The 71625-nt window shown below is 51.7% G+C and overlaps 1 protein-coding gene across 1 annotated transcript; it reads right to left on the bottom strand.

Moving 5' to 3' along the window:
• Positions 1 to 10163: 10163 nt before the first annotated feature.
• LOC308082039 (uncharacterized protein) lies at positions 10164 to 29520 on the bottom strand (the record flags this gene model as incomplete). The annotated part of the gene is made up of 10 exons (XM_080423650.1): positions 29392 to 29520; positions 29082 to 29153; positions 28191 to 28239; positions 27485 to 27580; positions 26794 to 27041; positions 26645 to 26687; positions 24923 to 25504; positions 11133 to 11214; positions 10393 to 10532; positions 10164 to 10301 (listed from the first exon to the last, which is right to left on the bottom strand). The coding sequence occupies exons 3-10, from the start codon at positions 28230 to 28232 to the stop codon at positions 10164 to 10166; spliced, it is 1371 nt and encodes a 456-aa protein (XP_080279776.1). The 5' UTR covers positions 28233 to 28239; positions 29082 to 29153; positions 29392 to 29520.
• Positions 29521 to 71625: the final 42105 nt, after the last annotated feature.

Genomic DNA, 71625 nt, shown 5'->3' on the forward strand with positions numbered 1-71625 from the left:
ACCAGCGGAGTCTCTAGTAGGAGACTCTGCCGGGAATCAAATTATTGGCTCAGGAATGTCACACAAGTTCATATAATGAATTCATGAAAAGGTAGGTTGTCCATAGGTTGTGTAGTTAGAGTATTTATTGTTCTGTTCTGGCCACCAGGTCCTACAAAAAACAGTGCATAACTGTGAGGTGGTTTTATTTAGAGTAGCCAATACTTTCTTACCCATTTTTCTCCCCAATTTTGTCATTATGCCAATGATTCCTTAGCCTGGGACCAGACAAATCTGCGAGTGCAAAAAAAAATTGCACTCTGCGATTTGGGTCTGGCACCGCTCCATAGAGAATCCATTTCCTGCTCCAGAAGACGTGTGTGACCAATCAGGGCCCAGTATTCGAATATGGGAGACTGTAATTGGTAGTTGGTTGTAGGTCTCACCAATTGCGTCGAGGGCCATTGTTTTGATCACCGCCCCTTGGGAAAAAAAAACGTCCTCATGGAAGCACCAGACTCATATCCACGCAGTGATATAGTTTGGCTACGCCAGGCTAATTCCTCCCCACAGACATTTCTGTGTTGTCACTGCTGCCGTATCCTACTGACGCACCTGCCAGTGAGGAGTGTGTGTGTGTGTGTGTGTGTGTGTATATATATATATATATATATAGGTACAGGGTGATTTCTAATCAACATATTTGTTTGTTTAACAGAACAGATACAGTTGAATATTTTATCAGCCAAAATAGTTAGTTTGAGAATAGTTTGTATTAACAGAACTGTTACAGGTGAATCTTTTATGTTTTAATTACTACATTGTTGTATTTGCACTCATTGAATTAGAATTCAATGAGTTGAATTAGAATTCAATGAGTGCAAATAAAACAATGTGAATGTCTAATTATTAGACATTCACAACATTATTAGACATCTGTAACAGTTCTGTTAAAACTAACTATTCACCTCAATTTGCGTAGGTTCTGGAAGAGAAACTAATTCTCACTGTCATTGTTTGCACCCTCTGAAGAAGGCATTATTTAGCTATTTGAAGCATTGTTCTCTTTGCACTCTTTGAAAAGGAATTATTTGATGCTTTTTTTGTTTTTGTATGTTTTATGTAAGGGGTCTTCAAAAAGGGGTCCGGGACCTTAGGTTTTTTTCTTTAATTTGAAACCTAACCAAACCTGGAGTGGACATTCTATTCTTCAACCTGCAACAAGCGTCTATTATTTCAGTCTGTCCAAGAGTGACTCACACAAGTGGAAAAAGTAGTTTTTTAACAAAAGGATATGTGGTCCCTACAGACTGGATGAAAGTCCCACGCAAGACTAATGGGAGCGGGTTGTTCTCTTCAAGTTTATGGACCATGAATGGAAGAATTTGCAAATGACATGTCATTCGTGCATTTATGCACCAGAGGTGTGTGTGTGTGTGTGTGTGTGTGTGTGTGTGTGTGTGTGTGTGTGTGTGTGTGTGTGTGTGTGTGTGTGTGTGTGTGTGTGTGTGTGTGTGTGTGTGTGTATATATGTATATGTATATGTATATGTATATGTATATGTATATGTATATGTATATGTATATATATATATATATATATAGGTACAGGGTGATTTCTAATCAACATATTATTTTGATGCTTTTTTTGTTTTTGTATGTTTTATGTAAGGGGTCTTCAAAAAGGGGTCCGGGACCTTAGTTTTCTTTTTACATTAACCACTTGAACCCTATCCCTATTCTGAGATGAACTTTAGCCAAAAATAGCAAATCTACAGTTGTCAGCTTGTTGATCAGCTATTTTCGGCAAAGAGGTTTGGTGTAGAAGGAAAAAAGAGCAGACCAACATCAGAGCCAAAGGTCAATTTACTAAGTATTGACAGTTTAAGTGGTTAAATTGGACTGAAAATAGTAATAAAAAAAAAAAGTAATACATAAATCATCAAATGCATAGAAATGGTAATCTAGGATCATAGGTAAACCAAGAACCTATCATCAGTCTAAACAGTATAATATAAGAAAAATCAATAATCTGTACATAGAAACTATATACACTATAAGATGCCAGGTCAACAATGACCTGGCATCTGTCTACATAACACACTATCTAAATTTCATTTTAGCCACTGCAAGGTTGTCAAGGCTAGGGCAAGTACTACGGGCTACGGTGGAGTTAAAGAAAAATGTGCAACACAATTGTATACAATGTAGTGGGGGGTCTCACTCCCAGCTTCATCTCTCTCTCAGCTAGGGGGTCCTTGACCTGCATCTGTTTTCTTTTTTTTAAAATATATTTTTAGATATATACAGTAGCAGAGTGGACAAGAAATGATCATAATTCAACTTTTCTTGATTTGGAGGCTGTTGGATGTGGGTCAGCTCTATCTGAGATGCCATTTATAAATGGAGCTATTGCACTTCATGGGATAAGGGAAAACTTTATTGTGAAAAACACTCTTAAATCCTGGATTCAGATACGTAGGCACTTCGGTATTACGAACCAATATTCTGTTCTTGCTCCTGTGTTTTGTAATCCTGATTTCGCTCAATCATGTTCAGATGTTGGGTTCAGAGCCTGGAAAGATGCTGGTATTTCCAAGATAAAAATATCTCTTTTTGGGTAGTACCTTAAAATCCTTTGCCCAACTTAAGACTGAATTTAATTTGCCTCAAGTAGGCTACATTTCTTTCGATATTTACAACTTAGGAGTTATAGCCAATCTTATACCACAATATAAAAGGGAAATGAGGGTAAATAATTTGGAAAATATATTAATGAAAGCCTCTTCTTTAAGGAAGACAAAGTAAATATGATCCTATGTGTGGCAATGTGTGAAATGAAAAACAGTACTGGGACATACAGTCATCTGATGTGGTCTTGACACAAAATTGAAAATGTTTGGTTAATTGTTCAAAGGGAGATAATGAAAGTTTTTGGGATACAGGTACACCTAAACCCAATGAACTGTACACTGGGCTTGAATTCTGATTACGAAAGCGGACATAGATACATCTTAGGAATAGCTTTGTATGCCGCACAGATTTCTTTTCATGTGTTTATTATGTAACGTTACACACCATGGAGGTACAGTAGAGTAGTCATGATAAATAATCAGTAAGAATGATGGTGACTGTTATAAAACTTTAAGTGGCCATCTCAGTCTACACCAGGGGTGTCGAACTCATTTTGGTGTCCGGGCAAGATTGGTCAAATGGTGACTTGAGGTGGGCAGGAACCAGTTGCGGACGCACATGCGCGCTCACACGCATTCAGTTATACAGCATTGTTTTTCAATCTGTTGTCTTGTCTCAGAAAACAAACAATGCAATTTGTAACAATAATAATAATAATAATAATAATAATAATAATAATAATAATAATAATAATTATTATTATTATTATTATTATTATTATTACATTTATTATTATAAACCATTTTAAGTAGAATAATTTGAAGTTAAACAATACCTGGTAATGTGTGTGGGTGGTTAAATAATTACATTTATAGAACAGTGGTGTAAAGTAACTAATTACATTTACTCAAGTACTGTACCTAAGTAAAGATTTGACGTAGTTTTACTTTACTAGAGTATTTCCAATTTCCAGAACTTCCTACTCCACTACATCTCAGTCACTGCTATAACTACAGTATATCACTTTAAAAAATGTTTTATGAAGATTAGCTACTTTAATTATTTACATTTACAAAAATAGCAGATCTACAAGCTCATCTTAAAATGACCCAGATGCTTTCCCAGATTGAATGTTAAATACGCTCTGAGTTCAATTAATATTGAGGATTTCACTGGGCAAGCTCCTGAGAAATAAAAGAAGCAGCTTTGATACATTTATACGTTTTTAACACATATATGATTAATGCTTCTAACTACCTATTACCATTATTATATTTTCAAAATGGCAAATTTACATGGTGTAGCCAGCATGAAATTTCATCTAAATCACTTGCTGCTCCCAGACACCTGACATCTCTTTGCTTTAACAAACTTAATGTCAGGGAGCAGTTATTTTCATAACACTGCACTACGTGTGTGTGTGTGTGTGTGTGTGTGTGTGTGTGTGTGTGTGTGTGTGTGTGTGTGTGTGTGTGTGTGTGTGTGTGAGACAGACAGACAGACAGACAGACAGACAGACAGACAGACAGACAGACAGACAGACAGACAGACAGAGAGACAGAGAGACAGAGTACATGTCCGTGCTGGGCTGACTCCTGTGTGACGATCAAAGAGTATAGCCATTACTACTGGACTAGTTCAATAGACTGTTAACGAGCCAATCAGCCAGAACATTCCGCAGCTGGTTAGACAATGCCTGGGCGATCAGAGGTACTCAGTCAAGTAGCATCGAGTGGGGGAGGGGCGAGCTGCTTGGCAGCATAGCAATGCAAACTGCGTCTGTTAGATGTAGTGTCAATTTACTATTTTTCAAAGTATTTCGCGGGCCGCTATGGACCTTTCCGCGGGCCGCAAAACGCCCGCGGGCCGCGATTTTGACAGGCCTGGTCTACACTGCCCTCTGCTGGTGACTAGCAGCATGCATATACATTAAATCACATGGTATGTTGGCTGTTAAAAATGTTTGGAGGATCACAATTTGTCTGTATTGAATTGTATTTAAATTATAGTATAGTATGGCCCTTCAAGATTCTGTCTGCACTACTAGGATGTTTATGTTTGAGCGAATTCATTAAGCTCTATACTCCATGGTCGCCTTTTCTCTCACCTTGATACGAGGCAATTAGCCTGAATATTTTCACCTAAAGTTCACATTTAAATAAACATGGAATCAACTCTGTACAGAAAGTGTGGGTGGCTCTTAAAATAACCTTTGGGTTGTTGGTAGATCAAGTCAGCATTATTAACCTCCGAAGCCATACGGCGTTAATTCAAGCAATAAGCAATATGCATTTATTACTGTAAACAATGTGCACCTCAAGGACAAATACACCCAGACATTTACATTGATCCTATTATTGATTGATGATGGTCCATTGCATAATTACAGATGGTCCATTGAAAAATGTTTGTTTCCTTTTGTTTTGTTGCATGTACAAAACCGTTCCTTTTTCATTATTATTTTAAAACATTAAAAAATGGTGAAAATAGCCGATCTACAAGCTCACAACGCGTCAAGAGCTTGTAGATCTGCTATTTTCACTACTTTTGTGTGACACTCTTGCATGATGAAGCAGGGCATACATTTTTGACAAAAACAAAGAAGGTTGAAATATGATGATACAAGGTTTCTGCCCGATTAGTTGTAAGGAGGTGGGGTGGGGTGGTCCTTGAAGTGTAGATGACAACTAACAATCAGTTTACAATGTATTAGTTGTAGGAGGTGGGGTGGGGTGGTCCTTGAGGTGTAGATGACAACTAAACATCAGTTTACAGTGTATTCGTTTTAAGGAGGTGGGGTGGAGTGGTCCTTGAGGTGTAGATGACAACTAAACATCAGTTTACAGTGTATTAGTTTTAAGGAGGTGGGGTGGAGTGGTCCTTGAGGTGTAGATGACAACTAAACATCAGTTTACAGTGTATTACTCCTTCCTGGAGGAGCTGGACCATCTAGTCTCCCACTTCCCTGTCGATGGCTCTGGATTCATCCTTCTGGGTGACTTCAACCTCCCGACTGAGAAGCAGCTAGACCCACTACTTTCGTTTCTCGCCGCCTTTGACCTAGTTATTTGCCCATCTCCTCCTACCCATGAGGCGGGCAACCAACTGGACCTGATCTTCACCAGAGGCTGCTCTATTGCTAACCTGTCTGTCACTCCTCTTTCCAGTGAAAAGGGTAAGAAACTCTCTGATCACTACTTCATGTCCTACTCTCTCTCTCTCTCTCTCCTCTCCCCCCTCACAGCCCCTCCCTACCCACATGATTGCCTAACGTCACAATCTTCGCTCACTTTCCTCCACTGTTCTTTCCTCCTCTGTTCTCTCTGCTCTCCCTGCCCCTGAATCCTTTGCTCTTCTATCCCCTGATACCGCCACAGATCTTCTTTTCTCTACTCTATCCTCTTCTCTCGACCATCTCTGTCCCCTCACCACCAGGCCTGCACGCCAAACTCCACCTGCCCCCTGGTTGTCGGACTCAGTGCGGACTGAGAGACGGAGCCTGAGAGCGGCTGAGCGCAAATGGAGAAATGGCAACCTCCTGGAGGACCTTCTCACCTTCCAATTTCTCATTTCTACTTTTTCCTCCTCTCTATCAGCTGCTAAAGCTGCTTTTTTCTGCACTAAAATTCAGGCTTCTGCTTCCAACCCTAAAAAACTCTTTGAAACTTTCTCCTCTCTCCTGCAACCACCACCCCCTCCTCCCTCCTCGTCCCTCCTCCCCGACGATTTCGCCAACTTCTTTGACAAGAAGGTGAACGATATCCGATCCTCCTTCCCTCCTCCCCCGGCTGGTGCCCTGCGCACTACCCACACCCGTCTGCCTGCCACCCCCCCCTCTCTACCTTCATCTACTCCTCTCCCCCCCCCATCCCCTCTCTATCCCACTTCTCTCCCCTCTCCCCTAACGAGGTCCTTCTCCTTGTTACCTCTAGTCGCCCCACCTCATGCTCTCTGGACCCGGTCCCATCCACTCTGTTGCAGTCTATTGCACCTGAACTTCTTCCCTTCTTAACCCACCTTATTAACACCTCTCTGACATCTGGCTACTTTCCCTCTACTTTCAAGACTGCCAGAGTCACCCCCCTCCTGAAGAAACCGACACTTGACCCCTCTGAGATCAAGAACTACAGACCGGTTTCCCTTCTATCCTTCCTATCTAAAACTCTCGAACGTGCTGTCTTTAAACAACTGTCCTCCTATCTCCACCAGAACAACCTCCTGGACTCCAACCAGTCTGGGTTCAAAGTGGGTCACTCGACAGAGACTGCCCTCCTGGCAGTGACGGAGTCGCTCCATGCCGCTAGAGCGAACTCTCTCCTCCGTGCTGATACTCCTGGACCTGTCTGCAGCGTTCGACACGGTGAACCATCAGATCCTCCTCTCCACCCTCGAGGGGATGGGTGTCTCAGGCTCTGCACTCTCCCTGTTTGCATCCTACCTGACGGGTCGCTCCTACCAGGTGATGCTGAGAGGGTCTGTGTCAGAACCACACAGGCTCACAACTGGGGTTCCCCAAGGCTCGGTTCTGGGTCCTCTTCTTTTCTCTCTCTACACTACATCTCTGGGTGCTGTCATCCACTCCCATGGCTTTTCCTACCACTGCTATGCCGATGACACCCAGCTAATCCTCTCATTCCCCCCCTCTGATACCCAGGTGGAGGCACGCATTGCTGCTTGTCTGGCTGACATCTCGGAGTGGATGTCGACAAACCACCTGAAGCTCAACCTGGACAAGACCGAGCTGATGTTCCTCCCGGGGAAGGGCTGTCCGCACCGAGACATGGCCATCACCATTGATAATGCTGTGGTGACCTCAACTCGGACTGTGAAGAATCTGGGTGTGACCCTGGACGATCAACTGACGTTCTCGGCAAACATCGCATCAGTGACGAGGTCCTGCAGATTCCTGCTCTACAACATCAGGAGGATTCGCCCCTTCCTCACGGAGAAGGCAGCCCAGGTGCTCATCCAGGCTCTCGTCATCTCCCGCCTGGACTACTGCAACTCCCTCCTTGCTGGTGCTCCGGCATCTGCCATCAAACCTCTGGAGCTTGTTCAGAAAGCTGCGGCTCGTCTGGTGTTCAACCGCCCCAAGTTCTCCCACACAACCATCCTTCTCCGCTCTCTACACTGGCTCCCCGTAGCGGCTCGCATCCAGTTCAAAACCCTGGTGCTAGCCTATAGGGCAGTGAAAGGAACAGCTCCTTCCTACCTCCGGGCTATGGTCGATGCCTACACCCCTGCCCGACCACTTCGGTCTGCCACCTCGGGGCGACTGATTGCCTCGTCACTCAAGGGTCCTTCTGGCCGATCCACACGGTCACGACTCTTTTCTGTTCTGGCCCCACAGTGGTGGAATGAACTTCCCACTGATGTTAGGACAGCAGAGTCACTGCCCATATTTCGCCGCAGGCTGAAAACTCACCTCTTCAGGAAACACTACCCTTCCTCTCTGCCTGACCTACTTGTTGTTAACTAGTTGTACGAACGCTTGTTTTCTATTGCTGTATTGTTTATTGGATTATTGGATTGTTTATTGGATCTTGTTTAGTCGATACACTTATTTGTTTTAGCTCATGCTCATTTGATTTAGCTATTTTGTCTCATCTGTTTAAGGAAATAGGTAGCTGATATATTGCACTTTTACCTTAGCTCTAGGTATACTCTTGGTTGCTTGTTTTTGCAGAAAATGCACTAAAGACTTCTGGTGATTAGTAGTTTTCGTTCCCTACCTATGTTGAATACACTTATTGTAAGTCGCTTTGGATAAAAGCGTCTGCTAAAAGACTGTAATGTAATGTAATGCAATGTAATGTATTAGTTGTAGGAGGTGGGGTGGGGTGGTCCTTGAGGTGTAGATGACAACTAAACATCAGTTTACAGTGTAGTTGTCAGTGATGGTCCGGTTCATCATACCTGGACACACCAGGTATGATGGTGATGCTGGAGGGTCACAGACTGAAGGGACACACACACAGACTGATAGAGTCATTTCATTTGATCTCTTATCTTAATTATCATAATGTGTCTAGGGTCCTTAACCTGGTTAAAATGTCCTATTAATGGTCCCATATGGGCCTGTACCTCAGTCATGTTAAAAGTACTCTGTACTCTCTACTAGCAGTCTCTCTCTGTCTGCAAGCCAAGGTCGAACTCATGCAGGCTTTCTCTGCTATCTATTGTTTTGGGAGCACGGTATCTGGATGTTCTTTTCTCTACAGCTGTCTCCCTTTAGTGTCACCCAAATCATCATCTGACCAGTGACAGGTCAGAGCAGTCAGATGTCAAACGTGTTTGACCCAGACATGGGGACGCTGTTGTCCAGAGATAAACTGTCACACAATCATCATCTACCATCATCTACCATCATCAGACGACGACGGAACCTCATCGCTCTCCACCAATGGCAGGATTACACCTCCGACGGCTGGACGATTGATCTGTCATCCTATGACTCTCATCCAATCCGAGAAGTCCACCTTCACACGGAACCTCATCGATGTCACATCCTATGATGTCATATGTTTATGTTACTGGACTCTGTTAAAGCCTCGTGCTTTCTCTGTTACACTACGGAGAGACGGACGGCCGATGTTGCGGACCTGTGATATACTGTAAACCTTCTATTGTCTCTCTGATCTGAATACAAAACATGTTTCCTTATACCCTTCGCTGCCTGTCTGAGTCTGGTTTTTCCTTATTGTCTCCGTGCTACAAGTATCTGTACTTTGTGTGGGTCATAAGGTGAAATTCAACTCCAACACAGACAATACATTATGGTAAAACACTTAATTACTTCAATACATTATGGTAAAACACTTCATTACTTCAATACATTATGGTAAAACACGTCATTACTTCAATACATTTTGGTAAAACACTTCATACTTCAATACATTATGGTAAAACACTTTATTACTGCTGTTTGAAATCAATCCAACCTACTACGGTGTACGTGGAATTAGGGATTACGGTATTGCAGAGCATTCTGGAATTATCTGTCTATATTACTGCAAACAAAAAAAACCTTGGATTGATGTAGCTATAACGGTCCTTTAGATAAACGTTATTACGTGAAAGAAAACACCATCTAATGGTTTCTATAGTAGACATTCTATGAATGCAGTATATGCTACAGTATGTGATGTATTGGTGCTATGTAATTTATTTGACTATTTGTGTTTTATTACGCTTGTGTATATCCTGGGTTTAAGTTATATTGTGTTTACTCGTACTTCGTTTATCAAAATAAAATAAAAATAAAAAAGTATTTATTAGTATAGAGTACATAAGGAGACTTTGACTCTTACGATCTAGGTTGGTTTGTTAAATAATCATCTTGATTAGATAACATATTCACAATATTATTGTGAATTTAAACACTTTCAACCTGGCATCCCTATTTTGGTCATGTGATCATAAGTGTAGATGTTCTAAAATGTATTGCATTTCATCACTGCAAACAGTTTCCACATCAAGGACCCAGGCATTTACATTGATTGATTATTATTGATGGTGAAGATGACAGTTAGAGTAACAGCTGTTTACAGCTTACTTGTCAGCCATTGTACGGTCCATCCAGGTACGCAGTGCAGTGATGCGGGCGAACCCAGCAGGCTTGCTGTGAACGCCTTTCACGTCCCAGGAGGTCACACCAACCAGGGTCCAAGGTTCCGTTGAAGGTTCACCCTGAAACACGAAGTTGTGTTTTAACGTGTTTCATGTCTAAATGTCATCTCGATGTTTTCCTCTCTTTTTTGATTAAGTGTGTGTCACTCACCTTGCAGGTTACAGCTCCAGAGGCTCCAGCATAGATCATCTGACTGGTGATGTTGAATTGGTTGAGGAAGCATCTCTGGCGGTCATCGTTGGTGAGGAGGGGCAGACAAGCTTGCTGGAGTTTGTCAGGTTTCTCATTAGCTGGAAAAATATACAGCAGTCAAATGTTAGGTTTGTGCTATAGACACCAATGTGCCACTGAGAATGACACATTGTCTTTAAATAGTTAGTGGCTGTCATGTCATTGTCCTTTTTGAGAAGAGAGCATCTGATGTTTGTTGGAAAAATCTGAGGTGATGACCAAAAACATGTAGTAGCCCTAACACTATTTTTGTATTGCATCGTCTGGAAGCTTTGCAGTGTGTTGTTGTATTCTGAACAAGATGTTTGAAACTGATAATAATGATTGACAATTATTGATTGATCCTATTCAAATGTTGTTAGTCTGCTCTATTAGTTTTTGCTCAGCGTTAGCCTACTGACATCCTACTCGATAATCATTGAAGTGACTGGTGAAATAGTCCAGTCACTGTGGCTGATGAATGGAAAGAGTGTGTTTCCTGTCATTCACTCACTGTGGCTGCGGGTCCAGCCCCAGCCAGTGGTCACACACTCTGTGCCAGGAGGGAAGTTGTCAGTGGCTTACATGTATACTTACATACTTACATGTATTCATTCCGAATAAAACTGTCCATGTAACTGCAGCCAGTGTCAGCCAGACACACAGGGACACATGACTACTCATCTGGGCAGGGCTTTGCAGCTTGATCAGTGTGATGTCATAGTCAGAAGTGTTGGGGTTGTATTTGGGGTGCTTGAAGACCTATCAGTGACATTTTAACTGTTAGGAGATGTACAGTATTAAAAAAAAAGAGGAAGGAAAAAAATCTGCCTGCCATTAACCACATTTTCCAATCTGGAGTCAGGAACATAAGAAGTGCCCCAAAAAAAGAGGAAAAAAGGTAATGGAGAGTGAGTGGAGAGAGACTGTGTACAGCACCCTGACAACACAAAATGATGTTTCATCCTAATTTAAAACAGAGCACCTACCTCTCCAATGCTCCTGACATGGAAGTTGTTTGTTTTTCTATTTGTGCGGTTGTGCAGGCCCAGGACTACTTCATGTTCAGATTCACTGAAAAGATTTACAAATAAATAATAAAAAAGGTGGTTGGGGCTGCTTAACTCAGAGAAAAAATACCTGATTTATAAATAAAGTAGGCCTATCATAACAGAGATAACTGAGATCTGATTGGGTCACACAGGCTCAGTTATGTTTAGTGTAGAGTAAAGATGTACATGTTTTTCAAACTACTGAAAATGTTGGAGGGCGTAGCTTATGGGTCACCAGCCTGATCGCCAGAGAATTAGTATACATTGCCCGGATCCAGTGCACGTCATTCCGTGCATAGTCGCCTAGAAACCCAGAAATTCCGTGCATATGTACGGCGAGTCCCACGGTGGGTGTAACCAGTCGCAACCTGGAAAAACCCGGAAGCAGAGCAGTCCCCACAACAAAATGTACGATTCTGTGCCTATCGGTACATAACTCAAACGGCGCTGAGTAGGCACAAGGGAATGTCGCAACGTTCGGGACGGCAACTCGCTCGCTTTAGCTCGCTCGGTGGCCCCTTACGTGGCGACAAAATGGTTTAGTCACAATGGGGGAGATGCGAGGTGGCTCTGCACGGATTTTTGGGTTTTCCAGTTGTCTATTCACGGAATTTCAAAAACGTTCAAAGAGAACGTTTCCTCTGGCGATCGGGTTGGGGTCACAGTGACAGATGTGTTCCTCATGAGTAGAGGTATATGTTTAAGCACGTTTCATGGCTGTAGGTCAAACAAGGCATGACATTTTCTAGCACCCACTTTGGCCAATTGGAGTAAGGTGTTTCTTTCAGCAGTGATTGGCATTCTACCATACTGCAAAGTTGTGTATACAATATGGTGACTACACACTGCGTGCTTGGCTCCCTAACAAATACAATGGGGTGCCTACACACTCCGTGCTTGGTCCCCTAAAAACTAACAAGTAATGCTTGCTATGATATATTTTCTTTTTAAATTGTGAAGTCAATCGTAAAAGTTATAAGTTGTAGCAGACTGAGACATGAGAGCAGGTGTGTGTGTGTGTGTGTGTGTGTGTGTGTGTGTGTGTGTGTGTGTGTGTGTGTGTGTGTGTGTGTGTGTGTGTGTGTGTGTGTGTGTGTGTGTGTGTGTGCGCGCGCGAGCGCGTGTGTGTGCGTGTGTGCATTTGTTATGGCCCGGATGAAGTCACATCTTTCACAGAGTGGTTTTCACTGTCCTGCTGTATAGCCTACTGTATGTATGATAGATTATACTATATTCAGTACAGAGAGAGACATTATAGTAGCTTGACTGTAACTGACATCGCAGTGGGCAGCAGTCACAACCCAGTTCTCCTTGATCAGTGATCAGTGATCCACCACAGAAATGAATAGATTTTTATTAGCAACAGTATGATTGATCTAACTTGTGATTGACTAATTAAGCCTATGTTGTAAATGTTGTTGTATATATTTACCTGCAGGAGTGAGGTTTCGCATCCTCACCATTGATGATACCTAATCCATCACGGGGACATCCACTAACCACTGGTTTGATGGCAGGAACACCACAGCCTATAGAACCTACACACACACACACACACACACACACACACACACACACACACACAGTATTTTAAACAAGTAAGACGCACAAACGCGGGAAGCGAAGCCAGCTTGTAGTAGTTATTGCCCCCCCCCCCCCCCCCCAAAAGAAAATCTTTTTTATTTGACTGTATCTGGCTCTGTTTTTCTTAAAAGCGCAAATTAGTCATTTGGAATCCCATGTTACAGCATAGCTAGCTAGCAAGAAGACATCTCAAACTGTCCTCAAACTAAGGCGTTTTATACTTGCCATCCGGCCTGAAATATGCACAAATGACATGGAATTCTTAGATATCCCAATAGATGAACTCTTGTAGATGCTTTTAGATGTGTTATTTTTGACTGTAGCTGCTATATTTCTCTCAGAGGAGTGTAATTAGTCACCCAGGGGCAGGTGGATTTCAGCCAAACTGAGATCTGTCAGCAGCCAATGAGAGCGTGAGTCACATGGGGGCGCGGCTGCACACAGGCAGTGCACACAGACACACACACACACAACCCGAGCACGGTTTCATAGAAAGCTCACTTGCGCGGAGGCCTTCAGCGCGCCTCCTTCCGCTGCGTTCGCAAACGCTCATTTACTGCAGTTTTAAATCAATTCAACCTACTGAAGACCAGTGGTGGAAAGTAACTAAGTACATTTACTCAAGTACTGTACTTAAGTACCATTTTGAGGTATTTGTAATTTACTTAAGTATTTCCAATTTCCAATACTTTTAGGCCTACTTCTACTCCACTACATCTCGGATCCAGATATTGTACTTTTATTCCACTACATTTAGTTGAAAACTTTATAGTTACTAGTTACTTTGATTATTATTACAAAACCTACATTAACCACTTCGGCTCTTTATGCATTTCGGCCATTTGAAAATAGCCGATCTAGAAGCCCACAATGCGTCGCGATGCGACGCGTTGTGAGCTTGTAGATCTGCTATTTTCAAAAGATTTTTTATATTTGAAAACATTCTACATAATGAGTACTTTCACTTTTGGTACTTTAAGTACATTTTGACGCCAATACTTTTGTACTTTTATTCAAGTACATTTTGAATTCCGGACTTTTTACTTGAAACAGAGTATGTCTACATTGCATTATTGATACTTTTACTCAAGTAAAGCAATTGAGTACTTTTTCCACCACTGCTGAAGACCAATCAAACGCAGCCATTCACAGCACACAGAATATGTATAATATCTGTGCAGGTGATTCTGTGGTTTTGATGAGAGACGATTGTGGCAGGTGATGTGAGGTTACCATGGTTACATAAACAGAAGAATCAGTGAACAAACTAAACAATGCTTACATTCTGTGCTGCCTCCTTTGTTGTCTCCGCCAGGCCGAAAGGCATGGCGAGAGAGGGATGGGTTTACTTTACGTTATTTTATGTATTTCGTTTGTATGTGTGTGTAATTAAAAAAATATTTGAATACGAGTCTGAGTTGGACAAGTGTAACTCAATTTAACCTATTTTTGTTTTACTTTATTTAGAAATGTAACTAGAGGATCAGCCTTGAGATACAGTATCTTGTTTTCAAGGGGGTCTTCAAAGCACAACAATAAAACTAAAAGCATAACAAGGACTTACACATAACTGCTCTCCTACCATCTCAAACACTACTACATCAGTTACCAGTATCCTCTAAAACAGTGGTTCCCAAACTGGGGGTCAGGATACAGGGGGGTCCCCAAATTTTGGGGGGTCCCCAGATGATTTCTCACTCAACAGTAAACAAACCAACATGTTGTATGTTTTGCCCCCTGTCTGTCCGTCCGTCCGTCTGTGTGTCCGTCCGTCCTTCTGTCTGCGAGCAGCTAATCTCCGCCACCGTTGGCCCGGTCGCTGTGAAACTGTGCACACACACTCCCTGGATGCCACAGCAGAACCTCTGCCCCACATTTTTCAGATCAGCCTGTCATAGCTGACTTTTGCAAAACACATTTTTGGATAATACTCCTACAGATTTGGTCCAAACAACACGCAAATCGGTACAAAGTATCTCTATAGTCATGTAATCAACACGGATCTGTCCGATTTTCCATATTCCATCCTGATTGGCTAAGATTGGCTTCCAAAGTTTGCAGGGTTAGTTTGTTTCAACAAAATGCCTCAAATCATGAACGCAGCATGCAATTTCCGTGAAATTTTCCACATAGATTCCCACTTGGCCAGGAAGAAATGCCACTTGAAAACGTTCACATCAGCCTCATGGTGGCGCTATAACAGGCCGATTCACGTTTTTACCTATGACTGCACCGATCTGCGTGCAACTTTGCACGCACACTCCCTAGAGGCCAAGGAAAAACCTTTGCCCTGCATTTTTCACATCTGCCTTTTAGAGCGCCACCAGGAGGCTGACTTTTGTAAAACTAATGTTTTCCTCTTACTCCTTCAGATTCTGTCCAAAAAACACGCAAATCGGTACACAGTATCTCTATAGTCATGTGATCAAGATGGATGTGTCCCATATTTCATATTCCATCCTACTTGCATTACATTGGCTTACAAAGTTTGCAGGATAGGTCCGTTTTGAACAAAATTCCTCAAATCATGAACATAGTGTGCGATTTCCGTGAAATTTTGTACGCACATTCCCACTAGGCCGAGGAAATGCCCCCCTTTTCACATTGGCCTGTTATAGCGCCACCAGCAGGTCTAATATAGCAAACCACATTTTTGGAACATAATCATGAATGCAGAGTCCGATTGCTGTGAAAAGCCTAAGAAGAAATGGAACACTTTTCACATTCGCCTATTATAGCGCCACCAGGAGGCCATAATAACCTACCTGACCTGGCGGAGACTTGTGCTCCGAGGAGCACTTTTTTTCTAGTTTTATATTTAGTTTTATTATTTCTATTGAACAAGCATTTATAATGTAATATGTTAGACATTTCAATTATGTTCTGCTTATGTAAATGATAATTCATATTGCATTAACCGGGAAAGCATCTGTGTCATTTTAGATTTTAGTGTTGGCTATTCAAAAATAGCAAATTTACAAGTTCACAGGTTCACAAGCTAAGTTACAGGCATGCTTGAGTATACTTTGGTACAGTTCCCGTTGTATTTTGCCCACCTGATCACCCAAGTAGGCTTTAATACTCATTCAAGCTCAGACTGTCTGTCTTTGGCTGAGGGGGCGGAGCCAAAAGTACACCCTGCGTATGTCACTGATCACATGACCTCAATCAATTATCCTTTTCTAGGCAACACAGAAGGGGGGGGACTGTTTTCTTATTTCCACACAACAGCTCTAAGGTGTAGCCTATTAAAGACATTAAAACCTTTAAAACGTAATTTTTGTTTAAGAATACACATTTATGAGGCTTCTGCGGGAACTCAGTATAGTGTGTGTGTTTCAACCCGGCCAAGAGAGAGAGAGTATAGATATCAACAGACACCATCAAGGCCATATCTCTGGCTCAATGAGAAGAGAGGCAGCCTGGGAGTCCATAGGTCGCTGGTTAGATCCCTGTCCCCAACAATGTGTAGAGGTGATCATCATTTGGAATTCTTAGTTTTACAAATAGTGTTTCTTGAGGTTAGGTTTAGGCGTTGTTTTACTGAGGTTAAGGTTAGTGAGGGTGGGTGGGTGGGTGTAGAAAAAATTGTCATCTAGTCAGCAACCTTCCCCCTATTCGGATCCACCCCTCTCACCTGGTCTCACACATCACCAATCATACCTGTCTTCACTTACAACTCATTAGTGGCCTGGTATATATGTTACAGGTAAATTGGCATTCCAGGTAAATTGGAAAAGAAGCGCTTGTTTTCACCGCCCCCCCCAGGCAATTCTGTAGAATCAACGCTAGAGGGCAATGCAAGCCAGACACGAGCCCCACACCATACACGCACGCATGCACACGCGCACATAAGAGCACGCACAAACGCATGCGCACACACACACACACACACACACACACACACACACACACACACACACACACACACACACACGCGAACAGCCATATTCCATGCAGTTGAAGCACAAGGGGGCGAGGGGGCGGTGCTGGCGGGCTATGTTAGTGCAGTGAGTGGCAGTTGGGGCAAACGCAGTCCCCACAACATCATTTACGATTCTGTGCCTATCGGTACATAACTCGGACGGCGCTTTAGTCGACTAGCAGACCATCGGCCGGTCGGCGCGGGCACTCGCGCCTGGAGGCGCTCGGGCGCGACTCCTCGGCCTCAAGGTCTGCTGAGTCGGCGCGCCTCGGTCATGGTCCAAAACTATACTTTATCGGCGAAAAAAGTAGTCTGCGGTTGTTTGAAAAAGTAATGTCCCAAGCGGGAGTCAAACCCAGATGCCCTGTGGTAGAGGATGGGGAGTCCAATGATTATCGAAGTGCGCCACTGAGGCTAATGCTTGCATTTCCTGGTTGCTATGTTCTTGTTGTCGTCCTCGCATCAAAGCCTCGCCTCGCAGCCCCGCGCCTAAAAACAAGCACTCCACTTCCAATTTACCTGGAATGCCAATTTACCTGTGACATATATATACCCTGCCTGTCCTTCAGTTTTGCTTGGCAGCAGTAACAACTCCACTGGAGAGCTCTCTGTCTGGAGTCTAAGGGGTTAGGGTAGGGTAGGTAGGTAGGTAGGTAGGTAGGTAGGTAGGTAGGTGTGTGTGTGTGTGTGTGTGTGTGTGTGTGTGTGTGTGTGTGTGTGTGTGTGTGTGTGTGTGTGTGTGTGTGTGTGTGTGTGTGTGTGTGTGTGTGTGTGTGTGTGTGTGTGTGTGCATGTGCATAGCACATAAGTACTTATTATAGAATTCAGGGAAATATAATAATCATTAATCTTAGAGAAATATTGAATGTCACTTGGTTTATTGTAGTGTTAAATGTTGAATTGTATAATAATCATGTGTTTCTATCTTTCATAGTGTAAAACCATGACCGTGAAGCCTCACCACCTCCTTGCCCAATCATAAAATGCTCATGTGTGCAACGGAACAATAAATGGCTTGAACGGAACTCTGTTGTCCCACATTCTTGTAGATGTGCCATGGTGATGTTCAATAGTCTGTGAACCAAAGTAGAAGTCTATCTTACAGTGGGTGAGGGGGGGCATTGAACAAAACATGGCCATCCTCCTATAATTTGAGTAACGTCTGTCTGTAGTGGTGAGACCAAAATGTGTTCTGCCCGGTTCTCCTCAGTGGCTGGAGCAATTGATCTGAATTTGCACACAGTCATTGACCAGTTTTTTGATTTCACCAAATCTCAGCTGTTTATTAGCGTTTTTGTGTAAAAGAATGTTGCCATGGTTACAGGGCTGCCCAGCTGTGCGATGGCCCCACGAGCTATGGGACGAACTGCCTCCCGGGTTGCCAGATCATGTGCGCATATCCCCCCACAGATGCGTCGACCGGGTATGGACTAGTGTTAATTAATGCATTATGCAATCTTTAAAGATAACATGAAATGCCTTTTTGAGAGTAGTTATTTTCAATGTATACCCTATTTCCTTGTGAAAATAGCCGATCTACAAGCTCACAACTTTTTGGATAGCAACGCTTTGTGAGCTTGTAGATCGGCTACTTTCACTAGTGTTGGTACAGAGGAGGCATCACATTTCTCTATTGATAAATGCTTTGTGAACCACTGATCTTAGTTTTAGTGAAACAGGGGCTCGGTTCATGGCAGAAGGCAAGAGTCTATGATCTTCAACAGACACCGTCAGGCTGGTTGAAGCCTAAGCTCAATCACTAGTGTGACAGCCTGTGAGTCCGAAGGTTGAACGTTCGATTCCTGTCTATGGCCATGGGTTGAGGTGTCCATGAGTGAGGTCCTTAAAGGTATCATGACATTCATTTTCACTTTTTTTATTTTCAATGTTTTATTTGGGGTTTTATGACCTCAATTACACCCAAAAAACCTGAACTTAGAACATTCAGTGGATTTTCTGTGGTCTGGGGTTTTCTGAATAATTAGGCTGAAAAGTAATCTGAGCTTGGCCCTTCGACAGTGAGGTCACAGTCGATTAATCCCGCCCACTCTCCTCCTCGCCCCTCCCCTCCCCTATCCTTTCCTTTGGGGGGGGGCGGAGCAGAGGCGATGATTGACAGGCAAAATCCCTCACCAGCGACACCCGCAGGCAAAGATTTCTTTTTTCATTGCAGTTGAAAAGGCTTTAGAAATGTGAGAGAAAAACACTTGCCATGGATCACTGGAATGGAATTTTCACTTAAAACTTTTTGTACACTTTTGAAGGACCAGGACAAAGACTTTGAATGTGGTGTAAAAGTGAATGTCATTAAACCTTTAACCCTGGATTGCTAGCCACCATACCTCAGCACTCTGCTCAGCTATTGAGAATGCTCACTTGTTAGTTGCATGGGCTGCTTTGTTTCAAGTTCAATCCGTTAAATAATTGGCTTTTTATGCCTTTATTATAGATAGGACAGTAGGCTGACAGGAAATGGGGAGAGAGAGATGGGGGGTGACACGCAGCAAAGGCCGTCGGGATCGGGACTCGAACCCGCAACACGCCATCAGTAGCCTAGGTGCCTGGACAGCTACGCCAGAGTTCCAGGCCCATATTATAATCTTAACCACATGAACCCTATATATATTATTTTAAATGCAGTGGTGCATGCAACTGTCATTAGAGTAAAGTTGTGAAAAAAAAATTCAGTGTGTCTCAACGTCAGGTCCGGGGACCACCATGCAGGGGTCCAAATACACAGACAAATGGAAAAGGCTGAAAACAGAACCCTGTCCAACTCTGTTGGCAAAGAAGGTAAAGAAGAACTGAAGGCAGGCTGGCAGAGAGGGTGGGGTTTTCACGTGGCTAACAGGTAATTAGCCAAGATTTCAAATAAGTTCTTGGAAGGTTTTCAAGGAAATGTCGCTGAGGATTGCTGAAAAATAAATTGATGGGGGCAAATGTGACAGGGCGGCAGTGGCTCAGGGGTAGAGTGGCTGGGTAGAGTGAACTGTAAACCGCAAGGTTCCCAGTTCGATCCCGGGCTGGGGCGCTCTCCCAGAGTTAGTGTCAAAGTGTCCTTGAGCAAGACGCTGAATCCCTAATTGCTCCCGATGAGCAGGTTGGTGCCTTGCATGGTTTCCTCCACCATCGGTGTGTGAATGGCACAATCAAGGTAAAGTGCTTTGGATAAAAGCGCTATATAAATGCACCATTTACAATGATGCTTTGTCTGTCGACAAAGAACACAGATGTGTTTTGTTCTCCTTTACAGCTGTGCAGTATAACTTGTAACATTGTGACTGGTTTTGGGGTTATTTTTAATTCACAAAAAAAAACTAATTAGCCTTAATCGTTCCAAAGACTAAATTCCTTTCCGGAGCGCTGTGCATATCAGACAACAGCACAACATGCCAAAACATGACACATTGTGAGCTTGTAGATCTGCCATTTTCAGCCACTGAATAGTGAGTTTCCCCGGTTGCGTGACAAGGAAACAAATACATTTGCCAAAAGTTTCCCCTCTCTCTCTGTATCATATGTGAACATCAATCTAGTTTTGGATAGTCAATTGTCTATTATCTAACTAGATATTCAACTTGATGCAACACTCATGTGCACACAAGCACCATAACAACACTCATTTACAGGGTTACATTGGTCAGTATTCTTTCAGTCTTGAATAGTGATTCTCAACAGGTTTAAATGGACCGACCCACTGGTTGAGAAACAGTGCTGTAGAGCAGGGGTCTTCAGTGTTTGTTGTGTAGTTTTTGTTAGTTTTTTGGTGACCGTTTTCATCCCCCCAGGGAACTTCAGTTTTCAGCTTCACCCAGCTGAGTGCTGAGCCGTTGTTCAGTGCCCACAGAGGAGCGCAGAGGAGGAAGCTGTTCAAATTAAATCAAACTTTATTTATAGAGCACATTTAGATACAACCAAAGATTGCCCAAAGTGCTGCACAGAAAGAAACAAAATAATCATATACATATACAGACATACAAAACACATGGAAGCAAAAAAGAAATAAACATAGGGAACATGCTCACATTATGATTAAAAGCAAGGGGAAATAAGTGGGTTTTGAGCAGGGATTTAAAAACCTCAATGACTGCACTGGAGTTAGTGTCCTGCTCAGGGACACTTTGACACATGGCTGAAGCCTGGAACCAAACCTGGGACCTCCGGCATCCCAGGCGGGCTCTCTATGGCCAAGCCATTGAGAGACGAACCAGGGACAACGCGGTGCACTGTCACGTATTGTGAGCTTGTAGATCAGCTATTTTCGACGGGATAGGGTTGCTAGGGTTGAAGTAGTTAATGTTAAAGAAAATACATCACTCTGTGATAACCCAGACATCTTTACATCTACAGCTAATACATCAGATGTTGTTGTGGTTGATGGAGAGTCCAGGGAAGTGTCTGTATTAGAGATAGCCTGCACCTTTGACCCTAGCCTAGAGGAAGCTTTTATGATTAAATACCAACCACTCCTACATACCATATCAGAGCTGGGTTATAGGTGCAGACTATTTGTTTTATATTTGACAGCCTAGGATATATCCACAGACTGGTTGTTAGAGGGTTTTAAAGGAGGAGTTCACCCAAAAAATTACTTATTTTCTATCAATTGCACACCCTATGAAGCCTTGAATCCATGGATTCTTTTTTGTTTTTGTCGCATTCCTAAGCTAATAATTTGATTCCCGTCTTCTACCGGCTAATGTATCCGGTAGGAGACACAAAGTAGATTATTTGTGTCTCCTACCGGAAATACACACGGTCATCAAATTATTGTCTTAGGAATGCCACATAAACAAAAATAAATCCATGAAATCAAGGCTTCATGGGGTGTGTAATTGACAGAAAATAAGTATTTTTTTGGGTGAACTCCTCCTTTAAACAACTTGAGATGCCCAAAAAGGAAACAAAAAGGCTGGCATAGTATTGTGCTGTCGCTGCTATAATTGGCAGCCGCCATATATGGCGAAGACGCTGTTACTTATACCCATAGAGTACTGAGTGACATGCTTATTGTATCATGAAGACATGATTTTGTGAATGTAACCTTAACTGCACCTATAATATTTGTGTCCCTGTTGAGAACCTTCTATAAATGAAGGTTCTCAAACTCACACTGCATTGAACCTTGTACTGGAGCTGAACATTCAACACACTATAGCACCCTCTAGTGGATTAGAAAAGTCATGAACTAAGTTCCTACCAGTACCTACTGTACCTTTAATTGTTATACGGAATCTGGTGCTGTCAGGTTATTTATAATACATAGGCCTACCAGTACTTACTACTTACCTTTACGTTTATAAGGAATCTGGTGCTGTCAGGTTATTTATAGGTAGGCTACTCTACACAGTTTAACCATAATGTTAAGAAATACACTGTGACGAAGTTAAGAATTAAACAGTGTTCACTGTACAATGTTTAAGCTCTATCTATACACAGCCACTAGTGATGAACAATAAATCATTATTAAGTGTCACTAAAAGCCAGTTTTCCTAATAAAGTTATCTTTTTCTCCTCTCCCCTGGCCCCCACACACATGTAAAGCGTCTTTGAGTACTTAGAAAAACGCTATTTAAATTCCAGATATTATTATTATTAAAGAGAGGCACACTTAACCACTTTCACCTGGTGTCCCTATCATAAGCACGTCATTTGACATTTAGGCTAAGAGTCTGTATTTATTAGCCAAGTAGACACTTTTCAAGCAAGACCTGGCCAAAATGTCAGCTTCGCAATAAAGTATACAAGACACAGAGAGACGAGAACATCCAAGGTCATGTTTATGAGTTCCATATACACTACAGTAAACAACATTATCCCATTTCAACCTTTGGCAGTTGTTTTCCCTACCATCATCCAAGGCAAGTAAATTGTATACACAAATCAGGTCTACGCTGTAATCATTAATTAAATACACTTTCTTTTTTTATCGAATTGATGTGCTTTCAGACCACTGAATTATCAGCCAGTGCTTTATTCAATTACATTTGGTTATCCATTTGAATCTTCCCAAGACTGTCAAAAACAAAGACACACATTATGTAACTATCCCTGAAACATCTACTATATACACAGTATTGCTTGGAGTGTGTTATGAGAACAACAATATAATTTTGAGATACAGGCATGATGATGTGGGAGAAGCCTATTTGGAGAGTTGGTAGCAGAGTTTGTAGAAGTGAGATGGACAAAATTCTATTTCACAAAGTACGATTAGTTTATTGTGAAAAAGATTATGTATTCATGTCAGTAGCCTTGTGATCGTAGCCTGTAGCTCAGTGATTAATTAACTCTAGCCCAGTGCGGACTGCATGTAAGACACTTGGTTGTGGATATACAGTAGATCCAGCTTTCTTTATAAAATCCCCAGTGTTCATTCATCTATTGGTATCTCAGAGAGAGTACAGATGGACCCTTATGGAAGGAAAGGCAGGATGTTGACTAGTTACTGAAGATATTTTAAGTACAAAGGAAAAATACCTGGGCAGTGGGCATTTCAGGAGAGACTGCTCAAATAAAATACTGGATTGGGTCTGCACATATTAATTATTTTTTTAATTATCTTCTTCAGAGTAAAATTATGAGCACCAAACCCTTCTACCTTTAACTGGCTGAAGCACGTTGGACTTCTCTTTGTAGCGGTATTAGTACAGTTTTACGTCAACCCAAGATGTCCAGAGAGGAGTAGGTCGATTTCACAAAGAATCAATATCAGGCTTGCACTAGCTCCTTTTTTCCTCACTGTATCGATAACAAAAGTTGCCTTTTCATGTTTCCCTTGCATCCCTTCGGCCGTCTCCCGCTCAACTTCAGTTAGCATCCTCTTCTCGAAAAGTTTGTCCACGACACATTTGAGATTGGGAGCTGAAATGCTGTAGATGAAGCTGCTCCGCACAGAAAACAGCCTGTCTTTCACTTCAAGACTTAGTGTGTGCTCAACTTGTTGTCTTCTTAAAGCAGGAGCTGAAAGGGGTACATAGCAATCCAATACACAGTCTGAGGTGTTACTGTCTACAACAGGCATTTCAAGGGAGTGGGAAAGGGGTTTTAGAAGCAGCCTAACATCATTCCTAAACCTTTCCTTTGAGATCAAGTCAAATGTTGCCATATAATTGGTATAGGAAGCTTCATCAACTCCAAATTTTGCCTTCTTTGGTTGAATTATGATGGAATCATCTTGAGGGGAAGTGGAGAGGGTGTATTCTTGCTTTGGGATTAGTTCAAATGGAGGGACTTCAATGTAAATCTCTTCTCCATGCCTCTTCCTCCTTATTTTCAGCACTTCATCCAGCACAACGTTACCTGGAAGCAGCAATACTTTCAGGATTGAACATGGATTATCATCGGTTGGTGGTGTATAAAACAGCAACGCCAATGCACGGATAGGATCTTCAGGGATAGGATCTGCAGGGATAGGATCTGCTCGGATAGGATCCGCTCGGATGGGATCTGCTCGGATGGGATCTGCAGGGATAGGATCTACAGGGCTAGGATCTGCAGGGATAGGATCTGCACGGATAGGATCTGCTCGGATAGGATCTGCTCTGATAGGATCTACATGGATATGATCTACATGGATAGGATTGGGGGTTGGACTGTTAAAAAATAAATTGACCAACCTTTTTACACCTGTAAAAATTATGAGACCATATCGCGAAAATCCAGTTATGTTTATAATGACATGAGTTTCTGTGATCACATCGGGCTTGATAAACTCAATGCCATCATCATCCGTCACATGGACAACATACAAGGACTTGCCTCCGCCCATGGAGAGGATCTCACAGTGTTGAAGGTGTAACTGACACACAGACCCCTGAGGACATTTGATGTCAAACAGTGGTCCTGCAGGCCTCTTGCTAAGCTGGGCTAGAAGCTTTTGTTTCCAAGGGACTGTCCTGTAATTCACATATGTCTCTGTCTCTATCTTAAACACCAGGCCGGTCATTCTGCATTGGAACAGTCCTGCTTGGGTGCAGTGGAACCTGTAGCCGCCTTCCTTGTTTTCTAAAACAATGATGTCAGGTGTCATTTTCTGTGTTTTGTCCAGTACTGTAACATCATTCAAACTGTGGGACCGCTTTGCCTTGTTCCCTATACATGGACTTTGGCTCAGTGAGGGTAAGCTGTGAGAACGAAGCAGGGAGCTGGATTCTTCTATCCTGCAACCACTAAAGCATCTACTTAGATCAGTTTCATCTTGGAGCTCCAATGAGGGGTGTGGAGAGGACAGTGACACTGTAACAGGATGGTCTGTGGTTGAGCAATCACAGGCTGTGTCACATGGCATCATTTCTTCTGGGAAATGTTGGAAGGCCTGTTGTGATACGGAGGGGGAAGGCAACATGGGGGAATGGGGAGACACTATAGCAACAGAGGGTGGAACTATTCCCCGTGGAAAATCTTGTGATGAGTGACCTTCAAGCTGTTTTTGGTATGGAGTTGTGTATGCCACATCATCATCATCATTGTGATCAGAATCAGCTTCCATCTCACCATGCAAAAAAGAGAAAAGAGAAAATAAAATTAAAATCAAGGATATTAAATAAACATAAATAAATATGAACCAAATAAGACTATTCTACAGCACCAGCTCTTAAAAAAGTCACTCCCTGCTGGCTGGCTTGCTGGCTGGTTGTGATTGTGATTGTGATTGTGTGTGACTCTCTGCTGATGTTCTAACATGCCCTGCATCAATGGCACTCTACCAGTAGATGAACATTCGACATTGAGGCTAAGTTCTTCAGAGGGCCTATTTTAATAAATCAAACAAAAAAGCCCAAAACCAAGCACACATTGTCTGATCTGGCATATTGAGGGGCCTCTAAGTAACATAGATCCAAACGTGATTTCACTTAGACCCATAGGGGATGCCACAAATGTGAAGACTTCTTTTTAGACTAATTGTATATTTTAAATTTTTGGCATACATTATCAATTAAAAGCGTGTTATAATGCCTGACATCTGCATTTGATTCCGTGAATTCTCTGCCTTCCCCCTCCCCCTTCAAAATGGCAGAGACACAGACGTCCATGCATCTCATTCTCACCTCCTTCCTTGGGGACTAAGGGGCGAGGAAACAACGGGAGTGAGGGAAGCAAGAATGGAAAGGAGAACCAGCCTCCCTACAGGTTAAACACGCATGCAGATGAGATGCTCTGTGAACAGAGCAGCATCTGCAGCATTCATACTGTAGGTGACAGACAGACAGGTAATGATAGTTGTCACTGTGGTGAAATGAAAACAATACTCAAACATCTCAATAACAACATCAACCCTCGCTAGTGTCAAACAACAAAGTAGACAAGACAATATGCTTAATACTAATCTAGACTACATTATGTGTTGTTAAGCTAATATGTTAGCTGGGACATACTGACAGAAAATGTCAGTAATTAATGTACTTAATAAATAATTGCAAGCATTATTGGTCCTACTGATATTCTGTTATTCTTTGACAGATATCATTGTGAAATTGGTATTAGATTGAATTCAATGTGGTATTAAAAGGTATAAAAACGTATTACATTTAATTAAGTAAACAAGCAGTGCTTGGACCTCATATTACTGTACTTGCTTGCAACAAATATATTACTAAGCAAGTACAATTAAGCAAAGTAAAATAAGTACCATTTCAAAATCTTTCAGGAAGGGGGTTCTGTCCTTGAAGAGTCTGGAAAGACATCAAAGGATGAAACATTTTACTTGATGTATGTAGTAAACATGTATGTAGTATGATGTGTGTAGTAAACAATGTTGTTGATGATTTCTCTACACACCTGTTGCAAATAAGTGACTCTGTAACAGGATGGTCTGTGGTTGAGCAATCACAGGCAGTGTCACATGACATTTCTTCTGGGACATGTTCGAAGGCCTGTTGTGATACGGATGGGGAAGGCAACATGGGGGAATGGGGGGACACTGTAGCAACAGAGGGTGTAACTATTCCCCGTGGAAGATATCCGTGAGGTTCATGTACTTTCCTGTATGGTGATGTCTCTTCATCATGATCAGAACCAGCTTCCATCTTACCATGCAGAAAAGAGATAATCAAATCAAATCATTTTTTAAAAAATAACCAAATGAGAATGTTCTAAACCATCAGCTCTTAAAAAAAATCACTCCTGACTGATTCTGTGTGACTCTAAGCTGATGTTCTAACATGCCTGCATCAATGGCACTCTACCAATTGATGAACATTTGACATTGAGGCTGAAGTTGATTGAGGCTGATTGAAGTTCTTGGGAGGGCCTATTTTACTAAATAAAACAAAACAAAAAAAGCCCAAAACCTAGCACACATTGTCTGATCTGGCATATTGAGGGCCCTCTAGGTAACATAGAGCCAACAGTGATTAGACCCATAGGAAATGCCAAACATGTGAAGACTTTTTTTTTTGTTTTTTTACAAATTGTACATTTTACAATTTTGGCATGAATTATCAATTAAAAGTGTGTTATAATGTCTTACATCTGCATTTGATTCTGTGAACTCTCTGCCTTGCACCCCCCCCTTCAAAGAGACACAGACGTCCTCGCATCTCATCCTCACCTCCTTCCTTGGGGACTAAGGGGCGAGGAAACGACGGGAGTGAGGGAAGCAAGGATGGAAAAAATGTAATCAGAATTAACCTCACTAGAGGTTACACATTCATGCAGATGAGATGCTCCGTGAACAGAGCATCTCATCTGCAGCATTCATACAGTATGTGACAGACAGACAATGATAATGTTTGCCCTAAACTTCAACAATATTTGTCACTGTGGTGAAATGAAAACAATACTGAAACATTTCAATAACAACATTAATCCTCTGCTATTGTCACACGACCAAGTAGGCAATAAGTAGACGATATGCTTAATACCGATCTAGACTAGATTTTGTGTTGTTAAGCTAATACGTTAGCTGGGACATACTGACAGAAAATGTGACATAAACGTCAATGAATTATTGTACTTAATAAATAATTGCAAGCATTATTGTTCCTACTGATATTATGTCATTCTTTGACAGATATCATTGTGAAATTGGTATTAGATTGAATTCAATGTGGTATTAAATGGTATTAAAATAATCACATTAATTAAGTGAACATGGGGTGCTTGGACCTCATATATAACTTGCTTGCAACAAATATATTATTAAGCAGTACAATTAAGCAAAGTACAATACGTACCATTTCAAAGTGCCTATCTTTCAGGAAGGGGGTTGTGTCCATGAAGAGTCTGGAAATACATCAAATGATGAAACATTTTAATTCAAGGTATGATGTGTGTAGTAAACAATGTTGATGATTTCTCTACCTGAGAACAATAAGTCATTCTATTAACTAGAAAAAGTGCTCCTCGGAGCACAGGTCTCCGCCAGGTCAGGTACGTTATTGTGGCCTCCTGGTGGCACTATAATAGGCCAATGTGAAAAGGGTGCCATTTATTCTTAGGTCGTTCACGGCAATCGGACACTGCATTCATGATTTGAGGCATTTTGTTCCAAAAATGTGTTTTGCTAAATTAGACCTGCTGGTGGCGCTATAACAGGCCAATGTGAAAAAGGGTGGCATTTCTTCCTTGGCCTAGTGGGAATGTGTTTGTGAAATTTCACAGAAATCGCAAGCTGCGTTCATGATTTGAGGATTTTTTTTCAAAACGGACCAATCCTGAAAATTTTGGAAGCGAACCTTAGCCAATGAGGATGGAATATGGGAAATTGGACAGATCCATGTTGATCACATGACTATAGAGATACTGTGTGCGATTTGCATGACGTTTGGATAAAATCTGTAGGAGTAATGTAAAAAAATAGGTTTTGCACAAATCGGCCTCCAGGTGGCGTTATAACAGGCCCATGTGAAAGATTTGAGGCAGAGGTTCTGAATTGGCTTCCAGGGAGTGTGTGTGCACAGTTTCGCAGCGACCGGGCCAACGGTGCCAGAGATTAGCTGCTAACACACGGACAGGACACACGGACACACACACACACACACGGACGGACGGAGGGTAAAACATACTCTCTCGCCAGGCCGAAACACAATAATGCACACATTCAAATACAAGTCCATTCTACTCACCGTACAGTTTGGAGGGAGGGCAGCTGGAGTAGTCTGTCTGTTAGAACATCAGTGAGTTTATTGTGTCTCAGACTACAACAACACAAGGAAGAGAAAGGACAAAGGAATAGATTAGTACCTCATGGTCACACACACACACACACACACACACACACACACACACACACACACACACACACACACACACACACACACACACACACACACACACACACACACACACACACACACACACACACACACACACACACACACACACACACACACACACACACACACACACACCACTCCATTCTATAGAACTACTCACTCCACAACTTGTGCTTTGTGCAGGTGGGGGATCAGAGTCTCTACTAGCTGGTCATTGAGGTGACAGTGACTGAGGTCCAGTTCTGTCAGTCCCTCAGAGTGTTCCAGAACCAGGGCCAAACATCTACAGGCCTTCTGATCTGGTCTGGTCCAACTGAGGTCCAACTCTCCGACCAGAGCTCCAGCCAGGGAACGTGCCCACCGGTGCCTGTCCAGTGTCCACTGTTGTCTGAAAACGGCACTTTTCTGACCTCACTGGACGGTCCGCCACACTTTTTTTTACACCTCTCGGGCTTATCCGAGAGTGTGGCGTTGTAGGGGAGGTGTCCCCGCACGCGTGCGTATGTCAGAAGTGTCGGCAGTGTCCGCCGGCGCCGGTCCAGTGTCCACCGTTGTCTGAAAACTGCACTTTTCTGACCTCTGACCTCACTGGACGGTCCGCCACACTTTTTTTTACATCTCTCTCAAAACTGCACTTTTCTGACCTCTGACCTCACTGGACGGTCCGCCACACTTTTCTTTACACCTCTCGGGCTTATCCGAGAGTCTGGCGTTGTAGGGGAGGTGTCCCCGCACGCGTGCGTATGTCAGAAGTGTCGGCAGTGTCCGCCGGCGTCGGTCCAGTGTCCACCGTTGTCTGAAAACTGCACTTTTCTGACCTCTGACCTCACTGGACGGTCCGCCACACTTTTCTTTACACCTCTCGGGCTTATCCGAGAGTTTGGCGTTGTAGGGGAGGTGTCCCCGCACGCGTGCGTATGTCAGAAGTGTCGGCAGTGTCCGCCGGCGCCGGTCCAGTGTCCACCGTTGTCTGAAAACTGCACTTTTCTGACCTCTGACCTCACTGGACGGTCCGTCACACTTTTCTTTACACCTCTCGGGCTTATCCGAGAGTCTGGCGTTGTAGGGGAGGTGTCCCCGCACGCGTGCGTATGTCAGAAGTGTCGGCAGTGTCCGCCGGCGCCGGTCCAGTGTCCACCGTTGTCTGAAAACTGCACTTTTCTGACCTCTGACCTCACTGGACGGTCCGCCACACTTTTCTTTACACCTCTCGGGCTTATCCGAGAGTGTGGCGTTGTAGGGGAGGTGTCCCCGCACGTGTGCGTATGTCAGAAGTGTCGGCAGTGTCCGCCGGCGCCGGTCCAGTGTCCACCGTTGTCTGAAAACTGCACTTTTCTGACCTCTGACCTCACTGGACGGTCCGCCACACTTTTCTTTACACCTCTCGGGCTTATCCGAGAGTCTGGCGTTGTAGGGGAGGTGTCCCCGCACGCGTGCGTATGTCAGAAGTGTCGGCAGTGTCCGCCGGCGCCGGTCCAGTGTCCACCGTTGTCTGAAAACTGCACTTTTCTGACCTCTGACCTCACTGGACGGTCCGCCACACTTTTCTTTACACCTCTCGGGCTTATCCGAGAGTCTGGCGTTGTAGGGGAGGTGTCCCCGCACGCGTGCGTATGTCAGAAGTGTCGGCAGTGTCCGCCGGCGCCGGTCCAGTGTCCACCGTTGTCTGAAAACTGCACTTTTCTGACCTCTGACCTCACTGGACGGTCCGCCACACTTTTCTTTACACCTCTCGGGCTTATCCGAGAGTGTGGCGTTGTAGGGGAGGTGTCCCCGCACGCGTGCGTATGTCAGAAGTGTCGGCAGTGTCCGCCGGCGCCGGTCCAGTGTCCACTGTTGTCTGAAAACGGCACTTTTCTGACCTCTGACCTCACTGGACGGTCCGCCACACTTTTTTTTTACACCTCTCGGGCTTATCCGAGAGTGTGGCGTTGTAGGGGAGGTGTCCCCGCACGCGTGCGTATGTCAGAAGTGTCGGCAGTGTCCGCCGGCGCCGGTCCAGTGTCCACCGTTGTCTGAAAACTGCACTTTTCTGACCTCTGACCTCACTGGACGGTCCGCCACACTTTTCTTTACACCTCTCGGGCTTATCCGAGAGTCTGGCGTTGTAGGGGAGGTGTCCCCGCACGCGTGCGTATGTCAGAAGTGTCGGCAGTGTCCGCCGGCGCCTGTCCAGTGTCCACTGTTGTCTGAAAACGGCACTTTTCTGACCTCTGACCTCACTGGACGGTCCGCCACACTTTTATTTACAACTCTCGGGCTTATCCGAGAGTGTGACGTTGTAGGGGAGGTGTCCCCGCACGCGTGCGTATGTCAGAAGTGTCGGCAGTGTCCGCCGGCGCCGGTCCAGTGTCCACGTTGTCTGAAAACTGCACTTTTCTGACCTCTGACCTCACTGGACGGTCCGCCACACTTTTCTTTACACCTCTCGGGCTTATCCGAGAGTCTGGCGTTGTAGGGGAGGTGTCCCCGCACGCGTGCGTATGTCAGAAGTGTCGGCAGTGTCCGCCGGCGCCGGTCCAGTGTCCACCGTTGTCTGAAAACTGCACTTTTCTGACCTCTGACCTCACTGGACGGTCCGCCACACTTTTCTTTACACCTCTCGGGCTTATCCGAGAGTCTGGCGTTGTAGGGGAGGTGTCCCCGCACGCGTGCGTATGTCAGAAGTGTCGGCAGTGTCCGCCGGCGCCGGTCCAGTGTCCACCGTTGTCTGAAAACTGCACTTTTCTGACCTCTGACCTCACTGGACGGTCCGCCACACTTTTCTTTACACCTCTCGGGCTTATCCGAGAGTGTGGCGTTGTAGGGGAGGTGTCCCCGCACGCGTGCGTATGTCAGAAGTGTCGGCAGTGTCCGCCGGCGCCGGTCCAGTGTCCACCGTTGTCTGAAAACTGCACTTTTCTGACCTCTGACCTCACTGGACGGTCCGCCACACTTTTTTTTACATCTCTCTCAAAACTGCACTTTTCTGACCTCTGACCTCACTGGACGGTCCGCCACACTTTTCTTTACACCTCTCGGGCTTATCCGAGAGTCTGGCGTTGTAGGGGAGGTGTCCCCGCACGCGTGCGTATGTCAGAAGTGTCGGCAGTGTCCGCCGGCGCCGGTCCAGTGTCCACCGTTGTCTGAAAACTGCACTTTTCTGACCTCTGACCTCACTGGACGGTCCGCCACACTTTTCTTTACACCTCTCGGGCTTATCCGAGAGTTTGGCGTTGTAGGGGAGGTGTCCCCGCACGCGTGCGTATGTCAGAAGTGTCGGCAGTGTCCGCCGGCGCCGGTCCAGTGTCCACCGTTGTCTGAAAACTGCACTTTTCTGACCTCTGACCTCACTGGACGGTCCGTCACACTTTTCTTTACACCTCTCGGGCTTATCCGAGAGTCTGGCGTTGTAGGGGAGGTGTCCCCGCACGCGTGCGTATGTCAGAAGTGTCGGCAGTGTCCGCCGGCGCCGGTCCAGTGTCCACCGTTGTCTGAAAACTGCACTTTTCTGACCTCTGACCTCACTGGACGGTCCGCCACACTTTTCTTTACACCTCTCGGGCTTATCCGAGAGTGTGGCGTTGTAGGGGAGGTGTCCCCGCACGTGTGCGTATGTCAGAAGTGTCGGCAGTGTCCGCCGGCGCCGGTCCAGTGTCCACCGTTGTCTGAAAACTGCACTTTTCTGACCTCTGACCTCACTGGACGGTCCGCCACACTTTTCTTTACACCTCTCGGGCTTATCCGAGAGTCTGGCGTTGTAGGGGAGGTGTCCCCGCACGCGTGCGTATGTCAGAAGTGTCGGCAGTGTCCGCCGGCGCCGGTCCAGTGTCCACCGTTGTCTGAAAACTGCACTTTTCTGACCTCTGACCTCACTGGACGGTCCGCCACACTTTTCTTTACACCTCTCGGGCTTATCCGAGAGTCTGGCGTTGTAGGGGAGGTGTCCCCGCACGCGTGCGTATGTCAGAAGTGTCGGCAGTGTCCGCCGGCGCCGGTCCAGTGTCCACCGTTGTCTGAAAATTGCACTTTTCTGACCTCTAACCTCACTGGACGGTCCGCCACACTTTTTTTTACACCTCTCGGGCTTATCCGAGAGTGTGGCGTTGTAGGGGAGGTGTCCCCGCACGCGTGCGTATGTCAGAAGTGTCGGCAGTGTCCGCCGGCGCCGGTCCAGTGTCCACCGTTGTCTGAAAACTGCACTTTTCTGACCTCTGACCTCACTGGACGGTCCGCCACACTTTTTTTTACATCTCTCGGGCTTATCCGAGAGTGTGGCGTTGTAGGGGAGGTGTCCCCGCACGCGTGCGTATGTCAGAAGTGTCGGCAGTGTCCGCCGGCGCCGGTCCAGTGTCCACCGTTGTCTGAAAACTGCACTTTTCTGACCTCTGACCTCACTGGACGGTCCGCCACACTTTTCTTTACACCTCTCGGGCTTATCCGAGAGTCTGGCGTTGTAGGGGAGGTGTCCCCGCACGCGTGCGTATGTCAGAAGTGTCGGCAGTGTCCGCCGGCGCCGGTCCAGTGTCCACCGTTGTCTGAAAACTGCACTTTTCTGACCTCTAACCTCACTGGACGGTCCGCCACACTTTTTTTTACACCTCTCGGGCTTATCCGAGAGTGTGGCGTTGTAGGGGAGGTGTCCCCGCACGCGTGCGTATGTCAGAAGTGTCGGCAGTGTCCGCCGGCGCCGGTCCAGTGTCCACCGTTGTCTGAAAACTGCACTTTTCTGACCTCTGACCTCACTGGACGGTCCGCCACACTTTTTTTTACATCTCTCGGGCTTATCCGAGAGTGTGGCGTTGTAGGGGAGGTGTCCCCGCACGCGTGCGTATGTCAGAAGTGTCGGCAGTGTCCGCCGGCGCCGGTCCAGTGTCCACCGTTGTCTGAAAACTGCACTTTTCTGACCTCTGACCTCACTGGACGGTCCGCCACACTTTTCTTTTCACCTCTCGGGCTTATCCGAGAGTCTGGCGTTGTAGGGGAGGTGTCCCCGCACGCGTGCGTATGTCAGAAGTGTCGGCAGTGTCCGCCGGCGCCGGTCCAGTGTCCACCTTTGTCTGAAAACTGCACTTTTCTGACCTCTGACCTCACTGGACGGTCCGCCACACTTTTCTTTACACCTCTCGGGCTTATCCGAGAGTGTGGCGTTGTAGGGGAGGTGTCCCCGCACGCGTGCGTATGTCAGAAGTGTCGGCAGTGTCCGCCGGCGCCGGTCCAGTGTCCACCGTTGTCTGAAAACTGCACTTTTCTGACCTCTGACCTCACTGGACGGTCCGCCACACTTTTCTTTACACCTCTCGGGCTTATCCGAGAGTCTGGCGTTGTAGGGGAGGTGTCCCCGCACGCGTGCGTATGTCAGAAGTGTCGGCAGTGTCCACCGGTGCCTGTCCAGTGTCCACTGTTGTCTGAAAACGGCACTTTTCTGACCTCTGACCTCACTGGACGGTCCGCCACACTTTTTTTTACACCTCTCGGGCTTATCCGAGAGTGTGGCGTTGTAGGGGAGGTGTCCCCGCACGCGTGCGTATGTCAGAAGTGTCGGCAGTGTCCGCCGGCGCCGGTCCAGTGTCCACCGTTGTCTGAAAACTGCACTTTTCTGACCTCTGACCTCACTGGACGGTCCGCCACACTTTTTTTTACATCTCTCGGGCTTATCCGAGAGTGTGGCGTTGTAGGGGAGGTGTCCCCGCACGCGTGCGTATGTCAGAAGTGTCGGCAGTGTCCGCCGGCGCCGGTCCAGTGTCCACCGTTGTCTGAAAACTGCACTTTTCTGACCTCTGACCTCACTGGACGGTCCGCCACACTTTTCTTTACACGTCTCGGGCTTATCCGAGAGTGTGGCGTTGTAGGGGAGGTGTCCCCGCACGCGTGCGTATGTCAGAAGTGTCGGCAGTGTCCGCCGGCGCCGGTCCAGTGTCCACCGTTGTCTGAAAACTGCACTTTTCTGACCTCTGACCTCACTGGACGGTCCGCCACACTTTTCTTTACACCTCTCGGGCTTATCCGAGAGTCTGGCGTTGTAGGGGAGGTGTCCCCGCACGCGTGCGTATGTCAGAAGTGTCGGCAGTGTCCACCGGCGCCGGTCCAGTGTCCACCGTTGTCTGAAAACTGCACTTTTCTGACCTCTGACCTCACTGGACGGTCCGCCACACTTTTCTTTACACCTCTCGGGCTTATCCGAGAGTGTGGCGTTGTAGGGGAGGTGTCCCCGCACGCGTGCGTATGTCAGAAGTGTCGGCAGTGTCCACCGGTGCCTGTCCAGTGTCCACCGTTGTCTGAAAACTGCACTTTTCTGACCTCTGACCTCACTGGACGGTCCGCCACACTTTTCTTTACACCTCTCGGGCTTATCCGAGAGTGTGGCGCTGTAGGGGAGGTGTCCCCGCACGCGTGCGTATGTCAGAAGTGTCGGCAGTGTCCACCGGTGCCTGTCCAGTGTCCACTGTTGTCTGAAAACGGCACTTTTCTGACCTCTGACCTCACTGGACGGTCCGCCACACTTTTTTTTACACCTCTCGGGCTTATCCGAGAGTGTGGCGTTGTAGGGGAGGTGTCCCCGCACGCGTGCGTATGTCAGAAGTGTCGGCAGTGTCCGCCGGCGCCGGTCCAGTGTCCACTGTTGTCTGAAAACGGCACTTTTCTGACCTCTGACCTCACTGGACGGTCCGCCACACTTTTTTTTACACCTCTCAGGCTTATCCGAGAGTGTGGCGTTGTAGGGGAGGTGTCCCCGCACGCGTGCGTATGTCAGAAGTGTCGGCAGTGTCCGCCGGCGCCGGTCCAGTGTCCACTGTTGTCTGAAAACGGCACTTTTCTGACCTCTGACCTCACTGGACGGTCCGCCACACTTTTTTTTTACACCTCTCGGGCTTATCCGAGAGTGTGGCGTTGTAGGGGAGGTGTCCCCGCACGCGTGCGTATGTCAGAAGTGTCGGCAGTGTCCGCCGGCGCCGGTCCAGTGTCCACCGTTGTCTGAAAACTGCACTTTTCTGACCTCTGACCTCACTGGACGGTCCGCCACACTTTTCTTTACACCTCTCGGGCTTATCCGAGAGTCTGGCGTTGTAGGGGAGGTGTCCCCGCGCGCGTGCGTATGTCAGAAGTGTCGGCAGTGTCCGCCGGCGCCTGTCCAGTGTCCACTGTTGTCTGAAAACGGCACTTTTCTGACCTCTGACCTCACTGGACGGTCCGCCACACTTTTATTTACAACTCTCGGGCTTATCCGAGAGTGTGACGTTGTAGGGGAGGTGTCCCCGCACGCGTGCGTATGTCAGAAGTGTCGGCAGTGTCCGCCGGCGCCGGTCCAGTGTCCACGTTGTCTGAAAACTGCACTTTTCTGACCTCTGACCTCACTGGACGGTCCGCCACACTTTTCTTTACACCTCTCGGGCTTATCCGAGAGTCTGGCGTTGTAGGGGAGGTGTCCCCGCACGCGTGCGTATGTCAGAAGTGTCGGCAGTGTCCGCCGGCGCCGGTCCAGTGTCCACCGTTGTCTGAAAACTGCACTTTTCTGACCTCTGACCTCACTGGACGGTCCGCCACACTTTTCTTTACACCTCTCGGGCTTATCCGAGAGTCTGGCGTTGTAGGGGAGGTGTCCCCGCACGCGTGCGTATGTCAGAAGTGTCGGCAGTGTCCGCCGGCGCCGGTCCAGTGTCTACCGTTGTCTGAAAACTGCACTTTTCTGACCTCTGACCTCACTGGACGGTCCGCCACACTTTTCTTTACACCTCTCGGGCTTATCCGAGAGTGTAGCGTTGTAGGGGAGGTGTCCCCGCACGCGTGCGTATGTCAGAAGTGTCGGCAGTGTCCACCGGTGCCTGTCCAGTGTCCACTGTTGTCTGAAAACTGCACTTTTCTGACCTCTGACCTCACTGGACGGTCCGCCACACTTTTTTTTACACCTCTCGGGCTTATCCGAGAGTGTGGCGTTGTAGGGGAGGTGTCCCCGCACGCGTGCGTATGTCAGAAGTGTCGGCAGTGTCCGCCGGCGCCGGTCCAGTGTCCACCGTTGTCTGAAAACTGCACTTTTCTGACCTCTGACCTCACTGGACGGTCCGCCACACTTTTCTTTACACCTCTCGGGCTTATCCGAGAGTGTGGCGTTGTAGGGGAGGTGTCCCCGCACGCGTGCGTATGTCAGAAGTGTCGGCAGTGTCCGCCGGCGCCGGTCCAGTGTCCACCGTTGTCTGAAAACTGCACTTTTCTGACCTCTGACCTCACTGGACGGTCCGCCACACTTTTTTTTACATCTCTCTCAAAACTGCACTTTTCTGACCTCTGACCTCACTGGACGGTCCGCCACACTTTTCTTTACACCTCTCGGGCTTATCCGAGAGTTTGGCGTTGTAGGGGAGGTGTCCCCGCACGCGTGCGTATGTCAGAAGTGTCGGCAGTGTCCGCCGGCGCCGGTCCAGTGTCCACCGTTGTCTGAAAACTGCACTTTTCTGACCTCTGACCTCACTGGACGGTCCGTCACACTTTTCTTTACACCTCTCGGGCTTATCCGAGAGTCTGGCGTTGTAGGGGAGGTGTCCCCGCACGCGTGCGTATGTCAGAAGTGTCGGCAGTGTCCGCCGGCGCCGGTCCAGTGTCCACCGTTGTCTGAAAACTGCACTTTTCTGACCTCTGACCTCACTGGACGGTCCGCCACACTTTTCTTTACACCTCTCGGGCTTATCCGAGAGTGTGGCGTTGTAGGGGAGGTGTCCCCGCACGCGTGCGTATGTCAGAAGTGTCGGCAGTGTCCGCCGGCGCCGGTCCAGTGTCCACCGTTGTCTGAAAACTGCACTTTTCTGACCTCTGACCTCACTGGACGGTCCGCCACACTTTTCTTTACACCTCTCGGGCTTATCCGAGAGTCTGGCGTTGTAGGGGAGGTGTCCCCGCACGCGTGCGTATGTCAGAAGTGTCGGCAGTGTCCGCCGGCGCCGGTCCAGTGTCCACCGTTGTCTGAAAACTGCACTTTTCTGACCTCTGACCTCACTGGACGGTCCGCCACACTTTTCTTTACACCTCTCGGGCTTATCCGAGAGTGTGGCGTTGTAGGGGAGGTGTCCCCGCACGCGTGCGTATGTCAGAAGTGTCGGCAGTGTCCGCCGGCGCCGGTCCAGTGTCCACTGTTGTCTGAAAACGGCACTTTTCTGACCTCTGACCTCACTGAACGGTCCGCCACACTTTTTTTTTACACCTCTCGGGCTTATCCGAGAGTGTGGCGTTGTAGGGGAGGTGTCCCCGCACGCGTGCGTATGTCAGAAGTGTCGGCAGTGTCCGCCGGCGCCGGTCCAGTGTCCACCGTTGTCTGAAAACTGCACTTTTCTGACCTCTGACCTCACTGGACGGTCCGCCACACTTTTCTTTACACCTCTCGGGCTTATCCGAGAGTCTGGCGTTGTAGGGGAGGTGTCCCCGCACGCGTGCGTATGTCAGAAGTGTCGGCAGTGTCCGCCGGCGCCTGTCCAGTGTCCACTGTTGTCTGAAAACGGCACTTTTCTGACCTCTGACCTCACTGGACGGTCCGCCACACTTTTATTTACAACTCTCGGGCTTATCCGAGAGTGTGACGTTGTAGGGGAGGTGTCCCCGCACGCGTGCGTATGTCAGAAGTGTCGGCAGTGTCCGCCGGCGCCGGTCCAGTGTCCACGTTGTCTGAAAACTGCACTTTTCTGACCTCTGACCTCACTGGACGGTCCGCCACACTTTTCTTTACACCTCTCGGGCTTATCCGAGAGTCTGGCGTTGTAGGGGAGGTGTCCCCGCACGCGTGCGTATGTCAGAAGTGTCGGCAGTGTCCGCCGGCGCCGGTCCAGTGTCCACCGTTGTCTGAAAACTGCACTTTTCTGACCTCTGACCTCACTGGACGGTCCGCCACACTTTTCTTTACACCTCTCGGGCTTATCCGAGAGTCTGGCGTTGTAGGGGAGGTGTCCCCGCACGCGTGCGTATGTCAGAAGTGTCGGCAGTGTCCGCCGGCGCCGGTCCAGTGTCCACCGTTGTCTGAAAACTGCACTTTTCTGACCTCTGACCTCACTGGACGGTCCGCCACACTTTTCTTTACACCTCTCGGGCTTATCCGAGAGTGTGGCGTTGTAGGGGAGGTGTCCCCGCACGCGTGCGTATGTCAGAAGTGTCGGCAGTGTCCACCGGTGCCTGTCCAGTGTCCACTGTTGTCTGAAAACGGCACTTTTCTGACCTCTGACCTCACTGGACGGTCCGCCACACTTTTTTTTACACCTCTCGGGCTTATCCGAGAGTGTGGCGTTGTAGGGGAGGTGTCCCCGCACGCGTGCGTATGTCAGAAGTGTCGGCAGTGTCCGCCGGCGCCGGTCCAGTGTCCACCGTTGTCTGAAAACTGCACTTTTCTGACCTCTGACCTCACTGGACGGTCCGCCACACTTTTCTTTACACCTCTCGGGCTTATCCGAGAGTGTGGCGTTGTAGGGGAGGTGTCCCCGCACGCGTGCGTATGTCAGAAGTGTCGGCAGTGTCCGCCGGCGCCGGTCCAGTGTCCACCGTTGTCTGAAAACTGCACTTTTCTGACCTCTGACCTCACTGGACGGTCCGCCACACTTTTTTTTACATCTCTCTCAAAACTGCACTTTTCTGACCTCTGACCTCACTGGACGGTCCGCCACACTTTTCTTTACACCTCTCGGGCTTATCCGAGAGTCTGGCGTTGTAGGGGAGGTGTCCCCGCACGCGTGCGTATGTCAGAAGTGTCGGCAGTGTCCGCCGGCGCCGGTCCAGTGTCCACCGTTGTCTGAAAACTGCACTTTTCTGACCTCTGACCTCACTGGACGGTCCGCCACACTTTTCTTTACACCTCTCGGGCTCATCCGAGAGTTTGGCGTTGTAGGGGAGGTGTCCCCGCACGCGTGCGTATGTCAGAAGTGTCGGCAGTGTCCGCCGGCGCCGGTCCAGTGTCCACCGTTGTCTGAAAACTGCACTTTTCTGACCTCTGACCTCACTGGACGGTCCGTCACACTTTTCTTTACACCTCTCGGGCTTATCCGAGAGTCTGGCGTTGTAGGGGAGGTGTCCCCGCACGCGTGCGTATGTCAGAAGTGTCGGCAGTGTCCGCCGGCGCCGGTCCAGTGTCCACCGTTGTCTGAAAACTGCACTTTTCTGACCTCTGACCTCACTGGACGGTCCGCCACACTTTTCTTTACACCTCTCGGGCTTATCCGAGAGTGTGGCGTTGTAGGGGAGGTGTCCCCGCACGTGTGCGTATGTCAGAAGTGTCGGCAGTGTCCGCCGGCGCCGGTCCAGTGTCCACCGTTGTCTGAAAACTGCACTTTTCTGACCTCTGACCTCACTGGACGGTCCGCCACACTTTTCTTTACACCTCTCGGGCTTATCCGAGAGTCTGGTGTTGTAGGGGAGGTGTCCCCGCACGCGTGCGTATGTCAGAAGTGTCGGCAGTGTCCGCCGGCGCCGGTCCAGTGTCCACCGTTGTCTGAAAACTGCACTTTTCTGACCTCTGACCTCACTGGACGGTCCGCCACACTTTTCTTTACACCTCTCGGGCTTATCCGAGAGTCTGGCGTTGTAGGGGAGGTGTCCCCGCACGCGTGCGTATGTCAGAAGTGTCGGCAGTGTCCGCCGGCGCCGGTCCAGTGTCCACCGTTGTCTGAAAATTGCACTTTTCTGACCTCTAACCTCACTGGACGGTCCGCCACACTTTTTTTTACACCTCTCGGGCTTATCCGAGAGTGTGGCGTTGTAGGGGAGGTGTCCCCGCACGCGTGCGTATGTCAGAAGTGTCGGCAGTGTCCGCCGGCGCCGGTCCAGTGTCCACCGTTGTCTGAAAACTGCACTTTTCTGACCTCTGACCTCACTGGACGGTCCGCCACACTTTTTTTTACATCTCTCGGGCTTATCCGAGAGTGTGGCGTTGTAGGGGAGGTGTCCCCGCACGCGTGCGTATGTCAGAAGTGTCGGCAGTGTCCGCCGGCGCCGGTCCAGTGTCCACCGTTGTCTGAAAACTGCACTTTTCTGACCTCTGACCTCACTGGACGGTCCGCCACACTTTTCTTTACACCTCTCGGGCTTATCCGAGAGTCTGGCGTTGTAGGGGAGGTGTCCCCGCACGCGTGCGTATGTCAGAAGTGTCGGCAGTGTCCGCCGGCGCCGGTCCAGTGTCCACCGTTGTCTGAAAACTGCACTTTTCTGACCTCTAACCTCACTGGACGGTCCGCCACACTTTTTTTTACACCTCTCGGGCTTATCCGAGAGTGTGGCGTTGTAGGGGAGGTGTCCCCGCACGCGTGCGTATGTCAGAAGTGTCGGCAGTGTCCGCCGGCGCCGGTCCAGTGTCCACCGTTGTCTGAAAACTGCACTTTTCTGACCTCTGACCTCACTGGACGGTCCGCCACACTTTTTTTTACATCTCTCGGGCTTATCCGAGAGTGTGGCGTTGTAGGGGAGGTGTCCCCGCATGCGTGCGTATGTCAGAAGTGTCGGCAGTGTCCGCCGGCGCCGGTCCAGTGTCCACCGTTGTCTGAAAACTGCACTTTTCTGACCTCTGACCTCACTGGACGGTCCGCCACACTTTTCTTTTCACCTCTCGGGCTTATCCGAGAGTCTGGCGTTGTAGGGGAGGTGTCCCCGCACGCGTGCGTATGTCAGAAGTGTCGGCAGTGTCCGCCGGCGCCGGTCCAGTGTCCACCTTTGTCTGAAAACTGCACTTTTCTGACCTCTGACCTCACTGGACGGTCCGCCACACTTTTCTTTACACCTCTCGGGCTTATCCGAGAGTGTGGCGTTGTAGGGGAGGTGTCCCCGCACGCGTGCGTATGTCAGAAGTGTCGGCAGTGTCCGCCGGCGCCGGTCCAGTGTCCACCGTTGTCTGAAAACTGCACTTTTCTGACCTCTGACCTCACTGGACGGTCCGCCACACTTTTCTTTACACCTCTCGGGCTTATCCGAGAGTCTGGCGTTGTAGGGGAGGTGTCCCCGCACGCGTGCGTATGTCAGAAGTGTCGGCAGTGTCCACCGGTGCCTGTCCAGTGTCCACTGTTGTCTGAAAACGGCACTTTTCTGACCTCTGACCTCACTGGACGGTCCGCCACACTTTTTTTTACACCTCTCGGGCTTATCCGAGAGTGTGGCGTTGTAGGGGAGGTGTCCCCGCACGCGTGCGTATGTCAGAAGTGTCGGCAGTGTCCGCCGGCGCCGGTCCAGTGTCCACCGTTGTCTGAAAACTGCACTTTTCTGACCTCTGACCTCACTGGACGGTCCGCCACACTTTTTTTTACATCTCTCGGGCTTATCCGAGAGTGTGGCGTTGTAGGGGAGGTGTCCCCGCACGCGTGCGTATGTCAGAAGTGTCGGCAGTGTCCGCCGGCGCCGGTCCAGTGTCCACCGTTGTCTGAAAACTGCACTTTTCTGACCTCTGACCTCACTGGACGGTCCGCCACACTTTTCTTTACACCTCTCGGGCTTATCCGAGAGTGTGGCGTTGTAGGGGAGGTGTCCCCGCACGCGTGCGTATGTCAGAAGTGTCGGCAGTGTCCGCCGGCGCCGGTCCAGTGTCCACCGTTGTCTGAAAACTGCACTTTTCTGACCTCTGACCTCACTGGACGGTCCGCCACACTTTTCTTTACACCTCTCGGGCTTATCCGAGAGTCTGGCGTTGTAGGGGAGGTGTCCCCGCACGCGTGCGTATGTCAGAAGTGTCGGCAGTGTCCACCGGCGCCGGTCCAGTGTCCACCGTTGTCTGAAAACTGCACTTTTCTGACCTCTGACCTCACTGGACGGTCCGCCACACTTTTCTTTACACCTCTCGGGCTTATCCGAGATTGTGGCGTTGTAGGGGAGGTGTCCCCGCACGCGTGCGTATGTCAGAAGTGTCGGCAGTGTCCACCGGTGCCTGTCCAGTGTCCACCGTTGTCTGAAAACTGCACTTTTCTGACCTCTGACCTCACTGGACGGTCCGCCACACTTTTCTTTACACCTCTCGGGCTTATCCGAGAGTGTGGCGCTGTAGGGGAGGTGTCCCCGCACGCGTGCGTATGTCAGAAGTGTCGGCAGTGTCCACCGGTGCCTGTCCAGTGTCCACTGTTGTCTGAAAACGGCACTTTTCTGACCTCTGACCTCACTGGACGGTCCGCCACACTTTTTTTTACACCTCTCGGGCTTATCCGAGAGTGTGGCGTTGTAGGGGAGGTGTCCCCGCACGCGTGCGTATGTCAGAAGTGTCGGCAGTGTCCGCCGGCGCCGGTCCAGTGTCCACTGTTGTCTGAAAACGGCACTTTTCTGACCTCTGACCTCACTGGACGGTCCGCCACACTTTTTTTTACACCTCTCAGGCTTATCCGAGAGTGTGGCGTTGTAGGGGAGGTGTCCCCGCACGCGTGCGTATGTCAGAAGTGTCGGCAGTGTCCGCCGGCGCCGGTCCAGTGTCCACTGTTGTCTGAAAACGGCACTTTTCTGACCTCTGACCTCACTGGACGGTCCGCCACACTTTTTTTTTACACCTCTCGGGCTTATCCGAGAGTGTGGCGTTGTAGGGGAGGTGTCCCCGCACGCGTGCGTATGTCAGAAGTGTCGGCAGTGTCCGCCGGCGCCGGTCCAGTGTCCACCGTTGTCTGAAAACTGCACTTTTCTGACCTCTGACCTCACTGGACGGTCCGCCACACTTTTCTTTACACCTCTCGGGCTTATCCGAGAATCTGGCGTTGTAGGGGAGGTGTCCCCGCACGCGTGCGTATGTCAGAAGTGTCGGCAGTGTCCGCCGGCGCCTGTCCAGTGTCCACTGTTGTCTGAAAACGGCACTTTTCTGACCTCTGACCTCACTGGACGGTCCGCCACACTTTTATTTACAACTCTCGGGCTTATCCGAGAGTGTGACGTTGTAGGGGAGGTGTCCCCGCACGCGTGCGTATGTCAGAAGTGTCGGCAGTGTCCGCCGGCGCCGGTCCAGTGTCCACGTTGTCTGAAAACTGCACTTTTCTGACCTCTGACCTCACTGGACGGTCCGCCACACTTTTCTTTACACCTCTCGGGCTTATCCGAGAGTCTGGCGTTGTAGGGGAGGTGTCCCCGCACGCGTGCGTATGTCAGAAGTGTCGGCAGTGTCCGCCGGCGCCGGTCCAGTGTCCACCGTTGTCTGAAAACTGCACTTTTCTGACCTCTGACCTCACTGGACGGTCCGCCACACTTTTCTTTACACCTCTCGGGCTTATCCGAGAGTCTGGCGTTGTAGGGGAGGTGTCCCCGCACGCGTGCGTATGTCAGAAGTGTCGGCAGTGTCCGCCGGCGCCGGTCCAGTGTCCACCGTTGTCTGAAAACTGCACTTTTCTGACCTCTGACCTCACTGGACGGTCCGCCACACTTTTCTTTACACCTCTCGGGCTTATCCGAGAGTGTGGCGTTGTAGGGGAGGTGTCCCCGCACGCGTGCGTATGTCAGAAGTGTCGGCAGTGTCCACCGGTGCCTGTCCAGTGTCCACTGTTGTCTGAAAACGGCACTTTTCTGACCTCTGACCTCACTGGACGGTCCGCCACACTTTTTTTTACACCTCTCGGGCTTATCCGAGAGTGTGGCGTTGTAGGGGAGGTGTCTCCGCACGCGTGCGTATGTCAGAAGTGTCGGCAGTGTCCGCCGGCGCCGGTCCAGTGTCCACCGTTGTCTGAAAACTGCACTTTTCTGACCTCTGACCTCACTGGACGGTCCGCCACACTTTTCTTTACACCTCTCGGGCTTATCCGAGAGTGTGGCGTTGTAGGGGAGGTGTCCCCGCACGCGTGCGTATGTCAGAAGTGTCGGCAGTGTCCGCCGGCGCCGGTCCAGTGTCCACCGTTGTCTGAAAACTGCACTTTTCTGACCTCTGACCTCACTGGACGGTCCGCCACACTTTTTTTTACATCTCTCTCAAAACTGCACTTTTCTGACCTCTGACCTCACTGGACGGTCCGCCACACTTTTCTTTACACCTCTCGGGCTTATCCGAGAGTTTGGCGTTGTAGGGGAGGTGTCCCCGCACGCGTGCGTATGTCAGAAGTGTCGGCAGTGTCCGCCGGCGCCGGTCCAGTGTCCACCGTTGTCTGAAAACTGCACTTTTCTGACCTCTGACCTCACTGGACGGTCCGTCACACTTTTCTTTACACCTCTCGGGCTTATCCGAGAGTCTGGCGTTGTAGGGGAGGTGTCCCCGCACGCGTGCGTATGTCAGAAGTGTCGGCAGTGTCCGCCGGCGCCGGTCCAGTGTCCACCGTTGTCTGAAAACTGCACTTTTCTGACCTCTGACCTCACTGGACGGTCCGCCACACTTTTCTTTACACCTCTCGGGCTTATCCGAGAGTGTGGCGTTGTAGGGGAGGTGTCCCCGCACGTGTGCGTATGTCAGAAGTGTCGGCAGTGTCCGCCGGCGCCGGTCCAGTGTCCACCGTTGTCTGAAAACTGCACTTTTCTGACCTCTGACCTCACTGGACGGTCCGCCACACTTTTCTTTACACCTCTCGGGCTTATCCGAGAGTCTGGCGTTGTAGGGGAGGTGTCCCCGCACGCGTGCGTATGTCAGAAGTGTCGGCAGTGTCCGCCGGCGCCGGTCCAGTGTCCACCGTTGTCTGAAAACTGCACTTTTCTGACCTCTGACCTCACTGGACGGTCCGCCACACTTTTCTTTACACCTCTCGGGCTTATCCGAGAGTCTGGCGTTGTAGGGGAGGTGTCCCCGCACGCGTGCGTATGTCAGAAGTGTCGGCAGTGTCCGCCGGCGCCGGTCCAGTGTCCACCGTTGTCTGAAAACTGCACTTTTCTGACCTCTAACCTCACTGGACGGTCCGCCACACTTTTTTTTACACCTCTCGGGCTTATCCGAGAGTGTGGCGTTGTAGGGGAGGTGTCCCCGCACGCGTGCGTATGTCAGAAGTGTCGGCAGTGTCCGCCGGCGCCGGTCCAGTGTCCACCGTTGTCTGAAAACTGCACTTTTCTGACCTCTGACCTCACTGGACGGTCCGCCACACTTTTCTTTACACCTCTCGGGCTTATCCGAGAATCTGGCGTTGTAGGGGAGGTGTCCCCGCACGCGTGCGTATGTCAGAAGTGTCGGCAGTGTCCGCCGGCGCCTGTCCAGTGTCCACTGTTGTCTGAAAACGGCACTTTTCTGACCTCTGACCTCACTGGACGGTCCGCCACACTTTTATTTACAACTCTCGGGCTTATCCGAGAGTGTGACGTTGTAGGGGAGGTGTCCCCGCACGCGTGCGTATGTCAGAAGTGTCGGCAGTGTCCGCCGGCGCCGGTCCAGTGTCCACGTTGTCTGAAAACTGCACTTTTCTGACCTCTGACCTCACTGGACGGTCCGCCACACTTTTCTTTACACCTCTCGGGCTTATCCGAGAGTCTGGCGTTGTAGGGGAGGTGTCCCCGCACGCGTGCGTATGTCAGAAGTGTCGGCAGTGTCCGCCGGCGCCGGTCCAGTGTCCACCGTTGTCTGAAAACTGCACTTTTCTGACCTCTGACCTCACTGGACGGTCCGCCACACTTTTCTTTACACCTCTCGGGCTTATCCGAGAGTCTGGCGTTGTAGGGGAGGTGTCCCCGCACGCGTGCGTATGTCAGAAGTGTCGGCAGTGTCCGCCGGCGCCGGTCCAGTGTCCACCGTTGTCTGAAAACTGCACTTTTCTGACCTCTGACCTCACTGGACGGTCCGCCACACTTTTCTTTACACCTCTCGGGCTTATCCGAGAGTGTGGCGTTGTAGGGGAGGTGTCCCCGCACGCGTGCGTATGTCAGAAGTGTCGGCAGTGTCCACCGGTGCCTGTCCAGTGTCCACTGTTGTCTGAAAACGGCACTTTTCTGACCTCTGACCTCACTGGACGGTCCGCCACACTTTTTTTTACACCTCTCGGGCTTATCCGAGAGTGTGGCGTTGTAGGGGAGGTGTCTCCGCACGCGTGCGTATGTCAGAAGTGTCGGCAGTGTCCGCCGGCGCCGGTCCAGTGTCCACCGTTGTCTGAAAACTGCACTTTTCTGACCTCTGACCTCACTGGACGGTCCGCCACACTTTTCTTTACACCTCTCGGGCTTATCCGAGAGTGTGGCGTTGTAGGGGAGGTGTCCCCGCACGCGTGCGTATGTCAGAAGTGTCGGCAGTGTCCGCCGGCGCCGGTCCAGTGTCCACCGTTGTCTGAAAACTGCACTTTTCTGACCTCTGACCTCACTGGACGGTCCGCCACACTTTTTTTTACATCTCTCTCAAAACTGCACTTTTCTGACCTCTGACCTCACTGGACGGTCCGCCACACTTTTCTTTACACCTCTCGGGCTTATCCGAGAGTCTGGCGTTGTAGGGGAGGTGTCCCCGCACGCGTGCGTATGTCAGAAGTGTCGGCAGTGTCCGCCGGCGCCGGTCCAGTGTCCACCGTTGTCTGAAAACTGCACTTTTCTGACCTCTGACCTCACTGGACGGTCCGCCACACTTTTCTTTACACCTCTCGGGCTTATCCGAGAGTTTGGCGTTGTAGGGGAGGTGTCCCCGCACGCGTGCGTATGTCAGAAGTGTCGGCAGTGTCCGCCGGCGCCGGTCCAGTGTCCACCGTTGTCTGAAAACTGCACTTTTCTGACCTCTGACCTCACTGGACGGTCCGTCACACTTTTCTTTACACCTCTCGGGCTTATCCGAGAGTCTGGCGTTGTAGGGGAGGTGTCCCCGCACGCGTGCGTATGTCAGAAGTGTCGGCAGTGTCCGCCGGCGCCGGTCCAGTGTCCACCGTTGTCTGAAAACTGCACTTTTCTGACCTCTGACCTCACTGGACGGTCCGCCACACTTTTCTTTACACCTCTCGGGCTTATCCGAGAGTGTGGCGTTGTAGGGGAGGTGTCCCCGCACGTGTGCGTATGTCAGAAGTGTCGGCAGTGTCCGCCGGCGCCGGTCCAGTGTCCACCGTTGTCTGAAAACTGCACTTTTCTGACCTCTGACCTCACTGGACGGTCCGCCACACTTTTCTTTACACCTCTCGGGCTTATCCGAGAGTCTGGCGTTGTAGGGGAGGTGTCCCCGCACGCGTGCGTATGTCAGAAGTGTCGGCAGTGTCCGCCGGCGCCGGTCCAGTGTCCACCGTTGTCTGAAAACTGCACTTTTCTGACCTCTGACCTCACTGGACGGTCCGCCACACTTTTCTTTACACCTCTCGGGCTTATCCGAGAGTCTGGCGTTGTAGGGGAGGTGTCCCCGCACGCGTGCGTATGTCAGAAGTGTCGGCAGTGTCCGCCGGCGCCGGTCCAGTGTCCACCGTTGTCTGAAAACTGCACTTTTCTGACCTCTAACCTCACTGGACGGTCCGCCACACTTTTTTTTACACCTCTCGGGCTTATCCGAGAGTGTGGCGTTGTAGGGGAGGTGTCCCCGCACGCGTGCGTATGTCAGAAGTGTCGGCAGTGTCCGCCGGCGCCGGTCCAGTGTCCACCGTTGTCTGAAAACTGCACTTTTCTGACCTCTGACCTCACTGGACGGTCCGCCACACTTTTTTTTACATCTCTCGGGCTTATCCGAGAGTGTGGCGTTGTAGGGGAGGTGTCCCCGCACGCGTGCGTATGTCAGAAGTGTCGGCAGTGTCCGCCGGCGCCGGTCCAGTGTCCACCGTTGTCTGAAAACTGCACTTTTCTGACCTCTGACCTCACTGGACGGTCCGCCACACTTTTCTTTACACCTCTCGGGCTTATCCGAGAGTCTGGCGTTGTAGGGGAGGTGTCCCCGCACGCGTGCGTATGTCAGAAGTGTCGGCAGTGTCCGCCGGCGCCGGTCCAGTGTCCACCGTTGTCTGAAAACTGCACTTTTCTGACCTCACTGGACGGTCCGCCACACTTTTTTTTACACCTCTCGGGCTTATCCGAGAGTGTGGCGTTGTAGGGGAGGTGTCCCCGCACGCGTGCGTATGTCAGAAGTGTCGGCAGTGTCCGCCGGCGCCGGTCCAGTGTCCACCGTTGTCTGAAAACTGCACTTTTCTGACCTCTGACCTCACTGGACGGTCCGCCACACTTTTTTTTACATCTCTCGGGCTTATCCGAGAGTGTGGCGTTGTAGGGGAGGTGTCCCCGCACGCGTGCGTATGTCAGAAGTGTCGGCAGTGTCCGCCGGCGCCGGTCCAGTGTCCACCGTTGTCTGAAAACTGCACTTTTCTGACCTCTGACCTCACTGGACGGTCCGCCACACTTTTCTTTTCACCTCTCGGGCTTATCCGAGAGTCTGGCGTTGTAGGGGAGGTGTCCCCGCACGCGTGCGTATGTCAGAAGTGTCGGCAGTGTCCGCCGGCGCCGGTCCAGTGTCCACCTTTGTCTGAAAACTGCACTTTTCTGACCTCTGACCTCACTGGACGGTCCGCCACACTTTTCTTTACACCTCTCGGGCTTATCCGAGAGTGTGGCGTTGTAGGGGAGGTGTCCCCGCACGCGTGCGTATGTCAGAAGTGTCGGCAGTGTCCGCCGGCGCCGGTCCAGTGTCCACCGTTGTCTGAAAACTGCACTTTTCTGACCTCTGACCTCACTGGACGGTCCGCCACACTTTTCTTTACACCTCTCGGGCTTATCCGAGAGTCTGGCGTTGTAGGGGAGGTGTCCCCGCACGCGTGCGTATGTCAGAAGTGTCGGCAGTGTCCACCGGTGCCTGTCCAGTGTCCACTGTTGTCTGAAAACGGCACTTTTCTGACCTCTGACCTCACTGGACGGTCCGCCACACTTTTTTTTACACCTCTCGGGCTTATCCGAGAGTGTGGCGTTGTAGGGGAGGTGTCCCCGCACGCGTGCGTATGTCAGAAGTGTCGGCAGTGTCCGCCGGCGCCGGTCCAGTGTCCACCGTTGTCTGAAAACTGCACTTTTCTGACCTCTGACCTCACTGGACGGTCCGCCACACTTTTTTTTACATCTCTCTCAAAACTGCACTTTTCTGACCTCTGACCTCACTGGACGGTCCGCCACACTTTTTTTTACATCTCTCGGGCTTATCCGAGAGTGTGGCGTTGTAGGGGAGGTGTCCCCGCACGCGTGCGTATGTCAGAAGTGTCGGCAGTGTCCGCCGGCGCCGGTCCAGTGTCCACCGTTGTCTGAAAACTGCACTTTTCTGACCTCTAACCTCACTGGACGGTCCGCCACACTTTTTTTTACACCTCTCGGGCTTATCCGAGAGTGTGGCGTTGTAGGGGAGGTGTCCCCGCACGCGTGCGTATGTCAGAAGTGTCGGCAGTGTCCGCCGGCGCCGGTCCAGTGTCCACCGTTGTCTGAAAACTGCACTTTTCTGACCTCTGACCTCACTGGACGGTCCGCCACACTTTTTTTTACATCTCTCGGGCTTATCCGAGAGTGTGGCGTTGTAGGGTAGGTGTCCCCGCACGCGTGCGTATGTCAGAAGTGTCGGCAGTGTCCGCCGGCGCCGGTCCAGTGTCCACCGTTGTCTGAAAACTGCACTTTTCTGACCTCACTGGACGGTCCGCCACACTTTTCTTTTCACCTCTCGGGCTTATCCGAGAGTCTGGCGTTGTAGGGGAGGTGTCCCCGCACGCGTGCGTATGTCAGAAGTGTCGGCAGTGTCCGCCGGCGCCGGTCCAGTGTCCACCTTTGTCTGAAAACTGCACTTTTCTGACCTCTGACCTCACTGGACGGTCCGCCACACTTTTCTTTACACCTCTCGGGCTTATCCGAGAGTGTGGCGTTGTAGGGGAGGTGTCCCCGCACGCGTGCGTATGTCAGAAGTGTCGGCAGTGTCCGCCGGCGCCGGTCCAGTGTCCACCGTTGTCTGAAAACTGCACTTTTCTGACCTCTGACCTCACTGGACGGTCCGCCACACTTTTCTTTACACCTCTCGGGCTTATCCGAGAGTCTGGCGTTGTAGGGGAGGTGTCCCCGCACGCGTGCGTATGTCAGAAGTGTCGGCAGTGTCCACCGGTGCCTGTCCAGTGTCCACTGTTGTCTGAAAACGGCACTTTTCTGACCTCTGACCTCACTGGACGGTCCGCCACACTTTTTTTTACACCTCTCGGGCTTATCCGAGAGTGTGGCGTTGTAGGGGAGGTGTCCCCGCACGCGTGCGTATGTCAGAAGTGTCGGCAGTGTCCGCCGGCGCCGGTCCAGTGTCCACCGTTGTCTGAAAACTGCACTTTTCTGACCTCTGACCTCACTGGACGGTCCGCCACACTTTTTTTTACATCTCTCTCAAAACTGCACTTTTCTGACCTCTGACCTCACTGGACGGTCCGCCACACTTTTCTTTACACCTCTCGGGCTTATCCGAGAGTCTGGCGTTGTAGGGGAGGTGTCCCCGCACGCGTGCGTATGTCAGAAGTGTCGGCAGTGTCCGCCGGCGCCGGTCCAGTGTCCACCGTTGTCTGAAAACTGCACTTTTCTGACCTCTGACCTCACTGGACGGTCCGCCACACTTTTCTTTACACCTCTCGGGCTTATCCGAGAGTTTGGCGTTGTAGGGGAGGTGTCCCCGCACGCGTGCGTATGTCAGAAGTGTCGGCAGTGTCCGCCGGCGCCGGTCCAGTGTCCACCGTTGTCTGAAAACTGCACTTTTCTGACCTCTGACCTCACTGGACGGTCCGTCACACTTTTCTTTACACCTCTCGGGCTTATCCGAGAGTCTGGCGTTGTAGGGGAGGTGTCCCCGCACGCGTGCGTATGTCAGAAGTGTCGGCAGTGTCCGCCGGCGCCGGTCCAGTGTCCACCGTTGTCTGAAAACTGCACTTTTCTGACCTCTGACCTCACTGGACGGTCCGTCACACTTTTCTTTACACCTCTCGGGCTTATCCGAGAGTCTGGCGTTGTAGGGGAGGTGTCCCCGCACGCGTGCGTATGTCAGAAGTGTCGGCAGTGTCCGCCGGCGCCGGTCCAGTGTCCACCGTTGTCTGAAAACTGCACTTTTCTGACCTCTGACCTCACTGGACGGTCCGCCACACTTTTTTTTACATCTCTCTCAAAACTGCACTTTTCTGACCTCTGACCTCACTGGACGGTCCGCCACACTTTTCTTTACACCTCTCGGGCTTATCCGAGAGTCTGGCGTTGTAGGGGAGGTGTCCCCGCACGCGTGCGTATGTCAGAAGTGTCGGCAGTGTCCGCCGGCGCCGGTCCAGTGTCCACCGTTGTCTGAAAACTGCACTTTTCTGACCTCTGACCTCACTGGACGGTCCGCCACACTTTTCTTTTCACCTCTCGGGCTTATCCGAGAGTCTGGCGTTGTAGGGGAGGTGTCCCCGCACGCGTGCGTATGTCAGAAGTGTCGGCAGTGTCCGCCGGCGCCGGTCCAGTGTCCACCGTTGTCTGAAAACTGCACTTTTCTGACCTCTGACCTCACTGGACGGTCCGCCACACTTTTCTTTACACCTCTCGGGCTTATCCGAGAGTCTGGCGTTGTAGGGGAGGTGTCCCCGCACGCGTGCGTATGTCAGAAGTGTCGGCAGTGTCCGCCGGCGCCGGTCCAGTGTCCACCGTTGTCTGAAAACTGCACTTTTCTGACCTCTGACCTCACTGGACGGTCCGCCACACTTTTCTTTACACCTCTCGGGCTTATCCGAGAGTCTGGCGTTGTAGGGGAGGTGTCCCCGCACGCGTGCGTATGTCAGAAGTGTCGGCAGTGTCCGCCGGCGCCGGTCCAGTGTCCACCGTTGTCTGAAAACTGCACTTTTCTGACCTCTAACCTCACTGGACGGTCCGCCACACTTTTTTTTACACCTCTCGGGCTTATCCGAGAGTGTGGCGTTGTAGGGGAGGTGTCCCCGCACGCGTGCGTATGTCAGAAGTGTCGGCAGTGTCCGCCGGCGCCGGTCCAGTGTCCACCGTTGTCTGAAAACTGCACTTTTCTGACCTCTGACCTCACTGGACGGTCCGTCACACTTTTCTTTACACCTCTCGGGCTTATCCGAGAGTCTGGCGTTGTAGGGGAGGTGTCCCCGCACGCGTGCGTATGTCAGAAGTGTCGGCAGTGTCCGCCGGCGCCGATCCAGTGTCCACCGTTGTCTGAAAACTGCACTTTTCTGACCTCTGACCTCACTGGACGGTCCGCCACACTTTTCTTTACACCTCTCGGGCTTATCCGAGAGTCTGGCGTTGTAGGGGAGGTGTCCCCGCACGCGTGCGTATGTCAGAAGTGTCGGCAGTGTCCGCCGGCGCCGGTCCAGTGTCCACCGTTGTCTGAAAACTGCACTTTTCTGACCTCTGACCTCACTGGACGGTCCGCCACACTTTTTTTTACATCTCTCTCAAAACTGCACTTTTCTGACCTCTGACCTCACTGGACGGTCCGCCACACTTTTCTTTACACCTCTCGGGCTTATCCGAGAGTCTGGCGTTGTAGGGGAGGTGTCCCCGCACGCGTGCGTATGTCAGAAGTGTCGGCAGTGTCCGCCGGCGCCGGTCCAGTGTCCACCGTTGTCTGAAAACTGCACTTTTCTGACCTCTGACCTCACTGGACGGTCCGCCACACTTTTCTTTTCACCTCTCGGGCTTATCCGAGAGTCTGGCGTTGTAGGGGAGGTGTCCCCGCACGCGTGCGTATGTCAGAAGTGTCGGCAGTGTCCGCCGGCGCCGGTCCAGTGTCCACCGTTGTCTGAAAACTGCACTTTTCTGACCTCTGACCTCACTGGACGGTCCGCCACACTTTTCTTTACACCTCTCGGGCTTATCCGAGAGTCTGGCGTTGTAGGGGAGGTGTCCCCGCACGCGTGCGTATGTCAGAAGTGTCGGCAGTGTCCGCCGGCGCCGGTCCAGTGTCCACCGTTGTCTGAAAACTGCACTTTTCTGACCTCTGACCTCACTGGACGGTCCGCCACACTTTTCTTTACACCTCTCGGGCTTATCCGAGAGTCTGGCGTTGTAGGGGAGGTGTCCCCGCACGCGTGCGTATGTCAGAAGTGTCGGCAGTGTCCGCCGGCGCCGGTCCAGTGTCCACCGTTGTCTGAAAACTTCACTTTTCTGACCTCTAACCTCACTGGACGGTCCGCCACACTTTTTTTTACACCTCTCGGGCTTATCCGAGAGTGTGGCGTTGTAGGGGAGGTGTCCCCGCACGCGTGCGTATGTCAGAAGTGTCGGCAGTGTCCGCCGGCGCCGGTCCAGTGTCCACCGTTGTCTGAAAACTGCACTTTTCTGACCTCTGACCTCACTGGACGGTCCGTCACACTTTTCTTTACACCTCTCGGGCTTATCCGAGAGTCTGGCGTTGTAGGGGAGGTGTCCCCGCACGCGTGCGTATGTCAGAAGTGTCGGCAGTGTCCGCCGGCGCCGGTCCAGTGTCCACCGTTGTCTGAAAACTGCACTTTTCTGACCTCTGACCTCACTGGACGGTCCGCCACACTTTTCTTTACACCTCTCGGGCTTATCCGAGAGTGTGGCGTTGTAGGGGAGGTGTCCCCGCACGCGTGCGTATGTCAGAAGTGTCGGCAGTGTCCGCCGGTGCCGGTCCAGTGTCCACCGTTGTCTGAAAACTGCACTTTTCTGACCTCTGACCTCACTGGACGGTCCGCCACACTTTTCTTTACACCTCTCGGGCTTATCCGAGAGTCTGGCGTTGTAGGGGAGGTGTCCCCGCACGCGTGCGTATGTCAGAAGTGTCGGCAGTGTCCGCCGGCGCCGGTCCAGTGTCCACCGTTGTCTGAAAACTGCACTTTTCTGACCTCTGACCTCACTGGACGGTCCGCCACACTTTTCTTTACACCTCTCGGGCTTATCCGAGAGTCTGGCGTTGTAGGGGAGGTGTCCCCGCACGCGTGCGTATGTCAGAAGTGTCGGCAGTGTCCGCCGGCGCCGGTCCAGTGTCCACCGTTGTCTGAAAACTGCACTTTTCTGACCTCTGACCTCACTGGACGGTCCGCCACACTTTTTTTTACATCTCTCTCAAAACTGCACTTTTCTGACCTCTGACCTCACTGGACGGTCCGCCACACTTTTCTTTACACCTCTCGGGCTTATCCGAGAGTCTGGCGTTGTAGGGGAGGTGTCCCCGCACGCGTGCGTATGTCAGAAGTGTCGGCAGTGTCCGCCGGCGCCGGTCCAGTGTCCACCGTTGTCTGAAAACTGCACTTTTCTGACCTCTGACCTCACTGGACGGTCCGCCACACTTTTCTTTTCACCTCTCGGGCTTATCCGAGAGTCTGGCGTTGTAGGGGAGGTGTCCCCGCACGCGTGCGTATGTCAGAAGTGTCGGCAGTGTCCGCCGGCGCCGGTCCAGTGTCCACCGTTGTCTGAAAACTGCACTTTTCTGACCTCTGACCTCACTGGACGGTCCGCCACACTTTTCTTTACACCTCTCGGGCTTATCCGAGAGTCTGGCGTTGTAGGGGAGGTGTCCCCGCACGCGTGCGTATGTCAGAAGTGTCGGCAGTGTCCGCCGGCGCCGGTCCAGTGTCCACCGTTGTCTGAAAACTGCACTTTTCTGACCTCTGACCTCACTGGACGGTCCGCCACACTTTTCTTTACACCTCTCGGGCTTATCCGAGAGTCTGGCGTTGTAGGGGAGGTGTCCCCGCACGCGTGCGTATGTCAGAAGTGTCGGCAGTGTCCGCCGGCGCCGGTCCAGTGTCCACCGTTGTCTGAAAACTTCACTTTTCTGACCTCTAACCTCACTGGACGGTCCGCCACACTTTTTTTTACACCTCTCGGGCTTATCCGAGAGTGTGGCGTTGTAGGGGAGGTGTCCCCGCACGCGTGCGTATGTCAGAAGTGTCGGCAGTGTCCGCCGGCGCCGGTCCAGTGTCCACCGTTGTCTGAAAACTGCACTTTTCTGACCTCTGACCTCACTGGACGGTCCGTCACACTTTTCTTTACACCTCTCGGGCTTATCCGAGAGTCTGGCGTTGTAGGGGAGGTGTCCCCGCACGCGTGCGTATGTCAGAAGTGTCGGCAGTGTCCGCCGGCGCCGGTCCAGTGTCCACCGTTGTCTGAAAACTGCACTTTTCTGACCTCTGACCTCACTGGACGGTCCGCCACACTTTTCTTTACACCTCTCGGGCTTATCCGAGAGTGTGGCGTTGTAGGGGAGGTGTCCCCGCACGCGTGCGTATGTCAGAAGTGTCGGCAGTGTCCGCCGGTGCCGGTCCAGTGTCCACCGTTGTCTGAAAACTGCACTTTTCTGACCTCTGACCTCACTGGACGGTCCGCCACACTTTTCTTTACACCTCTCGGGCTTATCCGAGAGTCTGGCGTTGTAGGGGAGGTGTCCCCGCACGCGTGCGTATGTCAGAAGTGTCGGCAGTGTCCGCCGGCGCCGGTCCAGTGTCCACCGTTGTCTGAAAACTGCACTTTTCTGACCTCTGACCTCACTGGACGGTCCGCCACACTTTTCTTTACACCTCTCGGGCTTATCCGAGAGTCTGGCGTTGTAGGGGAGGTGTCCCCGCACGCGTGCGTATGTCAGAAGTGTCGGCAGTGTCCGCCGGCGCCGGTCCAGTGTCCACCGTTGTCTGAAAACTGCACTTTTCTGACCTCTGACCTCACTGGACGGTCCGCCACACTTTTCTTTACACCTCTCGGGCTTATCCGAGAGTCTGGCGTTGTAGGGGAGGTGTCCCCGCACGCGTGCGTATGTCAGAAGTGTCGGCAGTGTCCGCCGGCGCCGGTCCAGTGTCCACCGTTGTCTGAAAACTTCACTTTTCTGACCTCTAACCTCACTGGACGGTCCGCCACACTTTTTTTTACACCTCTCGGGCTTATCCGAGAGTGTGGCGTTGTAGGGGAGGTGTCCCCGCACGCGTGCGTATGTCAGAAGTGTCGGCAGTGTCCGCCGGCGCCGGTCCAGTGTCCACCGTTGTCTGAAAACTGCACTTTTCTGACCTCTGACCTCACTGGACGGTCCGTCACACTTTTCTTTACACCTCTCGGGCTTATCCGAGAGTCTGGCGTTGTAGGGGAGGTGTCCCCGCACGCGTGCGTATGTCAGAAGTGTCGGCAGTGTCCGCCGGCGCCGGTCCAGTGTCCACCGTTGTCTGAAAACTGCACTTTTCTGACCTCTGACCTCACTGGACGGTCCGCCACACTTTTCTTTACACCTCTCGGGCTTATCCGAGAGTGTGGCGTTGTAGGGGAGGTGTCCCCGCACGCGTGCGTATGTCAGAAGTGTCGGCAGTGTCCGCCGGTGCCGGTCCAGTGTCCACCGTTGTCTGAAAACTGCACTTTTCTGACCTCTGACCTCACTGGACGGTCCGCCACACTTTTCTTTACACCTCTCGGGCTTATCCGAGAGTCTGGCGTTGTAGGGGAGGTGTCCCCGCACGCGTGCGTATGTCAGAAGTGTCGGCAGTGTCCGCCGGCGCCGGTCCAGTGTCCACCGTTGTCTGAAAACTGCACTTTTCTGACCTCTGACCTCACTGGACGGTCCGCCACACTTTTCTTTACACCTCTCGGGCTTATCCGAGAGTCTGGCGTTGTAGGGGAGGTGTCCCCGCACGCGTGCGTATGTCAGAAGTGTCGGCAGTGTCCGCCGGCGCCGGTCCAGTGTCCACCGTTGTCTGAAAACTGCACTTTTCTGACCTCTGACCTCACTGGACGGTCCGCCACACTTTTCTTTACACCTCTCGGGCTTATCCGAGAGTCTGGCGTTGTAGGGGAGGTGTCCCCGCACGCGTGCGTATGTCAGAAGTGTCGGCAGTGTCCGCCGGCGCCGGTCCAGTGTCCACCGTTGTCTGAAAACTGCACTTTTCTGACCTCTGACCTCACTGGACGGTCCGCCACACTTTTCTTTTCACCTCTCGGGCTTATCCGAGAGTCTGGCGTTGTAGGGGAGGTGTCCCCGCACGCGTGCGTATGTCAGAAGTGTCGGCAGTGTCCGCCGGCGCCGGTCCAGTGTCCACCTTTGTCTGAAAACTGCACTTTTCTGACCTCTGACCTCACTGGACGGTCCGCCACACTTTTCTTTACACCTCTCGGGCTTATCCGAGAGTGTGGCGTTGTAGGGGAGGTGTCCCCGCACGCGTGCGTATGTCAGAAGTGTCGGCAGTGTCCGCCGGCGCCGGTCCAGTGTCCACCGTTGTCTGAAAACTGCACTTTTCTGACCTCTGACCTCACTGGACGGTCCGCCACACTTTTCTTTACACCTCTCGGGCTTATCCGAGAGTCTGGCGTTGTAGGGGAGGTGTCCCCGCACGCGTGCGTATGTCAGAAGTGTCGGCAGTGTCCGCCGGCGCCGGTCCAGTGTCCACCGTTGTCTGAAAACTGCACTTTTCTGACCTCTGACCTCACTGGACGGTCCGCCACACTTTTCTTTACACCTCTCGGGCTTATCCGAGAGTGTGGCGTTGTAGGGGAGGTGTCCCCGCACGCGTGCGTATGTCAGAAGTGTCGGCAGTGTCCACCGGTGCCTGTCCATTGTCCACTGTTGTCTGAAAACGGCACTTTTCTGACCTCTGACCTCACTGGACGGTCCGCCACACTTTTTTTTACACCTCTCGGGCTTATCCGAGAGTGTGGCGTTGTAGGGGAGGTGTCCCCGCACGCGTGCGTATGTCAGAAGTGTCGGCAGTGTCCGCCGGCGCCGGTCCAGTGTCCACCGTTGTCTGAAAACTGCACTTTTCTGACCTCTGACCTCACTGGACGGTCCGCCACACTTTTTTTTACATCTCTCGGGCTTATCCGAGAGTGTGGCGTTGTAGGGGAGGTGTCCCCGCACGCGTGCGTATGTCAGAAGTGTCGGCAGTGTCCGCCGGCGCCGGTCCAGTGTCCACCGTTGTCTGAAAACTGCACTTTTCTGACCTCTGACCTCACTGGACGGTCCGCCACACTTTTCTTTACACCTCTCGGGCTTATCCGAGAGTTTGGCGTTGTAGGGGAGGTGTCCCCGCACGCGTGCTTATGTCAGAAGTGTCGGCAGTGTCCGCCGGCGCCGGTCCAGTGTCCACCGTTGTCTGAAAACTGCACTTTTCTGACCTCTGACCTCACTGGACGGTCCGCCACACTTTTCTTTACACCTCTCGGGCTTATCCGAGAGTCTGGCGTTGTAGGGGAGGTGTCCCCGCACGCGTGCGTATGTCAGAAGTGTCGGCAGTGTCCGCTGGCGCTGGTCCAGTGTCCACCGTTGTCTGAAAACTGCACTTTTCTGACCTCTGACCTCACTGGACGGTCCGCCACACTTTTCTTTACACCTCTCGGGCTTATCCGAGAGTGTGGCGTTGTAGGGGAGGTGTCCCCGCACGCGTGCGTATGTCAGAAGTGTCGGCAGTGTCCACCGGTGCCTGTCCAGTGTCCACTGTTGTCTGAAAACGGCACTTTTCTGACCTCTGACCTCACTGGACGGTCCGCCACACTTTTTTTTACACCTCTCGGGCTTATCCGAGAGTGTGGCGTTGTAGGGGAGGTGTCCCCGCACGCGTGCGTATGTCAGAAGTGTCGGCAGTGTCCGCCGGCGCCGGTCCAGTGTCCACCGTTGTCTGAAAACTGCACTTTTCTGACCTCTGACCTCACTGGACGGTCCGCCACACTTTTTTTTACATCTCTCGGGCTTATCCGAGAGTGTGGCGTTGTAGGGGAGGTGTCCCCGCACGCGTGCGTATGTCAGAAGTGTCGGCAGTGTCCGCCGGCGCCGGTCCAGTGTCCACCGTTGTCTGAAAACTGCACTTTTCTGACCTCTGACCTCACTGGACGGTCCGCCACACTTTTCTTTACACCTCTCGGGCTTATCCGAGAGTCTGGCGTTGTAGGGGAGGTGTCCCCGCACGCGTGCGTATGTCAGAAGTGTCGGCAGTGTCCGCCGGCGCCGGTCCAGTGTCCACCGTTGTCTGAAAACTGCACTTTTCTGACCTCTGACCTCACTGGACGGTCCGCCACACTTTTTTTTACATCTCTCGGGCTTATCCGAGAGTGTGGCGTTGTAGGGGAGGTGTCCCCGCACGCGTGCGTATGTCAGAAGTGTCGGCAGTGTCCGCCGGCGCCGGTCCAGTGTCCACCGTTGTCTGAAAACTGCACTTTTCTGACCTCTGACCTCACTGGACGGTCCGCCACACTTTTCTTTACACCTCTCGGGCTTATCCGAGAGTTTGGCGTTGTAGGGGAGGTGTCCCCGCACGCGTGCGTATGTCAGAAGTGTCGGCAGTGTCCGCCGGCGCCGGTCCAGTGTCCACCGTTGTCTGAAAACTGCACTTTTCTGACCTCTGACCTCACTGGACGGTCCGCCACACTTTTCTTTACACCTCTTGGGCTTATCCGAGAGTGTGGCGTTGTAGGGGAGGTGTCCCCGCACGCGTGCGTATGTCAGAAGTGTCGGCAGTGTCCACCGGTGCCTGTCCAGTGTCCACTGTTGTCTGAAAACGGCACTTTTCTGACCTCTGACCTCACTGGACGGTCCGCCACACTTTTCTTTACACCTCTCGGGCTTATCCGAGAGTGTGGCGTTGTAGGGGAGGTGTCCCCGCACGCGTGCGTATGTCAGAAGTGTCGGCAGTGTCCGCCGGCGCCGGTCCAGTGTCCACCGTTGTCTGAAAACTGCACTTTTCTGACCTCTGACCTCACTGGACGGTCCGCCACACTTTTTTTTACACCTCTCGGGCTTATCCGAGAGTGTGGCGTTGTAGGGGAGGTGTCCCCGCACGCGTGCGTATGTCAGAAGTGTCGGCAGTGTCCACCGGTGCCTGTCCAGTGTCCACTGTTGTCTGAAAACGGCACTTTTCTGACCTCTGACCTCACTGGACGGTCCGCCACACTTTTCTTTACACCTCTCGGGCTTATCCGAGAGTGTGGCGTTGTAGGGGAGGTGTCCCCGCACGCGTGCGTATGTCAGAAGTGTCGGCAGTGTCCGCCGGCGCCGGTCCAGTGTCCACCGTTGTCTGAAAACTGCACTTTTCTGACCTCTGACCTCACTGGACGGTCCGCCACACTTTTTTTTACATCTCTCGGGCTTATCCGAGAGTGTGGCGTTGTAGGGGAGGTGTCCCCGCACGCGTGCATATGTCAGAAGTGTCGGCAGTGTCCGCCGGCGCCGGTCCAGTGTCCACCGTTGTCTGAAAACTGCACTTTTCTGACCTCTGACCTCACTGGACGGTCCGCCACACTTTTCTTTACACCTCTCGGGCTTATCCGAGAGTCTGGCGTTGTAGAGGAGGTGTCCCCGCACGCGTGCGTATGTCAGAAGTGTCGGCAGTGTCCGCCGGCGCCGGTCCAGTGTCCACCGTTGTCTGAAAACTGCACTTTTCTGACCTCTGACCTCACTGGACGGTCCGCCACACTTTTCTTTACACCTCTCGGGCTTATCCGAGAGTGTGGCGTTGTAGGGGAGGTGTCCCCGCACGCGTGCGTATGTCAGAAGTGTCGGCAGTGTCCGCCGGCGCCGGTCCAGTGTCCACCGTTGTCTGAAAACTGCACTTTTCTGACCTCTGACCTCACTGGACGGTCCGCCACACTTTTCTTTACACCTCTTGGGCTTATCCGAGAGTGTGGCGTTGTAGGGGAGGTGTCCCCGCACGCGTGCGTATGTCAGAAGTGTCGGCAGTGTCCACCGGTGCCTGTCCAGTGTCCACTGTTGTCTGAAAACGGCACTTTTCTGACCTCTGACCTCACTGGACGGTCCGCCACACTTTTCTTTACACCTCTCGGGCTTATCCGAGAGTGTGGCGTTGTAGGGGAGGTGTCCCCGCACGCGTGCGTATGTCAGAAGTGTCGGCAGTGTCCGCCGGCGCCGGTCCAGTGTCCACCGTTGTCTGAAAACTGCACTTTTCTGACCTCTGACCTCACTGGACGGTCCGCCACACTTTTCTTTACACCTCTCGGGCTTATCCGAGAGTGTGGCGTTGTAGGGGAGGTGTCCCCGCACGCGTGCGTATGTCAGAAGTGTCGGCAGTGTCCGCCGGCGCCGGTCCAGTGTCCACCGTTGTCTGAAAACTGCACTTTTCTGACCTCTGACCTCACTGGACGGTCCGCCACACTTTTTTTTACACCTCTCGGGCTTATCCGAGAGTGTGGCGTTGTAGGGGAGGTGTCCCCGCACGCGTGCGTATGTCAGAAGTGTCGGCAGTGTCCACCGGTGCCTGTCCAGTGTCCACTGTTGTCTGAAAACGGCACTTTTCTGACCTCTGACCTCACTGGACGGTCCGCCACACTTTTCTTTACACCTCTCGGGCTTATCCGAGAGTGTGGCGTTGTAGGGGAGGTGTCCCCGCACGCGTGCGTATGTCAGAAGTGTCGGCAGTGTCCGCCGGCGCCGGTCCAGTGTCCACCGTTGTCTGAAAACTGCACTTTTCTGACCTCTGACCTCACTGGACGGTCCGCCACACTTTTTTTTACATCTCTCGGGCTTATCCGAGAGTGTGGCGTTGTAGGGGAGGTGTCCCCGCACGCGTGCATATGTCAGAAGTGTCGGCAGTGTCCGCCGGCGCCGGTCCAGTGTCCACCGTTGTCTGAAAACTGCACTTTTCTGACCTCTGACCTCACTGGACGGTCCGCCACACTTTTCTTTACACCTCTCGGGCTTATCCGAGAGTCTGGCGTTGTAGAGGAGGTGTCCCCGCACGCGTGCGTATGTCAGAAGTGTCGGCAGTGTCCGCCGGCGCCGGTCCAGTGTCCACCGTTGTCTGAAAACTGCACTTTTCTGACCTCTGACCTCACTGGACGGTCCGCCACACTTTTCTTTACACCTCTCGGGCTTATCCGAGAGTGTGGCGTTGTAGGGGAGGTGTCCCCGCACGCGTGCGTATGTCAGAAGTGTCGGCAGTGTCCGCCGGCGCCGGTCCAGTGTCCACCGTTGTCTGAAAACTGCACTTTTCTGACCTCTGACCTCACTGGACGGTCCGCCACACTTTTCTTTACACCTCTTGGGCTTATCCGAGAGTTTGGCGTTGTAGGGGAGGTGTCCCCGCACGCGTGCTTATGTCAGAAGTGTCGGCAGTGTCCGCCGGCGCCGGTCCAGTGTCCACCGTTGTCTGAAAACTGCACTTTTCTGACCTCTGACCTCACTGGACGGTCCGCCACACTTTTCTTTACACCTCTCGGGCTTATCCGAGAGTCTGGCGTTGTAGGGGAGGTGTCCCCGCACGCGTGCGTATGTCAGAAGTGTCGGCAGTGTCCGCTGGCGCTGGTCCAGTGTCCACCGTTGTCTGAAAACTGCACTTTTCTGACCTCTGACCTCACTGGACGGTCCGCCACACTTTTCTTTACACCTCTCGGGCTTATCCGAGAGTGTGGCGTTGTAGGGGAGGTGTCCCCGCACGCGTGCGTATGTCAGAAGTGTCGGCAGTGTCCACCGGTGCCTGTCCAGTGTCCACCGTTGTCTGAAAACTGCACTTTTCTGACCTCTGACCTCACTGGACGGTCCGCCACACTTTTCTTTACACCTCTCGGGCTTATCCGAGAGTCTGGCGTTGTAGGGGAGGTGTCCCCGCACGCGTGCGTATGTCAGAAGTGTCGGCAGTGTCCGCCGGCGCCGGTCCAGTGTCCACCGTTGTCTGAAAACTGCACTTTTCTGACCTCTGACCTCACTGGACGGTCCGCCACACTTTTTTTTACATCTCTCGGGCTTATCCGAGAGTGTGGCGTTGTAGGGGAGGTGTCCCCGCACGCGTGCGTATGTCAGAAGTGTCGGCAGTGTCCGCCGGCGCCGGTCCAGTGTCCACCGTTGTCTGAAAACTGCACTTTTCTGACCTCTGACCTCACTGGACGGTCCGCCACACTTTTCTTTACACCTCTCGGGCTTATCCGAGAGTTTGGCGTTGTAGGGGAGGTGTCCCCGCACGCGTGCGTATGTCAGAAGTGTCGGCAGTGTCCGCCGGCGCCGGTCCAGTGTCCACCGTTGTCTGAAAACTGCACTTTTCTGACCTCTGACCTCACTGGACGGTCCGCCACACTTTTCTTTACACCTCTTGGGCTTATCCGAGAGTGTGGCGTTGTAGGGGAGGTGTCCCCGCACGCGTGCGTATGTCAGAAGTGTCGGCAGTGTCCACCGGTGCCTGTCCAGTGTCCACTGTTGTCTGAAAACGGCACTTTTCTGACCTCTGACCTCACTGGACGGTCCGCCACACTTTTCTTTACACCTCTCGGGCTTATCCGAGAGTGTGGCGTTGTAGGGGAGGTGTCCCCGCACGCGTGCGTATGTCAGAAGTGTCGGCAGTGTCCGCCGGCGCCGGTCCAGTGTCCACCGTTGTCTGAAAACTGCACTTTTCTGACCTCTGACCTCACTGGACGGTCCGCCACACTTTTATTTACACCTCTCGGGCTTATCCGAGAGTGTGGCGTTGTAGGGGAGGTGTCCCCGCACGCGTGCGTATGTCAGAAGTGTCGGCAGTGTCCGCCGGCGCCGGTCCAGTGTCCACCGTTGTCTGAAAACTGCACTTTTCTGACCTCTGACCTCACTGGACGGTCCGCCACACTTTTTTTTACACCTCTCGGGCTTATCCGAGAGTGTGGCGTTGTAGGGGAGGTGTCCCCGCACGCGTGCGTATGTCAGAAGTGTCGGCAGTGTCCACCGGTGCCTGTCCAGTGTCCACTGTTGTCTGAAAACGGCACTTTTCTGACCTCTGACCTCACTGGACGGTCCGCCACACTTTTCTTTACACCTCTCGGGCTTATCCGAGAGTGTGGCGTTGTAGGGGAGGTGTCCCCGCACGCGTGCGTATGTCAGAAGTGTCGGCAGTGTCCGCCGGCGCCGGTCCAGTGTCCACCGTTGTCTGAAAACTGCACTTTTCTGACCTCTGACCTCACTGGACGGTCCGCCACACTTTTTTTTACATCTCTCGGGCTTATCCGAGAGTGTGGCGTTGTAGGGGAGGTGTCCCCGCACGCGTGCATATGTCAGAAGTGTCGGCAGTGTCCGCCGGCGCCGGTCCAGTGTCCACCGTTGTCTGAAAACTGCACTTTTCTGACCTCTGACCTCACTGGACGGTCCGCCACACTTTTCTTTACACCTCTCGGGCTTATCCGAGAGTCTGGCGTTGTAGAGGAGGTGTCCCCGCACGCGTGCGTATGTCAGAAGTGTCGGCAGTGTCCGCCGGCGCCGGTCCAGTGTCCACCGTTGTCTGAAAACTGCACTTTTCTGACCTCTGACCTCACTGGACGGTCCGCCACACTTTTCTTTACACCTCTCGGGCTTATCCGAGAGTGTGGCGTTGTAGGGGAGGTGTCCCCGCACGCGTGCGTATGTCAGAAGTGTCGGCAGTGTCCGCCGGCGCCGGTCCAGTGTCCACCGTTGTCTGAAAACTGCACTTTTCTGACCTCTGACCTCACTGGACGGTCCGCCACACTTTTCTTTACACCTCTTGGGCTTATCCGAGAGTGTGGCGTTGTAGGGGAGGTGTCCCCGCACGCGTGCGTATGTCAGAAGTGTCGGCAGTGTCCACCGGTGCCTGTCCAGTGTCCACTGTTGTCTGAAAACGGCACTTTTCTGACCTCTGACCTCACTGGACGGTCCGCCACACTTTTCTTTACACCTCTCGGGCTTATCCGAGAGTGTGGCGTTGTAGGGGAGGTGTCCCCGCACGCGTGCGTATGTCAGAAGTGTCGGCAGTGTCCGCCGGCGCCGGTCCAGTGTCCACCGTTGTCTGAAAACTGCACTTTTCTGACCTCTGACCTCACTGGACGGTCCGCCACACTTTTCTTTACACCTCTCGGGCTTATCCGAGAGTGTGGCGTTGTAGGGGAGGTGTCCCCGCACGCGTGCGTATGTCAGAAGTGTCGGCAGTGTCCGCCGGCGCCGGTCCAGTGTCCACCGTTGTCTGAAAACTGCACTTTTCTGACCTCTGACCTCACTGGACGGTCCGCCACACTTTTTTTTACACCTCTCGGGCTTATCCGAGAGTGTGGCGTTGTAGGGGAGGTGTCCCCGCACGCGTGCGTATGTCAGAAGTGTCGGCAGTGTCCACCGGTGCCTGTCCAGTGTCCACTGTTGTCTGAAAACGGCACTTTTCTGACCTCTGACCTCACTGGACGGTCCGCCACACTTTTCTTTACACCTCTCGGGCTTATCCGAGAGTGTGGCGTTGTAGGGGAGGTGTCCCCGCACGCGTGCGTATGTCAGAAGTGTCGGCAGTGTCCGCCGGCGCCGGTCCAGTGTCCACCGTTGTCTGAAAACTGCACTTTTCTGACCTCTGACCTCACTGGACGGTCCGCCACACTTTTTTTTACATCTCTCGGGCTTATCCGAGAGTGTGGCGTTGTAGGGGAGGTGTCCCCGCACGCGTGCATATGTCAGAAGTGTCGGCAGTGTCCGCCGGCGCCGGTCCAGTGTCCACCGTTGTCTGAAAACTGCACTTTTCTGACCTCTGACCTCACTGGACGGTCCGCCACACTTTTCTTTACACCTCTCGGGCTTATCCGAGAGTCTGGCGTTGTAGAGGAGGTGTCCCCGCACGCGTGCGTATGTCAGAAGTGTCGGCAGTGTCCGCCGGCGCCGGTCCAGTGTCCACCGTTGTCTGAAAACTGCACTTTTCTGACCTCTGACCTCACTGGACGGTCCGCCACACTTTTCTTTACACCTCTCGGGCTTATCCGAGAGTGTGGCGTTGTAGGGGAGGTGTCCCCGCACGCGTGCGTATGTCAGAAGTGTCGGCAGTGTCCGCCGGCGCCGGTCCAGTGTCCACCGTTGTCTGAAAACTGCACTTTTCTGACCTCTGACCTCACTGGACGGTCCGCCACACTTTTCTTTACACCTCTTGGGCTTATCCGAGAGTTTGGCGTTGTAGGGGAGGTGTCCCCGCACGCGTGCTTATGTCAGAAGTGTCGGCAGTGTCCGCCGGCGCCGGTCCAGTGTCCACCGTTGTCTGAAAACTGCACTTTTCTGACCTCTGACCTCACTGGACGGTCCGCCACACTTTTCTTTACACCTCTCGGGCTTATCCGAGAGTCTGGCGTTGTAGGGGAGGTGTCCCCGCACGCGTGCGTATGTCAGAAGTGTCGGCAGTGTCCGCTGGCGCTGGTCCAGTGTCCACCGTTGTCTGAAAACTGCACTTTTCTGACCTCTGACCTCACTGGACGGTCCGCCACACTTTTCTTTACACCTCTCGGGCTTATCCGAGAGTGTGGCGTTGTAGGGGAGGTGTCCCCGCACGCGTGCGTATGTCAGAAGTGTCGGCAGTGTCCACCGGTGCCTGTCCAGTGTCCACTGTTGTCTGAAAACGGCACTTTTCTGACCTCTGACCTCACTGGACGGTCCGCCACACTTTTTTTTACACCTCTCGGGCTTATCCGAGAGTGTGGCGTTGTAGGGGAGGTGTCCCCGCACGCGTGCGTATGTCAGAAGTGTCGGCAGTGTCCGCCGGCGCCGGTCCAGTGTCCACCGTTGTCTGAAAACTGCACTTTTCTGACCTCTGACCTCACTGGACGGTCCGCCACACTTTTTTTTACATCTCTCGGGCTTATCCGAGAGTGTGGCGTTGTAGGGGAGGTGTCCCCGCACGCGTGCGTATGTCAGAAGTGTCGGCAGTGTCCGCCGGCGCCGGTCCAGTGTCCACCGTTGTCTGAAAACTGCACTTTTCTGACCTCTGACCTCACTGGACGGTCCGCCACACTTTTCTTTACACCTCTCGGGCTTATCCGAGAGTCTGGCGTTGTAGGGGAGGTGTCCCCGCACGCGTGCGTATGTCAGAAGTGTCGGCAGTGTCCGCCGGCGCCGGTCCAGTGTCCACCGTTGTCTGAAAACTGCACTTTTCTGACCTCTGACCTCACTGGACGGTCCGCCACACTTTTTTTTACATCTCTCGGGCTTATCCGAGAGTGTGGCGTTGTAGGGGAGGTGTCCCCGCACGCGTGCGTATGTCAGAAGTGTCGGCAGTGTCCGCCGGCGCCGGTCCAGTGTCCACCGTTGTCTGAAAACTGCACTTTTCTGACCTCTGACCTCACTGGACGGTCCGCCACACTTTTCTTTACACCTCTCGGGCTTATCCGAGAGTTTGGCGTTGTAGGGGAGGTGTCCCCGCACGCGTGCGTATGTCAGAAGTGTCGGCAGTGTCCGCCGGCGCCGGTCCAGTGTCCACCGTTGTCTGAAAACTGCACTTTTCTGACCTCTGACCTCACTGGACGGTCCGCCACACTTTTCTTTACACCTCTTGGGCTTATCCGAGAGTGTGGCGTTGTAGGGGAGGTGTCCCCGCACGCGTGCGTATGTCAGAAGTGTCGGCAGTGTCCACCGGTGCCTGTCCAGTGTCCACTGTTGTCTGAAAACGGCACTTTTCTGACCTCTGACCTCACTGGACGGTCCGCCACACTTTTCTTTACACCTCTCGGGCTTATCCGAGAGTGTGGCGTTGTAGGGGAGGTGTCCCCGCACGCGTGCGTATGTCAGAAGTGTCGGCAGTGTCCGCCGGCGCCGGTCCAGTGTCCACCGTTGTCTGAAAACTGCACTTTTCTGACCTCTGACCTCACTGGACGGTCCGCCACACTTTTATTTACACCTCTCGGGCTTATCCGAGAGTGTGGCGTTGTAGGGGAGGTGTCCCCGCACGCGTGCGTATGTCAGAAGTGTCGGCAGTGTCCGCCGGCGCCGGTCCAGTGTCCACCGTTGTCTGAAAACTGCACTTTTCTGACCTCTGACCTCACTGGACGGTCCGCCACACTTTTTTTTACACCTCTCGGGCTTATCCGAGAGTGTGGCGTTGTAGGGGAGGTGTCCCCGCACGCGTGCGTATGTCAGAAGTGTCGGCAGTGTCCACCGGTGCCTGTCCAGTGTCCACTGTTGTCTGAAAACGGCACTTTTCTGACCTCTGACCTCACTGGACGGTCCGCCACACTTTTCTTTACACCTCTCGGGCTTATCCGAGAGTGTGGCGTTGTAGGGGAGGTGTCCCCGCACGCGTGCGTATGTCAGAAGTGTCGGCAGTGTCCGCCGGCGCCGGTCCAGTGTCCACCGTTGTCTGAAAACTGCACTTTTCTGACCTCTGACCTCACTGGACGGTCCGCCACACTTTTTTTTACATCTCTCGGGCTTATCCGAGAGTGTGGCGTTGTAGGGGAGGTGTCCCCGCACGCGTGCATATGTCAGAAGTGTCGGCAGTGTCCGCCGGCGCCGGTCCAGTGTCCACCGTTGTCTGAAAACTGCACTTTTCTGACCTCTGACCTCACTGGACGGTCCGCCACACTTTTCTTTACACCTCTCGGGCTTATCCGAGAGTCTGGCGTTGTAGAGGAGGTGTCCCCGCACGCGTGCGTATGTCAGAAGTGTCGGCAGTGTCCGCCGGCGCCGGTCCAGTGTCCACCGTTGTCTGAAAACTGCACTTTTCTGACCTCTGACCTCACTGGACGGTCCGCCACACTTTTCTTTACACCTCTCGGGCTTATCCGAGAGTGTGGCGTTGTAGGGGAGGTGTCCCCGCACGCGTGCGTATGTCAGAAGTGTCGGCAGTGTCCGCCGGCGCCGGTCCAGTGTCCACCGTTGTCTGAAAACTGCACTTTTCTGACCTCTGACCTCACTGGACGGTCCGCCACACTTTTCTTTACACCTCTTGGGCTTATCCGAGAGTGTGGCGTTGTAGGGGAGGTGTCCCCGCACGCGTGCGTATGTCAGAAGTGTCGGCAGTGTCCACCGGTGCCTGTCCAGTGTCCACTGTTGTCTGAAAACGGCACTTTTCTGACCTCTGACCTCACTGGACGGTCCGCCACACTTTTCTTTACACCTCTCGGGCTTATCCGAGAGTGTGGCGTTGTAGGGGAGGTGTCCCCGCACGCGTGCGTATGTCAGAAGTGTCGGCAGTGTCCGCCGGCGCCGGTCCAGTGTCCACCGTTGTCTGAAAACTGCACTTTTCTGACCTCTGACCTCACTGGACGGTCCGCCACACTTTTCTTTACACCTCTCGGGCTTATCCGAGAGTGTGGCGTTGTAGGGGAGGTGTCCCCGCACGCGTGCGTATGTCAGAAGTGTCGGCAGTGTCCACCGGTGCCTGTCCAGTGTCCACTGTTGTCTGAAAACGGCACTTTTCTGACCTCTGACCTCACTGGACGGTCCGCCACACTTTTCTTTACACCTCTCGGGCTTATCCGAGAGTGTGGCGTTGTAGGGGAGGTGTCCCCGCACGCGTGCGTATGTCAGAAGTGTCGGCAGTGTCCGCCGGCGCCGGTCCAGTGTCCACCGTTGTCTGAAAACTGCACTTTTCTGACCTCTGACCTCACTGGACGGTCCGCCACACTTTTTTTTACATCTCTCGGGCTTATCCGAGAGTGTGGCGTTGTAGGGGAGGTGTCCCCGCACGCGTGCATATGTCAGAAGTGTCGGCAGTGTCCGCCGGCGCCGGTCCAGTGTCCACCGTTGTCTGAAAACTGCACTTTTCTGACCTCTGACCTCACTGGACGGTCCGCCACACTTTTCTTTACACCTCTCGGGCTTATCCGAGAGTCTGGCGTTGTAGGGGAGGTGTCCCCGCACGCGTGCGTATGTCAGAAGTGTCGGCAGTGTCCGCCGGTGCCGGTCCAGTGTCCACCGTTGTCTGAAAACTGCACTTTTCTGACCTCTGACCTCACTGGACGGTCCGCCACACTTTTCTTTACACCTCTCGGGCTTATCCGAGAGTGTGGCGTTGTAGGGGAGGTGTCCCCGCACGCGTGCGTATGTCAGAAGTGTCGGCAGTGTCCGCCGGCGCCGGTCCAGTGTCCACCGTTGTCTGAAAACTGCACTTTTCTGACCTCTGACCTCACTGGACGGTCCGCCACACTTTTCTTTACACCTCTCGGGCTTATCCGAGAGTGTGGCGTTGTAGGGGAGGTGTCCCCGCACGCGTGCGTATGTCAGAAGTGTCGGCAGTGTCCGCCGGCGCCGGTCCAGTGTCCACCGTTGTCTGAAAACTGCACTTTTCTGACCTCTGACCTCACTGGACGGTCCGCCACACTTTTTTTTACATCTCTCTCAAAACTGCACTTTTCTGACCTCTGACCTCACTGGACGGTCCGCCACACTTTTCTTTACACCTCTCGGGCTTATCCGAGAGTCTGGCGTTGTAGGGGAGGTGTCCCCGCACGCGTGCGTATGTCAGAAGTGTCGGCAGTGTCCGCCGGCGCCGGTCCAGTGTCCACCGTTGTCTGAAAACTGCACTTTTCTGACCTCTGACCTCACTGGACGGTCCGCCACACTTTTTTTTACATCTCTCGGGCTTATCCGAGAGTGTGGCGTTGTAGGGGAGGTGTCCCCGCACGCGTGCGTATGTCAGAAGTGTCGGCAGTGTCCGCCGGCGCCGGTCCAGTGTCCACCGTTGTCTGAAAACTGCACTTTTCTGACCTCTGACCTCACTGGACGGTCCGCCACACTTTTTTTTACATCTCTCGGGCTTATCCGAGAGTGTGGCGTTGTAGGGGAGGTGTCCCCGCACGCGTGCGTATGTCAGAAGTGTCGGCAGTGTCCGCCGGCGCCGGTCCAGTGTCCACCGTTGTCTGAAAACTGCACTTTTCTGACCTCTGACCTCACTGGACGGTCCGCCACACTTTTCTTTACACCTCTCGGGCTTATCCGAGAGTTTGGCGTTGTAGGGGAGGTGTCCCCGCACGCGTGCGTATGTCAGAAGTGTCGGCAGTGTCCGCCGGCGCCGGTCCA

The sequence above is a fragment of the Gymnoscopelus braueri genome (assembly GCF_963280865.1).
Source record: "Gymnoscopelus braueri genome assembly, chromosome: 3".
Classification (NCBI taxonomy): domain Eukaryota; kingdom Metazoa; phylum Chordata; class Actinopteri; order Myctophiformes; family Myctophidae; genus Gymnoscopelus; species Gymnoscopelus braueri.